Source organism: Somniosus microcephalus, chromosome 1 (assembly GCF_052327205.1).
Source record: "Somniosus microcephalus isolate GS21.2 chromosome 1, FLI_Smic_1.0, whole genome shotgun sequence".
In the NCBI taxonomy this organism is placed as follows: Eukaryota; Metazoa; Chordata; class Chondrichthyes; order Squaliformes; family Somniosidae; genus Somniosus; species Somniosus microcephalus.
Window position 1 is genome coordinate 461,890,708 of NC_140987.1, and position 72,089 is coordinate 461,962,796.

General features: G+C 48.5%; 2 protein-coding genes across 4 annotated transcripts in view; both read right to left on the reverse strand.

Moving 5' to 3' along the window:
* adgrg4a (adhesion G protein-coupled receptor G4a) overlaps positions 1–21,864 on the reverse strand; it is a 207,733-nt gene extending 185,869 nt beyond the window's left edge. For all 3 annotated transcript variants that reach the window (XM_086002304.1, XM_086002303.1, XM_086002302.1), the window contains exons 1-4: positions 21,692–21,864; positions 19,050–19,150; positions 9,465–10,088; positions 6,353–6,397 (exon numbers count right to left, since the gene is read on the reverse strand). In XM_086002304.1, coding sequence (XP_085858430.1) covers positions 6,353–6,397; positions 9,465–10,088; positions 19,050–19,149 — 769 coding nt within the window. In that variant the 5' untranslated portion in view covers position 19,150; positions 21,692–21,864. The remainder of the gene's footprint in view (positions 1–6,352; positions 6,398–9,464; positions 10,089–19,049; positions 19,151–21,691) is intronic.
* Positions 21,865–29,583: 7,719 nt separating this feature from the next.
* LOC147125387 (uncharacterized) lies at positions 29,584–33,645 on the reverse strand. Its single transcript, XM_086011186.1, has 2 exons — positions 32,575–33,645; positions 29,584–30,251 (listed from the first exon to the last, which is right to left on the reverse strand). Exons 1-2 carry the CDS (start codon positions 33,643–33,645, stop codon positions 30,168–30,170), a joined length of 1,155 nt encoding a protein of 384 aa, XP_085867312.1. The 3' UTR covers positions 29,584–30,167.
* Between the last annotated feature and the right edge of the window lie 38,444 nt (positions 33,646–72,089).

The window sequence follows — 72,089 nt, forward strand, 5'->3', positions numbered from 1 at the left end:
CTACTCAATTTCTGGCGCGGGGGCGCTAATTTTTCCGGGGTGCAAAAAGTAGCGAAGTTAATGCCCCAAATGGGGCACGACTCAATTTTTAGCCCCTAAGATTCTGAAGGGGCTTGACAGGGTAGATGCTAAGAGGATGTTTCCCCTCGTGGGGGAATCTAGAACTAAGGGTCATCATTTCAGAATAAGGGGTTGCCCACTTAAGACGGAGATGAGGAGGAATTTCTTCTCTCAGAGGGTCGTGAATCTTTGGAATTCTCTTCCCCAGAGAGCTGTGGAGGCGGAGTCATTGAATATATTTAAGGTGGAGATAGACAGATTTTTGAACGATAAGGGAGTCGAGGGTTATGGGGAGCGGGCAGGGAAGTGGAGTTGAGGCCAAGATCAGATCAGCCATGATCTTATTGAATGGCGGAGCAGGATCGAGGGGCCGAATGGCCGATACCTCCTATTTCTTATGTTCTTATGGCTCTGCACAGTGCAGAGTTGGATGGGAAGGACCACAGACCCAGACCAGAGCTTGCTCGAAGCTCCATCCATTCATTTAAATCTGCCCCATTGTATATCGGTTAAAACATATTGGCTATTACATTCTTCTATAATAACATTCTCCTATATAAGTCCCACTCCAGGGACTTGAGCACATAATCTGAGGGAGTGCTGCAATGTCGGAGGTGCCATCTTTTGGATGAGACGTTAAACTGAGGCCCCGTCTGCTCTCTCAGGTGGATGTAAAAGATCCCACGGCCACGATTTCATACGATCATAGTATCATAGAATGATGCAGCACAAAAGGAGGCCATTCAGCCCATCGTGCCTGTAACAGCTCTATAAAAGTTAGTCCCACTCCCCCCTGCTCTTTCCCCAGAGCCCTGCAAATTTTTCCTTTTCAAGTATTTATCCAATTCCCTTTTGAAAGTCACTATTGAATCTGCTTCCACCGCCCTTTCAGGCAACGCGTTCCAGATCACAACAACTCGCTGCGTAAAAAAATGTTTCCTCATGTCGCCTATGAACATAGGAACAGGAGGCCATTCAGCCCCTCGAGCCTGTTCCGCCATTCAATGAGATCATGGCTGACCTGTGACCTAACTCCATACACCCGCCTTTGCCCCATATCCCTTAATACCTTTGGTTAACAAAAAGCTATCAATCTCAGATTTAAAATTAACAATTGATCTAGCATCAATTGCTGTTTGCGGAAGAGAGTTCCAAACTTCTACCACCCTTTGTGTGTAGAAGTGTTTCCTAATTTCACCCCTGAAGGGTCTGGCTCTAATTTTTAGACGATGCCCCCCAGTCCTAGAACCCCCTAGTCCTAGACTCCCCTAGTCCTAGAGCCACCTAGTCCTAGAGCCACCTAGTCCTAGAGCCACCTAGTCCTAGAGCCACCTAGCACTAGAGCCACCTAGTACTAGACTCCCCAACCAACAGAACTAGTTTTTCTCTATCTACCCTATCTGTTCCCCTTAATATCTTGAAAACTTCGATCAGATCACCCCTAAACAACATTACAAACAGTTTCCTACTTCTTCTTCTTCTTAGGCAGTCCCTCGGAACCGAGGATGACTTGCTTCCACATTAAAAATGAGTTTGCAGGTGACTGATGAGTCCAATGCGGGACCTACAGTCTCTGTCACAGGTGGGGCAGACGGTGGTTGAAGGGGCGGGTGGGTGGGGTGCTTGGGTTGACGTGCGCTCCTTGCGCTGCCTGCACTTGGCTTCCGCTTGCTCCTGGCGAAGAGACTCGAGGTGTTCGGCGCCTTCCCGGATGCTTCTCCTCCACTTTGTGCGGTCTTGGGCCAGGGATTCCCAAGTGTCGGTGGGGATGTTACACTTTTTCAGGGAGGCTTTGAGGGTGTCCTTGAAGCGTTTCCTCTGCCCACCTGGGGCTCTCTTGCCGTGTCAGAGCTCCGAGTAGAGCGCTTGTTTTGGGAGTCTCGTATCGGGCATGCGGACAATGTGACCCATCCATCGGAGCTGATCGAGCGTGGTCAAAGCTTCGATGCTGGGGATGTTGGCCTGAGCAAGAACACTGACGTTGGTGCGCCTATCCTGCCAATGGATTTGCAGGATCTTGCGGGGGCAGCGTTGGTGGTACCTCTCCACAAACAGTTTCCTACATTACAACAGTGACTACACTTCAAAAGTACTTCATTGGCTGTAAAGTGCTTTGAGACGTCCGGTGGTCGTGAAAGGCGCTATATAAATGCAAGTCTTTCTTTCTTAACCTTCTAAATTCTAAGGAATACAACATAACTTCTACCCCCTTATATTCTAGTCCTCTAGGTATAAAGGCCAGCATTCCATACTCTTTGTGATTATTTTCTGTACTTGTTCAGGACATTTTAATGATCGATGTACCTGGACCCCCCAAGTCTCTTTGGACCTCACTGTTTTTAGCTTTTCACCATTTAGAAAGTACCCTGTTCGATCCTTTTTAGGTCCAGAGTGGATGACCTCACAATTACCTACATTGAAATCCATTTGCCACAGTTTTGCCCATTCACTTAATCTGTCGATATCCCTTTGTAGTTTTATGCTTTCATCTACACTGCTGACAATGCTGCCTATCTTTGTGTCATCGGCAAATTTGGATATCTGACTTTCTATGCCATCATCTAAGTCGTTACTAAATACGGTGAATATTTGAGGCCCCAACACAGATCCTGCGGGACACCACTAGTCACATCCTGCCAATTAGAGAACCTGCCCATTATCCCTACTCTGTCTCCGGCCACTCAGCCAATTTCCGAACCAGCTCAATAATTTGCCTTCAATTCCATGGGCTTCTACCTTAGTTAACAGTCTCTTATGTGGGACTTTATCAAATGCCTTGTGGAAGTCCATATAAATAACATCCTCAGACATTCCCTGTCCACTACTTTAGTCACCTCTTCAAAATATTCAATCCGGTTTGTCAGGCATGACCTTCTTTTCACAGATCCATGCTGGCTGTACCCGATCAGCTGAAAATTTTCAAGGTTTTCAGTCACACTATCCTTAATTATAGAATCCAGTAATTTACCGACTACAGATGTTAGGCTAACTGGCCTATAATTCCCTGGTTTCCCCTGTATTGATTTCTTTGTGGGTTCAATAACGACTCATTTATGAAAGAGAAAGTTGTTTTAATCTAAAGTCTATTCAACTCTTTTTAACAGCCTTTACAGAACACACTATGCTGTGATGCATCTAGAATCAAACTGAAAGTAAAACTCTCTGCCTTGCTTCTCTCGGTCACATGACCTCTGCTGGTCAGGCATAAGTAATCAATACCTGCAATCATGCTATTAAGGCATCATAATCGAACAGGCAAATAACATCACTATTTGCTGATATCATTACATCTCCCTTTCTTAAAACAAAAGTATTTTACTTTTAACTAACAACATGTTTTCTTTGTATTAATCTGCATTTTAACTGTAACACTTAATGAACTTACATTATCATTATCATGATCAAGGTTTTTTAACCTTGCTTTGTGTGTTCACATGAAATATGTCAATACACTAGAACTTGAAGAAAGAATAAGATAACATTACTTCCTTCTATAACAATAGTCCTTAAATTTGCTCAATGAGTCTCTCAGGAGGCTTCATGTGTCTTGAGGATTTTCTGATTGATTGTCCTTGAATCTGAGTTGTTGCCTCAGATGATGTGTTCTCAGCTGTGTGATCAGGTTGTTCAACAGTATCAGTCTCTTGACCTGCTGTGGCTGGTCCCATGAGAAGATCTCGACGATTTCTTCTCAGAACAGCACCCTCATCTGTCTGAATGGTGTATGATCTTGGTTGAACTTCACTCAGGACAGTTCCCTTCTGTGTCCATGTGTTTGTTTTGTCTTTCAACCCTACTTGGTCACCAGTGTGGAGTTCAGGTAGGTTTTGTGTTCCTCTGTCATAGTAATACTTTTGCTTTTCTTTCTGTTGTTCTTTGAACTTCCTCACTTTCTCCCCCTCTTTTGTTTTCAGGAGGTTCTCCGGGATGGGTAGGTTTGACCTTAGCCGACGTCCCATCAGGAGGTGGGCTGGTGACATACCACACTCGAGCGGCGTTGTGCAGTATACAAGCATGCTTTGGTAGAAGTCAGTTCCACTGTCTTTTGCCTTGTACTTCACTCTTTTCACTGTGTTTGCGGGCTCTCCTGGGTCAACAGCTCTGGACAACGTGTCTGCTGTATACATCAGCTTACCCGGTGTGTACGCAACATTCAGTTCATCATAGACTGTCTCTCTTTCACTTTCCACAACGAGGACTCTCTTTACCAAGTTCAGTCTCTCACAGGCTTTTAAACCTAGTATGGCTTGCACATCCTTTGGCACCACGATTAATGCTAGCGTGTGCTCTCTGTCCTTGTGTGTTACTTTGACAATGCATTTTCCTTTCACTGGTATATCAGTACCTGAGTATCCGGTCACTTTCACTTGTATTCCATGTAACTTTGGTCTGGGTCTAATTCTCTTAAAATCGGTCTCTGATATCACATTAACTTGTGCTCCAGTATCCAATTTAAATGGAATGTGTATGTCATTCACTTTTAGTGTCAACATCCAGTCTCTTTCTTCTTTGTTTTCAGACAAAACATCTACATTGAATTCCTCTATCTCGCTTTCATCTACTGTATGGACCTTGCTTTGTTGCACTTGGTTCTTACAGCAACGGGCATAATGGTTGTTTTTGTTGCATCTATTGCATGTTTTACCATATGCTGGACACTTTCTTGGTGGATGCTGTGTACCGCATCGACTACATGACTTCCGATTGTCCCTTTCATTTTCGTTTGCTGGCCACGTCTCTTTTTTCACATTGGCGCTCTCTTTGTTAAACGGTTTGTATCCGTTCTTTCTCACTGCATCCACGTTGCAGCTACTGTCACTGAACAGCTCCTTTGCCTGCAACTTCACAGTCTCTGTAGCCCTACACAGTGCTATGGCTTTTCCCAGGTCTAGATCTTGCTCTCTTAGCAGTCTTTCCCTTAGACCATTATCTGGAATACCACACACCAGTCTGTCTTTTATCAGCGAGTCTGTCAGTCCCCCAAATTCACACGATTTGCTTCGGTTTCTCAGTTCAGTCACATACTGATCAATAGTCTCGCCGATTTTCTGTACACGTGTGAAAAATTTGTGCCTCTCAAAGGTCACGTTGCGTTTAGGTATGCAGTAGGCCTCAAACTGTTCCATTATTTTATCTAGCTTCATTTTGTCTCCATCAGCAGCGAATGTGAAGTTATTATACACCTCCAGCGCTTCATCACCCACGACATGTAAAAACAGTGACGATTTCTTTTTATTACTTTTATCGTCAGCTCCGATTGCTGATAAATACAACCCTACACGTTGTTTGAATCTCTTCCAATTTTCAGCCACATTACCTGTCAATTGAAGCATCGCCGGTGGGTGTAAACCTTCCATTCTTTCACTTCGTTAGCTATTCTCTAATGGTAAGCAACGATGTTCTCTTTTGGCTTGCTAATATGTGGAGAGCTGATTTAACTTCAGTTTTTTTTTCTCTTCCTCTCTTTCAGCTACTTCTGACACCATGTATTGATTTCTTTGTGGGTTCAATAACGACTCATTTATGAAAGAGAAAGTTGTTTCAATCTAAAGTCTATTCAACTCTTTTTAACAGCCTTTACAGAACAAACTATGCTGTGATGCATCTAGAATCAAACTGAAAGTAAAACTCTCTGCCTTGCTTCTCTCGGTCACATGACCTCTGCTGGTCAGGCATAAGTAATCAATACCTGCAATCATGCTATTAAGGCATCATAATCGAACAGGCAAATAACATCACTATTTGCTGATATCATTACATCCCCCCCTCACCATTCTTAAATAGCGAAGTGACATGTGCAATATTCCAATTCCTGAATCGAGAGAACTTTGGAAGATTATAGTTCGGGCACCTGCAGTGTGCTCACCTCCTTCCTTTAAAACCCTGGGATGGAAACCATCTGGTCCTGGGGATTTGTCTCTCTTTAGTCCCATTATTTTCTTCATTACTGTTATTTTGCTTAAGTTAGGAGTTCACTCGTATTGGGCACCAGCAGAGACCGCTAGATTTTAGATAAATAGATTCATTCAAAAGTAAAGATGAAAGTCTATTATTGGATACTATAAATCACAGGAGAACCAACATCCCCACAATGATTCAACTCCTATAGCCTGAAGTGGTTTCCTTCACTTTGCACTGGAGGTGGTCACGATGCGATATATCACAGTAAAGCCAGAACACAGTTATACAAGAGTAAGAGACAACCACTATACAAGCTCTCTATCACCACAAAGGATAAATCAAAGCAATGTTCAGTTCCCGCTAAATAGGGGCAGTGTGAAGCTGTGTTTACCTGTGGGAGTGGCAGGGTTCGCAGTACTTGATGCAACTGATGGAGCTAAAGAGAGATAAAAGAAAACATGAAATGACACACAATGATTGGGACGTAATCAAAGGAACAAATTTTGTTCGAAGGAAAGGTGTGGCATTTATATAGTGCCTTCCATATTCTCAGGATGTCCCAAAGCATTTCACAGACAATAAAGTGCTTTTAAAGTGTAGTCACTGTTGTAATGTAAGAAAAATGGCAGACGATTTCTACACAGCAAGATCCCACAAACAGCGATGACAGGTTAATTTATTTTAGTGATGTTGGTTGAGGAATAAATATTGGCCAGGACACTGGGGAGAACTCCTTCCTTGGGTCAGATGGTCATGGGTTCAAGTCCCACTCCAGAGCATTGAGCGTATTACCCAGACTGACACTCCCAGTGCAGTACTGAGGGAGCGCCGCACTGTCGGAGGGGCAGTACTGAGGGAGCGCTGCACTGTCAGAAGCTCAGTACTAAGGGAGCGCCGCACTGTCGGAGGGGCAGTACTGAGGGAGCGCTGCACTGTCGGAGGGGCAGTACTGAGGGAGCGCCGCACTGTCGGAGGGGCAGTACTGAGGGAGCGCTGCACTGTCAGAAGCTCAGTACTAAGGGAGCGCCGCACTGTCGGAGGGGCAGTACTGAGGGAGCGCTGCACTGTCGGAGGGGCAGTACTGAGGGAGCGCCGCACTGTCGGTGGGGCAATACTGAGGGAGCGCCGCACTGTCGGAGGGGCAGTACTGAGGGAGCGCTGCACTGTCAGAAGCTCAGTACTGAGGGAGCGCTGCACTGTCGGAGGGGCAGTACTGAGGGAGCACTGCACTGTTGGAGGGACGGTACTGAGGGAGCGCTGCACTGTCGGAGGGGCAGTACTGAGGGAGCGCCGCACTGTCGGAGGGGCAGTACTGAGGGAGCGCCGCACTGTCGGAGGGGCAGTACTGAGGGAGCGCCGCACTGTCGGTGGGGCAATACTGAGGGAGCGCTGCACTGTCGGAGGGGCAGTACTGAGGGAGCACTGCACTGTCGGAGGGGCAGTAATGAGGGAGCGCTGCACTGTCGGAGGGGAGGTACTGAGGGAGCGCTGCACTGTCGGAGGGGCAGTACTGAGGGAGCGCTGCACTGTCGGAGGGGCAGTACTGAGGGAGTGCCGCACTGTCGGTGGGGCAATACTGAGGGAGCGCCGTACTGTCGGAGGGGCAGTACTGAGGGAGCGCTGCACTGTCGGAGGGGCAGTACTGAGGGAGCACTGCACTGTCAGAGGGGCGGTACTGAGGGAGCGCTGCACTTTCGAAGGGGCAGTACTGAGGGAGCGCCGCACTGTCGGAGGGGCAGTACTGAGGGAGCACTGCACTGTTGGAGGGGCAGTACTGAGGGAGCACTGCACTGTCAGTGGGGCAGTACTGAGGGAGCACTGCACTGTCGGAGGGTCAGTACTGAGGGAGCGCTGCGCTGTCGTAGGGTCAGTACTGAGGGAGCACTGCACTGTTGGAGGGTTAGTACTGAGGGAGCGCTGCACTGTCAGAGGCTCAGTACTAAGGGAGCGCCGCACTGTCAGAGGCTTAGTACTAAGGGAGCGCCGCACTGTTGGAGGGGCAGTACTGAGGGAGCACTGCACTGTCGGAGGGGCAGTACTAACGGAGCATCGCACTGTCAGAGGGGCAGTACTGAGGGAGCACTGCACTGTCGAAGGGGCTGTATTGAGGGAGCGCTGCACTGTCGAAGGGGCAATACTGAGGGAGCGCTGCACTGTCGGAGGGGCAGTACTGAGGGAGCGCTGCACTGTCGGAGGGGCAGTACTGAGGGAGCGCTGCACTGTCGGAGGGGCAGTACTGAGGGAGCGTTGCACTGTCAAAGGGGCCGTACTGAGGGAGTGCTGCACTGTCAGAGGTGCCGTCTTTCGGATGAGACGTTAAACCGAGGCTCCATCTGCTCTCTCAGGTGGACGTAAACTATCCCATGGCACTATGTCGAAGAAGAGCAGGGGACTTCTCCGCCGGTGTCCTAGCCAATATTTATCCCTCAATCAGCATCATTAAAACAGATTATCTGGTTATTTATCACATTGCTGTTTGTGGGAGCTTACTCAGCACAAATTGGTTGCTGCGTTTCCTACATTACTACAGTGACTACACTTCAAAAAGTACTTCATTGGCTGTAAAGCGCTTTGAAACGTCATGAGGTCATGAAAGACACTGTAGAAATGCAAGTCCTTCATTATAACTTGAAAATACAACTCCCCCACCCACCCCCCCTCCCCCCTCCTCCTCGCCCGCCCAGTCCACACTCATCCTACAGGCCTCCAGGAGATTAGTGAGTAACTCGAATAGCAAGTCAGGGAGCTGGTTTTCTCATTCGCTGTCGGGACATAAACTGCCCTGAACTGTAACATAAAACTGCTTAAAGTTTGCATCCTTGATCCAAAGTGAAACATGCTTTGTTCAGGGAATCTAAGAATAACTCAATTATGTTACACAATCAATTCAGTTTAAGTTGGTTCTTGCCCAACAATTGTGAATTATTTACAATGAGCACTCGAATGATATCTGCTTTGTGAGAGTTAATCATTAATCGAGCATGTCATGGTTTAAGCGCTGCTTGTGTGTGATCGTAAGCCCAGTGCTGACGGATAGTGATTGCTGCACTGTGCCCATGTCTGGGGAGGTCCCTCTCTCTTGCACAGTTATCTGATAGATCCCACTCTCACATCTAGTCTGATTCTCTCCATCGTAGGCTTTCTCATCTCTCTCTTTTATTAATTCTATTGCGGCCAGTCTTCTCCAAACTTCCACCCTTCCTTCCGACAAGGTCCTTCCAACCGGCTCTCCATCCTCCCTGCAATTTCATGGTGTTGAAATCAAGAGTGCAGCACCATTTCCAACTGGAACTCATTCTTTCCCAGGCCGTCTTGGCTCTTCCCCTTCCCCAGTCTCCTCTTCCTCCTGTACCATAGACCAGGATTTGCCTCGGGGCTGCTCCTGTCTATCCGCCTCAGCCCTATTCTCTAGAATTCCCTCCCTGAATCAGCCCACCTCTCTGCTTCTCAGCAGACAGATCTGCCTGAAAGACCCTGCCGTGTTATTTCGCTGTATAACCTACCGCAACGAAGCGTGGAATCGTTTTCCAGTGTTTTTCTTGTGAAATTCAAATACTTTTTTGACCAGCTGATAATATTCCCATCCGAACAATCCAACTTAGAAAGCTCCTGAGAACTTTTCACGTGGTCCCACACCCTGAAGTAGTACAACTCTCCTAAAAAATTCCAGGTTATGTCAAACTCAGTCTTAGAAGTGTTTGCTTTCGATAGCTGGTATTTTCCCAGGAATAAGGATCCACCAGGCTTAACTGTGCTGGCTGGTATATTGTAAGTCTTTTTCTTCGACCCATTGAGATACACAGCGAGTGCGTTGGAAGAGTTGCTCCAGGTGAAACATACCGTGCACCAGACATTTAATGGCACAATGACTTGGGTCTCACAGGTTGTACCAGAGAACCACACCGTCAGATTAAAATTCTCCATGCCAATTCCCAGCTCTTGTTTACTTCCAGATGCTGCAGTTTGATAGGTGAATGCTGCCCACTTACGGAGAGTAGTGTGGGTGTGATGAATGTCAATACACACCGTCAGCTGGGTCAGTGGGGGCATGTGGACACCTTCACATAGGGTCCCGAGCTTAGTGCTCACATTAAAAGTCGCCTTCTGTCCTTTCATAGGAATACTCGCTGCAAAAAAAGGAAATCACAAAAATTTACAAGCATGAAACGACGTGTAACTTTGCAGAGGCATGGAAGTGTTTAAATAGTTACACTAACAATGGCCACTTGCATTTATATAGCGCCTTTAATGTAGTAAAACAGCCCAGGGCTTCACAGGAGCGTCAGACAATCGGCACTGAGCCAAAGGAGGAGATATTAGGGCAGGTGACTTGAAAGCCTGGTCAAAGAGGTGGGTTCATTGAGGAGAGAGAGGCGGAGAGGTTTAGGGAGGGAATTCCAGAGCTTAGGGCCCAGGCAGCTGAAGGCACGGCCGTCAATGGTGGAGTGAAGTCTTCAGACTTCTTAGCACTGCATCACACTAACCGGCTTCAAACACTCTAACTCATTGACATGGCAGCGATTGGAATGAATGGTCTCCCAGTTCGGAGCTGGACTTTGCATCATAATCAATATTCAATCTCGAATAAAAAACCTTTCCGCTGCATCTGTTCCTGGGGCACCCCAATTGCAGAAAAAGTGTAACATCCCCATCGACACCGGGGATTCCCTGGCTCAAGACCGCACAAAGTGGAGGAGAAGCATCCGGGAAGGCGCCGAACACCTCGAGTCTCTTCGCCGGGAGCAAGCGGAAGCCAAGCGCAGGCAGCGCAAGGAGCGCACGTCAACCCCAGCACCCCACCCACCCGCCCCTTCAACCACCGTCTGCCCCACCTGTGACAGAGACTGTAGGTCCCGCATTGGACTCATCAGTCACCTGCGAACTCATTTTTAATGTGGAAGCAAGTCATCCTCGGTTCCGAGGGACTGCCTAAGAAGAAGAATTGCAGAAGCACCCGCCTCCCCTCCAAAAAAAGGCTGGCACTGGGTCGCAGTACTGGGATTTTCCTCAGTCCAGATGGGGGCAGCCCGAGTGTGTCTTTAGCAACTCTTCCTTACTCCACAGCACACTCTTCGCGCCTCTCAGGTCTGCATCTGCACTTGTTCAGGGCCCCCCTCCTGCCCAATGCATGACCCTGCCAGGGTACAAACCCCGCACCAGAGGAGGAAGATCCCAGGATATGGCGTTGGCCCAGGGCAGCTTATCTGGGTGGCTATAGCCCAGACTAGCTCTAGCTCCAGCTGGAGTATTGTGGCCAATTCTGGGCACCACACTTTAGGAAGAATGTCAAGTCCTTGGAGAGGGTGCAGAGGAGATTGACTGGACGAGTAGCAGGGTTGAGTTACGTGGAGAGACTGGAGAAGCTGGGGTTGTTCTCCTTAGAGAGGTTAAGAGGAGATTTAATCGAGGTGTTCAAAATCATGAGAGGTTTTGATCGAGTCAAGAAGCAGAAACTGTTTCCAGTGGCAGGAGGGTCAGTAACCAGAGGACACAGATTGAAGGTGATTGGCAAAAAAGGCAGGGAGGTGAGGAGAAGTTCTTTTACGCAGCGAGTTGTTCTGATCTGGAACGCGCTGCCTGAAAGGGCGATGGAAGCAGATTCAATAGTAACTTTCAAAAGGGAATTGGAGAAATACTTGAAGGGGAAATTTTCAGGGCTCTGGGGAAAGAGCAGGGAGTGGGACTAATTGGAGAGCTCGTTCAAAGAGCCGGCACAGGCACGATGGGCCGAATGGCCTGCTTATGTGCTGTAAGATTCTATGGAAAGGGAGGGGTTAGATCCAGTTGTTGTGGCCCATATCGAACAAATGACATAGGTAGGAACAGGGAGGAGGTCCTACTGAAGGAGTATCAGGAGTTAGGAGCTAAATTAAAAAGCAAGACCTCGAGGGTAATAATCCCCCTGAGCCACGTGCAAATTGGCAAAGAAACAGTCAGATCAGCAGAATTAACACGTGGCTAAAGAGCTGGTGTGGGGAAAGGGGTTCCTTTTCATGGGGCACTGGCACCAGTATTGGGTCAGAAAGGAGCTATACCGATGGGACAGGCTCCACCTGAACCGGGATGGGACCCTTTACCTAGCGGAAACTATTAGCCAGTACGTAGCAAGCCCAACAAGAGAGGGGGCGGTTCTGGACCTAGTTTTAGGGAATGAAGCTGGGCAGGTGGAAAGGGTATCAGTGGGAGAGCATATTGGTGGTAGTGATCATAATTCAGTTAAAAAAGCTTACGGGATTCAGGGCTTGATGAATAGATGTATAGAGTACAAAAGCAAGGAAGTTATGATGAACCTGTATAAAACACTGGTTCGGCCTGAACTGGAGTATTGTGTCCAATTCTGGGCACTGCACTTTAGGAAGGATGTGAAGGCCTTAGAGAGGGTGCAGAGGAGATTTACAAGAATGGTTCCAGGAATGAGGGACTTCAGTTATGTGGATGGACTGGAGAAGCTGGGGTTGTTCTCCTTGGAGCAGAGAAGATTGAGAGGAGATTTGATAGAGGTGTTCAAAATTATGAGGGATCTGGACCGAGCAGAGAGAGAGAAACTGTTCCCATTGGCGGAAGGGTCGAGAACCAGAGGACACAAATTTAAGGTGATTGGCAGAAGAACCAAAGGCGACAGGAGGGAAAACTTTTTTACGCAGCGAGTGGTTAGGATCTGGAATTCACTGCCTGAAAGGGTGGTGGAGGCAGATTCAATCGTGGCTTTCAAAAGGGAGTTGGATAAGTACCTGAAGGAAAGAAATTTGCAGGGCTACGGGGAAAGGACGGGGGAGTGGGACTCGCTGAAGTGCTCTTGTAGAGAGCCGGCATGGGCTCGACTGGCCGAATGGCCTCCTTCCGTGCTGTAACCATTCTATGATTCTATTCTATGATTCTACATTAATAAACTTGCAGAATGGGCATATAATTGGCAAATGAAACTCAACACAGATAAATGTGAGGTATTACATTTTGGTAGTAAGAATGTGGAGCTCACTAATTACTTGGAGGGTGGGAGTCTGGATGGAGTAGAGGAACAAAGGGATCTCGGAGTACAAATACACAAATCACTAAAAGTAGCGACACAGGTTGACAAGGCCATAAAAAATTCAAACCAGGCACTAGGGTTTATTTCCAGAGGGATAGAATTGAAAAGTAGGGAAGTTTTACTAAACCTGTATCGAACCTTGGTTAGACCACACCTGGAGTACTGCGTGCAGTTCTGGTCGCAATATTATAAAAAGGATATAGAGACACTGGAGAGGGTGCAGAGAAGATTTACAAGGCTGATACCAGAAATGCGAGGGTGTACACATCGGGAAAGGATGAACAGGCTGGGTCCCTTTTTGCATAAAAAAAGGCGGCTGAGGGGTGACCTAATAGAGGTATTTAAAATAATGAAAGGATTTTGATAAAGTGGATACAGAGAGAATGTTTCCACTTGTGGGGAAGAGCATAACTAGAGACCATCAATATAAGATAGTCACCAAGAAATCCAATAGGGAATTCAGGAGAAACTTCTTTACCCAGAGAGTGGTGAGAATGTGGAACTCGCTCCCACAGGGAGTGGTTGAGGTGAATAGTATCGATGGATTTAAGGGGAGGCTGGACAAACACATGAGGGAGAAGGGAATAGAGGGTTACGCTGATAGAGTTAGATGAGGAAAGGCAGGAGGAGGCTCGAGTGGAGCATAAACACTGGCATGGACTGGTTGGGCCGAATGGCCTGTTTCTGGGCCGTGTATCCGAAGTAATCAGACAGATAAACTTCACTTGTCGATTGCAGTGAGTGGTGGGAGGAAAATTCGAGGCAATATTGAGTGTCAGCCATGGCTCAGTGTGTGGCACTCTCTCCTCTGAGTCAGAAGGCCGTGGGTTCAAGCCCCACTCCAGGGATTTGAGCGCAAAATCCAGGCCGACACTCCAGTACAGTACTGAGGGAGTGCTGCACTGTCGGTGGGGCAGTACTGAGGGAGTGCTGCACTGTCGGTGGGGCAGTACTGAGGGAGCGCCGCACTGTCGGAGGGGCAGTACTGAGGGAGCGCTGCACTGTCAGGGGGCAGTACTGAGGGAGCGCCGCACTGTCGGAGGGGCAGTACTGAGGGAGTGCTGCACTGTCGGTGGGGCAGTACTGAGGGAGCGCCGCACTGTCGGAGGGGCAGTACTGAGGGAGCGCTGCACTGTCAGGGGGCAGTACTGAGGGAGCGCCGCACTGTCGGAGGGGCAGTACTGAGGGAGCGCCGCACTGTCGGAGGGGCAGTATTGAGGGAATGCCGCATTGTCGGAGGGGCAGTATTGAGGGACTGCCGCACTGTCGGAGGGGCAGTATTGAGGGAGCGCTGCACTGTCGGAGGGGCAGTAGTGAGGGAGCGCCGCACTGTCGGAGGGGCAGTATTGAGGGAGCGCCGCACTGTCGGAGGGGCAGTACTGAGGGAGCGCTGCACTGTCAGGGGGCAGTACTGAGGGAGCGCCGCACTGTCGGAGGGGCAGTACTGAGGGAGCGCCGCACTGTCGGAGGGGCAGTATTGAGGGAGCGCCGCACTGTCGGAGGGGCAGTATTGAGGGAGCGCCGCACTGTCGGAGGGGCAGTATTGAGGGAGTGCTGCACTGTCGGAGGGGCAGTACTGAGGGAATGCCGCACTGTCGGAGGGGCAGTACTGAGGGAGCACTGCACTGTCGGAGGGGCAGTACTGAGGGAGCACTGCACTGTCGGAGAGGCAGTACTGAGGGAGCGCTGCCCTGTCGGAGGGGCAATACTGAGGAAGCGCTGCACTGTCGATGGCGCCATCTTTTGGATGAGACATTTAACCGAAGCCCCGTCTGCCCTCTCAGGTGGACAAGAAATATCCCATGGCACTATTTTGCCGAGCAGGGGAGTTCTCCCCGGTCTCTGTATTGTAAAAAGGATACAGAAGCTTTGGAGAAAGAGTTGGGGGGAAAGGGAGAGGAAGGGGGAGGGAAGAGAAACCTCGGTCACCCCTTAAACACCCTGGCCCAACTGGTGCAGTTTTGAGGCGGGCTTGTGAATGGGCGCCCAGAACACCTGGGCCTAGAAATTCAGTTAAGGCCCGCCAGCAGGCTAACACCCAAAAGTTAGCGCTGCGCGCGGAGCCACTTGCGCCCGCCGGAAATTCAGTTTCAGCGCCCCAACTCGAAGGCGGCCACTATTCAAGGGTTTCTGCGCCCCCGCTTGGGGCGCTGAAACTGAATATCAGCGCGCTAGGTGCCGCAGCGCCACCCGCTGCGGAGCGGCAGGCTGCGGTACTGCAGGCCTCCTCCTCTTAAGGGGGAGGTGCCTGCAACAGCGAGATCGCCGCTGGATTGTGCCGGCAAATGAGCCCGGCACCAAGCAGAAGTGCCGGGCTCGCGGAAAGCAGCCGGCAATGCCGCGGGGGGGGGGGTGGAGGAGGCTGGGGAAGGAGGTGCGGGCAGGCAGCCGCCGAAAAAGCGGCCGGCCGCACCTCCACCTTAAAGCGCCCCAGTAGCGCAGCAGTACGGCCCCGTTTTTCAATCGCTGTTTGCGGCCGCTGCAGAAGAGGCGGCCGCAACTAAATATGGGGTTTGGGCCGGAAGCGGGGCGGAACCGGGGCACTGCGCACACCGATGACGTCATCGGTGCCGGCGCAGCGCTACCGGCTACCGCCGCCATTACCGCCGATCTCAATATCAGCGCAACCTCTTATACTGGCGCAGAAACCCTCTTTAGGCGGCAACTGGGCGCAAAGCTTGCAGCGCCTTACTGAATTTCTAGGCCTTGAGATGTTAAACTGAGGCCCCGTCTGCCCTCTCAGGTGGATGTCAAAGATCCCATGGCTACTATTGGAAGAAGGGCAAGGGGGAGTTCTCCCCGGTGTCCTGGGCCAATATTTATCCCTCAATCAACATCACTAAAAACAGATTATCTGATCATTATCACATTGCTGTTTGAGGGATCTTGCTGTGTGCAAATTGGCTGCCGCGTTTCCCACATTACAGCAGTGACTACACTCCAAAAAGTGCTTCATTGGCTGTAAAGCGCTTTTTTACGGCCAGAGGATGTGAAAGGTGCTATAGAAATGTAAGTCTTTCCATCTTGTAAACAAGAACTTGGAGGTGCTGGTGTTCCCATGCGCCTGCTGCCCTTGTCCTTCTAGGTGGAAGGGGTCGCGGGTTTGGGAGGTGCTGCCGAAGAAGCCTTGGCGAGTTGCTGCAGTGCATCTTGTAGATGGTACACACTGCAGCCACGGTCTTCTTCTTCATAAGCAGTCCCTCGGAACCGAGGATGACTTGCTTCCACACTCAAAATGGGTCCTCAGGTGACTGATGAGTCCAACGCGGGACCTACAGTCTCTGTCACAGGTGGGGCAGACGGTGGTTGAAGGGGCGGGTGGGTGGGGCGCTTGGGTTGACGTGCGCTCCTTGCGCTGCCTGCGCTTGGCTTCCGCTTGCTCCCGGCAAAGAGACTCGAGGTGTTCGGCGCCTTCCCGGATGCTTCTCCTTCACTTTGTGCGGTCTTGGGCCAGGGATTCCCAGGTGTCGGTGGGGTACGCCAGTGGTGGAGGGAGGGTGGTGGATGGGGTGCCAATCAAGCGGGCTGCTTTGTCCTGGACGATGTCGAGCTTCTCAAGTGTAGTTGGAGCTGCACTCATCCAGGCAAATGGAGAGTATTCCATCACACTCCTTACTTGTGCCTTGTAGATGGTGGAAAGGCTTTGGGGAGTCAGGAGACGAGACACTCGCCACAGAATACCTAGCCTCTGACCTGCTCTTGTTGCCACATGTGGCTGGTGCAGTTAAGTTTCTGGTCAATGGTGACCCCCAGGATATTGATGGTGGGGGATTCAGCGATAGTAATGTGGTTGAATGTCAAGGGGAGGTGGTTAGACTCTCACTTGTTGGAGATAGTCATTTCCTGGCACTTCTGTGAGGCAAATGTTACCTGCCACTTATCAGCCCAAGCCTGAACGTCATCCAGGTCTTGTTGCATGCGGGCACGGACTGCTTCATTATCTGAGGAGTTGTGAATGGCACTGAACACTGTGCAGTCATCAGCGAACATCCCCATTTCTGACCTTATGTTGGAGGGAAGGTCATTGATGAAGCAGCTGAAGATGGCTGGGTCTAGGTCACTGCCCTGAGGAACTCCTGCAGCGATGTCCTGGGGCTGTGATCATTGACCTCCAACCACCACAACCATCTTCCTTTGTGCTAGGTATGACTCCAGCCAGTGGAGCGTTTTCCCCCCGATTCCCATTGACTTCAGTTTTACTAGAGCTCCTTGATGCCAGACTCGGTCAAATGCTGCCTTGATGTCTAGGGCTGTCACTCTCACCTCACTCTGGAATTCAGCTCCTTTGTCCATGTTTGGACCAAGGCTGTAATGAGGTCGGGAGCCGAGTGGTCCTGGTGGAACCCAAACTGGGCATCAGTGAGCAGGTTATTGGTGAGTAAGTGCCGTTTGATAGCACTGTCGATGACACCTTCCATCACTTTGCTGATGATTGAGAATAGACTGATGGGGCGGTAATTGGCCGGATTTGATTTGTCCTGCTTTTTGTGGACAGGACATACCTGGGCAGTTTTCCACATTGTAGGATAGATGCCAGTGTTGTAGCTGTACTGGAACAGCTTGGCTAGAGGCGCAGCTAGTTCTGGAGCACAAGTCTTCAGCACGATTGCCGGGATGTTGTCGGGGCCCATAGCCTTTACTGTATCTAGTGCGCTCAGCTGTTTCTTGATATCACGTGGAGTGAATCGAATTGGCTGAAGACTGGCTTCTGTGATGGTGGGGACCTCGGGAGTAGGCCGATATGGATCGTCCACTCGGCACTTCTGGCTGAAGATGGTTGCAAACGCTTCAGCCTTGTCTTTTGCACTCACGTGCTGGGCTCCACCATCATTGAGGTTGGGGATATTCATGGGGCCGCCTCCTCCCGTTAGTTGTTTAATGGTCCACCACCATTCACGACTGGATGTGGCAGGACTGCAGAGCTTTGATCTGATCCGTTGATTGTGGGATCGCTTAGCCCTGTCTATAGCATGCTGCTTTCGCTGTTTAGCATGCATGTAGTCCTGTGTTGCAGCTTCCCCAGGTTGGCACCTCATTTCTAGGTACGTCTGGTGCTGCTCCTGGCATGCTCTTCTAAACTCCTCATTGAACCAGGCTTGGTTCCCTGGCTTGATGGTAATGGTAGAGTGAGGGATATGCTGGGCCATGAGGCTACAGTCTGTGGTGGAATACAATTCTGTTGCTGCTGATGGCCCACAGCGCCTCATGGATGCCCAGTTTTGAGCTGCTAGATCTGTTCTGAATCTTTCCCATTTAGCACGGTGGTAGTGCCACACAACACGATGGAGGGTGTTCTCAGTGTGAAGACAGGACTTTGTCTCCACAATGATTGTGTGGTGGTCACTGCTACCAATACTGTCATGGACAGATAGATTGGTGAGGATGAGGTCAAGTAGGTTTTTCCCTTGTGTTGGTTCAATCACCACCTGTCGCAGGCCCAGTCTGGCAGTTATGTCCTTCAGGACTCGGCCAGCTCAGTCAGTAGTGGTGCTACCGAGCCACTCTTGGTGATGGACATTGAAGTCCCCCACCCAGAGTACATTCTGTGCCCTTGCTACTCTCAGTGCTTCTTCCAAGTGGTGTTCAACATGGAGGAGTACTGATTCATCAGCTGAGGGAGGGCGGTAGGTGGTAATCAGCAGGAGGTTTCCTTGCCCGTGTTTGACCTGAAGCCATGAGACTTCATGGGGTCCTGAGTCAATGTTGAGGACTCCCAGGGCCATTCACTCCCGACTGTATACCACTGTGCCACCACCCCTGGTGGGTCTGTCCTGCCGGTGGGACAGGACCTACCCAGGGATGGTGATGGAGGAGTTTGGGACATTGGCTGAAAGGTATGATTCCGTGAGTATGACTATGTCAGGCTGTTGCTTGACTAGTCTGTGGGACAGCTCTCCCAATATATCCTACCGACCTCCACGAGATCAGTGACTGGCTCGAATAGCAAGTCATCACATAAACTGCCCCAAACTGTAACTTAAAACGGCTTGAAGTTTGTATCCTTATAACAAAGAAATTCTTTCTTTCTTTCCATTTGAAATGAATTAACAATTGTTACCTGCTTGATAAGAGAAGATTAAGGTGAGAATCCCAAGGATTAAACACCAACGGAATGCCCGACGGAGATTAAAAATTCCCAATGGTTCACCGAAAATCATCCTGAAAAGAAAGTGGCAGATTGTAAACGACAGAGAATGTTGCTCGACTTCTTCAGAGTAACTTTATGAATTCACAGCACAGGGTGCGGAGCTTCGCCAGTCCGGGACCTGGACAATCTCTCCCAGTGATTGGATACGTGGGGGGATACCCGATGTGGCCTCTTGCTGAGCAAAGCTCGTAAATTACCTGTTCACCCATTGATAGGAACAGGAGGAGGCCATTCAGCCCCTCAAGCCTGTCCCGCCTTTCAATTATATCATGACTGATCCGAACCCCATTTAGCCGCCTTCGCTCCATATCACTCGATACCCTTACCCAACAAAACTATCGATCTCAGCCTTAAAGCTCCAATTGACCCCCACCATCCACAGCGTTTGGCGGGGAGTGTCCCAGATTTCCACCGCCCTTTGTGTGAAGATGTGCTTCCTGACATCACCCCTGAATGGCCTGGCTCTAATTTGAAGGTTCTGCCCCCTTGTTCTGGACTCCCCCCACCAGAGGAAATAGTTTCTCTCGATCTACCCAATCATATCCTTTTATTATTTTAATCACCTCGTGAGTAAAATCCCTTGTTTCACTCGCGCTTTAGGATGAAATGTTGATCTCAGTGAGCAACTTGTCGGTCACTGGGAGTGAATTTTATAAAAGGACAGCAGACTGTCTCAAAGCAAAACTCTTCCCTGAACCCTGCCAACATTCCCACGCACCAACACTGCAGCCAGGGTTTCGCAACACAGCTTTTATCTAGCATAATGAAGTCTGCTTTTTACTGATTTTAATTTGCACCTCATTTCTGTGCTGTTACTTTAAGAGGTGGTGCGGCTGTATTCAATAGGTTTCAGGCGGGATTAACCAGGGACCGCATGCTCTGAAAATCCTGCTGTAGAATGTCCCAGAAAGTTCGCACTGCTGTGTAGTGTAACTCTGCTTTACAGCCAATGAAGTACTTTTTGAAGTGTAGTCACTGTTGTAATGTAGGAAACTTCCACTCCCAACAGTGCGGCGCTCTCTCAGTACTGACCCTCCGACAGTGCAGCACTCCCTCAGGACTGCCCTCCGACATTGCAGCGCTCCCTCAGTACTGCCCCACTGACAGTGCAGCAATCCCTCAGTACTGCCCCTCCGACAGTGCAGCGCTCCCTCAGTACTGACCCTCCGACAGTGCGGCGCTCCCTCAGTACTGCCCATCCGACAGTGCAGCACTCCCTCTGTACTGCCCAGCTGACAGTGCAGCGCTCCCTCAGTACTGCCCCTCCGACAGTGCGGCGCTCCATCAGTACTGCCCCTCCGACAGTGCGGTGCTCCCTCAGTACTGCCCCTCCGACAGTGCGGCGCCCCCTCAGTACAGCCCCTCTGACAGTGCAGCACTCCCTCAGTACTGCCCCTCCTACAGTGCTGCGTTCCCTCAGGACTGCCCTCCGACAGTGCAGCGCTCCCTCAGTACTGCCCCGCTGACAGTGCAGCAATCCCTCAGTACTGCCACTTTGACAGTGCAGCGGTGCCTCAGTTCTGCCCTCCCGACAGTGCAGTGCTCCCTCAGTACTGCCCCTCCGACAATGCGGCGCTCCCTCAGTACTGACCCTCCGACAGTGCAGCACTCCCTCAGTACTGCCCCTCCGACAATGCGGCGCTCCCTCAGTACTGCCTCGCTGACAGTGCAGCAATCCCTCAGTACTGCCCCTTTGACAGTGCAGCAGTCCCTCAGTTCTGCCCTCCCGACAGTGCAGTGCTCCCTCAGTACTGCCCCTCCGACAGTGTGGCACTCCCTCAGTACTGACCCTCCGACAGTGCAGCACTCCCTCAGTACTGCCCCTCCGACAATGCGGCGCTCCCTCAGTACTGACCCTCTGACAGTGCAATGCTCCCACAATATTGATCCTCCGACAGTGCAGCGCTCCCTCAGTACTGCCCTCCCGACAGTGCAGCGCCCCCTCAGTACTGACCCTCCAACAGTGCGGCGCTCCCGCAGTACTGCCATCCCGACAGTGCAGCACTCCCTCAGTACTGACCCTCCGACAGTGCGACGCTCCCTCAGTATTGCCCTTCCGACAGTGCAGCGCCCCCTCAGTACTGACCCTCCGACAGTGCAGCACTCCCTCAGTACTGCCCCTCCGACAGTGCGACACTCCCTCAGTACTGCCCCTCCGACAGTGCGGCGCTCCCTCAGTACTGCCCCTCCGACAGTGCAGTGCTCCCTCAGTACTGCACTGGGAGTGTCAGCCTGGATTTTGTGCTCAAGTCTCTGGAGTGGGAGTTGACCCCACAACATTCAGACTCAGAGGCGAGAGAGCTGCCCGCTGAACCACAGCTGAAAATAAATAAATGAATAAATAAATAACCTATTTAAAACAAATGAGTTCCCTCCATTAAATTTAGACAATAAATAGAGATGCTGGAGAGGTTGACGCCTCCATTAAACCATTGGACAGCGGAATACTACGTGAACGAGTCGCCATTCTTGTACTGCATTAGGGTTAGAGTACTAATATCGCTCACTGCCATTTCTAGTCTGTCAGCTTCACTATTCTCTGAATCACTCACCTGTCACTGGCAGTTGGAAAGTATTGGTTGCACTCAAGGAATAAAGGTAGGATCCCAAGGGGTTGAATCTTAGCCCCGCTGTGTTATCCTGAACATTTCAGTCATTCCTGAAAGCCCATGTTGTATTTCCCAGGTTTGCGGTTGAGAAGCTCAGGGCAGTTCCAATCTCTCTACAGATTAACTTGTTCTGCTGTGGCACCCTGCACAGCGAACCTGCAGCATCGTAAAAGTTCACAAAGTTTACAGCACTTCCTTTAGCCGACATGATCTTTGTGATCCAATTGCTCACTGTCTCGTGCTATCACTCGCCCACTCATTCTACTGTTGACAGAGCTGCGAGCCAGGACACACCCTTAAACTGCCTGCCCTAGTCTTCATATAACTCTGTATACCCGCATATACCTGTCCTAATGTACCCATATATACCTGTCCTAATGTACCCGTATATACCTGTCCTAATGTACCCATATATACCTGTCCTAATGTACCCGTATATACCTGTCCTAATGTACCCGTATATACCTGTCCTAATGTACCCGTATATACCTGTCCTAATGTACCCGTATATACCTCTCCTAATGTACCCGTATATACCTGTCCTAATGTACCCGTATATACCTGTCCTAATGTACCCGTATATACCTGTCCTAATGTACCCGTATATACCTGTCCTAATGTACCCGTATATACCTGCCCTAATGTACCCATATATACCTGTCCTAATGTACCCGTATATACCTGCCCTAATGTACCCGTATATACCTGTCCTAATGTACCCGTATATACCTACCCTAATGTACCTGTATATACCTGTCCTAATGTACCCGTATATACCTGTCCTAATGTACCCGTATATACCTGTCCTAATGTACCCGTATATACCTGTCTTAATGTACCCATATATACCTGTCCTAATGTACCCGTATATACCTGTCTTAATGTACCCATATATACCTGTCTTAATGTACCCGTATATACCTGTCCTAATGTACCCGTATATACCTGTCCTAATGTACCCGTGTATACCTGCCCTAATGTACCCATATATACCTGTCCTAATGTACCCGTACATACCTGTCCTAATGTACCCGTAAATACCTGTCCTAATGTACCCATACATACCTGTCCTAATGTACCCGTACATACCTGCCCTAATGTACCCGTACATACCTGTCCTAATGTACCCATATATACCATTCCTAATGTACTCGTACATACCTGTCCTAATGTACTCGTACATGCCTGTCCTAATGTACCCGTATATACCTGTCCTAATGTACCCGTATATACCATTCCTAATGTACTCGTACATACCTGTCCTAATGTACCCGTATATACCTGTCCTAATGTACCCGTATATACCATTCCTAATGTACTCGTACATACCTGTCCTAATGTACCCGTATATACCTGTCCTAATGTACCCGTATATACCTGTCCTAATGTACCCGTATATACCATTCCTAATGTACTCGTACATACCTGTCCTAATGTACCCGTATATACCTGTCCTAATGTACCCGTATATACCATTCCTAATGTACTCGTACATACCTGTCCTAATGTACCCGTATATACCTGTCCTAATGTACCCGTATATACCTGCCCTAATGCACCCGTACATACCTGTCCCAATGTACCCGTACATACCTGTCCTAATGTACTCATATATACCTGTCCTAATGTACCCGCATATACCTGTCCTAATGTATCCGTATATACCTGTCCTAATGTACCCGTATATACCTGTCCTAATGTACCCGTATATACCTGCCCTAATGTACCTGTATATACCTGTCCTAATGTACCCGTATATACCTGCCCTAATGTACCCGTATATACCTGTCCTAATGTACCCGTATATACCTGCCCTAATGTACCTGTATATACCTGTCCTAATGTACCCGTATATACCTGTCCTAATGTACCCATATATACCTGTCCTAGTGTACCCGTATATACCTGTCTTAATGTACCCATATATACCTGTCCTAATGTACCCGTATATACCTGCCCTAATGTACCTGTATATACCTGTCCTAATGTACCCGTATATACCTGTCCTAATGTACCCGTACATACCTGCCCTAATGTACCTGTATATACCTGTCCTAATGTACCCGTACATACCTGTCCTAATGTACCCGTACATACCTGTCCTAATGTACCCGTATATACCTGTCCTAATGTACCCGTACATACCTGTCCTGATGTACCCGTAAATACCTGTCCTAATGTACCCGTACATACCTGTCCTAATGTACCCATACATACCTGTCCTAATGTACCCGTACATACCTGTCCTAATGTACCCGTATATACCATTCCTAATGTACTCGTACATACCTGTCCTAATGTACCCGTACATACCTGTCCTAATGTACCCGTATATACCATTCCTAATGTACTCGTACATACCTGTCCTAATGTACCCGTATATACCTGTCCTAATGTACCCGTATATACCATTCCTAATGTACTTGTATATGCCATTCCTAATGTACTCGTACATACCTGTCCTAATGTACCCGTATATACCTGTCCTAATGTACCCGTATATACCATTCCTAATGTACTCGTACATACCTGTCCTAATGTACCCGTATATACCTGTCCTAATGTACCCATACATACCTGTCCTAATGTACCCGTACATACCTGTCCTAATGTACCCGTACATACCTGTCCTAATGTACCCGTATATACCATTCCTAATGTACTCGTACATACCTGTCCTAATGTACCCGTACATACCTGTCCTAATGTACCCGTATATACCATTCCTAATGTACTCGTACATACCTGTCCTAATGTACCCGTATATACCTGTCCTAATGTACCCGTATATACCATTCCTAATGTACTCGTACATACCTGTCCTAATGTACCCGTATATACCTGTCCTAATGTACCCGTATATACCATTCCTAATGTACTCGTATATACCTGTCCTAATGTACCCGTATATACCTGTCCTAATGTACCCGTATATACCTGTCCTAATGTACCCGTATATACCATTCCTAATGTACTCGTACATACCTGTCCTAATGTACCCGTATATACCTGTCCTAATGTACCCGTATATACCATTCCTAATGTACTCGTACATACCTGTCCTAATGTACCCGTATATACCTGTCCTAATGTACCCGTATATACCTGCCCTAATGCACCCGTACATACCTGTCCCAATGTACCCGTATATACCTGTCCTAATGTACTCGTACATACCTGTCCTAATGTACCCGCATATACCTGTCCTAATGTACCCGTATATACTTGTCCTAATGTACCCGTATATACCTGTCCTAATGTACCCGTATATACCTGCCCTAATGTACCCGTATATACCTGTCCTAATGTACCCGTATATACCTGCCCTAATGTACCCGTATATACCTGTCCTAATGTACCCGTATATACCTGCCCTAATGTACCTGTATATACCTGTCCTAATGTACCCGTATATACCTGTCCTAATGTACCCGTATATACCTGTCCTAATGTACCCGTATATACCTGTCCTAATGTACCCATATATACCTGTCCTAATGTACCCGTATATACCTCTCTTAATGTACCCATATATACCTGTCTTAATGAACCCATATATACCTGTCCTAATGTACCCGTATATACCTGTCCTAATGTACCCATATATACCTGCCCTAATGTACCCGTATATACCTGTCCTAATGTACCCGTATATACCTGCCCTAATGTACCCGTATATACCTGTCCTAATGTACCCGTATATACCTGCCCTAATGTACCTGTATATACCTGTCCTAATGTACCCGTATATACCTGTCCTAATGTACCCGTATATACCTGTCCTAATGTACCCGTATATACCTGCCCTAATGTACCCGTATATACCTGTCCTAATGTACCCGTATATACCTGTCCTAATGTACCCGTATATACCATTCCTAATGTACTCGTACATACCTGTCCTAATGTACCCGTATATACCTGTCCTAATGTACCCATATATACCATTCCTAATGTACTCGTACATACCTGTCCTAATGTACCCGTATATACCTGTCCTAATGTACCCATATATACCTGTCCTAATGTACCCGTATATACCTCTCTTAATGTACCCATATATACCTGTCTTAATGAACCCATATATACCTGTCCTAATGTACCCGTATATACCTGTCCTAATGTACCCATATATACCTGCCCTAATGTACCCATATATACCTGTCCTAATGTACCCGTATATACCTGTCCTAATGTACCCGCATATACCTGCCCTAATGTACCCATATATACCTGTCCTAATGTACCCGTATATACCTGCCCTAATGTACCTGTATATACCTGTCCTAATGTACCCGTATATACCTGTCCTAATATACCCGTACATACCTGCCCTAATGTACCTGTATATACCTGTCCTAATGTACCCGTACATACCTGTCCTAATGTACCCATACATACCTGTCCTAATGTACCCGTATATACCTGTCCTAATGTACCCGTACATACCTGTCCTAATGTACCCGTAAATACCTGTCCTAATGTACCCATACATACCTGTCCTAATGTACCCGTACATACCTGTCCTAATGTACCCGTATATACCATTCCTAATGTACTCGTACATACCTGTCCTAATGTACCCGTACATACCTGTCCTAATGTACCCGTATATACCATTCCTAATGTACTCGTACATACCTGTCCTAATGTACCCGTATATACCTGTCCTAATGTACCCGTATATACCATTCCTAATGTACTCGTACATACCTGTCCTAATGTACCCGTATATACCTGTCCTAATGTACCCGTATATACCATTCCTAATGTACTCGTACATACCTGTCCTAATGTACCCGTATATACCTGTCCTAATGTACCCGTATATACCTGTCCTAATGTACCCATATATACCTGTCCTAATGTACCCGTATATACCTGTCCTAATGTACCCGTATATACCTGTCCTAATGTACCCATATATACCTGTCCTAATGTACCCGTATATACCTGTCCTAATGTACCCGTATATACCTGTCCTAATGTACCCGTATATACCTGCCCTAATGTACCTGTATATACCTGTCCTAATGTACCCGTATATACCTGTCCTAATGTACCCGTATATACCTGTCCTAATGTACCCGTATATACCTGTCCTAATGTACCCATATATACCTGTCCTAATGTACCCGTATATACCTCTCTTAATGTACCCATATATACCTGTCTTAATGAACCCGTATATACCTGTCCTAATGTACCCGTATATACCTGTCCTAATGTACCTGTATATACCTGTCCTAATGTACCCGTATATACCTGTCCTAATGTACCCGTATATACCTGCCCTAATGTACCCATATATACCTGTCCTAATGTACCCGTATATACCTGTCCTAATGTACCCGTATATACCTGCCCTAATGTACCCATATATACCTGTCCTAATGTACCCGTATATACCTGTCCTAATGTACCCGTACATACCTGCCCTAATGTACCTGTATATACCTGTCCTAATGTACCCGTACATACCTGTCCTAATGTACCCGTACATACCTGTCCTAATGTACCCGTATATACCTGTCCTAATGTACCCGTACATACCTGTCCTAATGTACCCGTAAATACCTGTCCTAATGTACCCGTACATACCTGTCCTAATGTACCCGTACATACCTGTCCTAATGTACCCGTATATACCATTCCTAATGTACTCGTACATACCTGTCCTAATGTACCCGTACATACCTGTCCTAATGTACCCGTATATACCATTCCTAATGTACTCGTACATACCTGTCCTAATGTACCCGTATATACCTGTCCTAATGTACCCGTATATACCATTCCTAATGTACTCGTACATACCTGTCCTAATGTACCCGTATATACCTGTCCTAATGTACCCGTATATACCATTCCTAATGTACTCGTACATACCTGTCCTAATGTACCCGTATATACCTGTCCTAATGTACCCGTATATACCTGTCCTAATGTACCCGTATATACCTGTCCTAATGTACCCGTACATACCTGTCCTAATGTACCCATATATACCTGTCCTAATGTACTCGTACATACCTGTCCTAATGTACCCGTATATACCTGTCCTAATGTACTCGTACATACCTGTCCTAATGTACCCGTATATACCTGTCCTAATGCACCCGTACATACCTGTCCTAATGTACCCGTATATACCTGTCCTAATGTACCCGTATATACCTGTCCTAATGTACCCGTATATACCTGTCCTAATGTACCCGTATATACCTGTCCTAATGTACCCGTATATACCTGTCCTAATGTACACCTATTTCAATGGAGAGGACGAAGGCGGTTCAGACATCCAACTGAAAAGGAAGAATGGCACCACAGAACCCAAGGACTCAAGGTTAATAGACCCGAGTGGACCGGCGGATGAGCGAGAGGAGTGGCCAGAGATAAGGGTAGACCTGAGAGTGCCGAGCCCGGAGGAAGTGTGAGCATCAGTGAGCGAGGTAAAAAAACCTGACGTGATATTAGCACAAGGGAAGGAGCTGATTGTTTTTTGTTAAGTCTTGAGTTTATTTCGATTAAGTTAGTTAATAGTCTGTTAAATAGAGGCATGGCAGGGCGGCTCAGTCCCGTGGAGTGCACATCCTGTGCCATGTGGGAAATCCAGGACGCTTCACGTATCCTGGACAACCACGTGTGCAGGTAGTGTCGTCGGCTGGAGGAGCTCGAGCTCCGGGTTTTGGAGTTTGAACAGCAGCTGGTGTCACTGCGGTGCATCCGTGAGGCTGAGAGCTACGTGGATAGCACGTTTCAGGAGGTGGTCACCCCGCAGCTAAGGAGTGCGCAGACAGAGAGGGAATGAGTGACCACCAGACAGATAAGGAGGACCAGGCAGGTCGTGCAGGAGTCCCCTGAGTGCATCTCACTCTCTGACTAGTATTACTGGTGAGGGTGATGGTTCCTCTGAGGAGTACAGCCAGAGCCAAGTCCTCGGCACCACGGGTGACTAAGCTGTACAGGGGGGAGGAGGAAGATCAGGAAAGCAATAGTGATAGGAGATTTGATAGTAAGGGGAACAGACAGGCTTTTCTGCGGCCGCAAGGGTGATTCCAGGATGGTATGTTGCCTCCCTGGTGCCAGGGTCAAGGATGCCACTGAACGGCTGCAGAACATTCTGAGGTAGGAGGGTGAACAGCCAGAGGTCGTGGTCCATATCGATATCAATGACATAGGTACGAAGACGGCTGAGGTTCTGCTAGGAAAGAGATTAAAAAGCAAGACCTCAGAGGTAATAATCTCTGGATTATTCCCGGTGCCATGCTCTAGTGAGTATAGAAATAGGAGGATAGAACAGATGAATGCGTGGCTGGAGAGTTGGTGCTGGAGGGAGGGCTTTAGATTCCTGGGACATTGGGACTGGTTCTGGGGGAGGTACAGGCCGGACGGGTTGCACCTCAACAGAGCCGGTACCAATATGCTCATGGGGGGGTTTGCTAGTGCTGTTGGGGAGGGTTTAAACTAAATTGGCAGGGGGATGGACACCAAGATGTAGCATTAGAAAGGAGAAATAAAGGTTACAAAGGACTGGGAGAGACAGAGAGCACTAGAGTAAGAAATAGTATGATATTAGGTGGGGTCAGACTAAGAGAGAATACAAGAAGGTCTAAGATGGGTTTACAGTGCATGTGTGTAAATACACGAAGCGTGGTAAATAAGGTTGGTGAGCTGCAGGCGCAAATAGACACATGGGAATATGATGTTGTGGCGATAACGGAGACCTGGCTCAAAAAAGGGCAGGAGTGGGTGATGTGCCATCAATAACTCCAGAAGACTAAGAGTTAAACTTATAACAAGTAGGCTTTTATTAACAAAAGAATGCGAGCATGCCTCTGCTGGTAGACCGATCCTTAAAGCCAGGGGGACTGGAGGTCAATCACCTTTATACCTGGGCTTAGGGGTGGAGCCAGGGGCGGAGCCAGCTGAGGCATGCCCAGACATGTTCTGTACAGGCAGATTAGTGGTTTACCACATTCACCCCTTGTTTAAAATGAGTCCGGCGGGGTGAAGTGTCTCAGAAGTTCGTATAGGCAAGTCTCTCCGGGGGTCTTGTCTGCCGTAGTGATCGTCGTGGTGCCGGCTGCGGCGGTTCTTTTCCTGCGGCCGTTTCCCGCGTGGGCCGGAGCACGGCGTGTCGTCTTCGTGGGTGCGGGGTCGGTGGGTGTACAAGGGTGGGTCACAGGGCCCTGGCGTGCCGTCTACTTGGGTTAGATGTGGATTCCCTTCTAGGGGTGTGTCGTGGGTAATGGTAGAGGGTAATGGTAATGGGTAGTGGGTAATGGTGTTTTCGGTGGCACCTGAGAGTGCGAGGTCTCGTATGGAGACCGTGTCCTCCCGCCCGTCAGGATACGCCACGTATGCACATTGTGGGTTGGCGTGGAGGAGGTGGACCCTTTCGACCAGGGGGTTTGTTTTATAGCTCCTCACGTGCTTCCTGAGCAAGGCGGGCCCTGGAGACGTCAGCCACGGCGGTAGCGATGTCCCCGAGGTGGATTTCCTAGGGAAGACGAACATTTTCTCGTGAGGGTACAGAGTAGTGACCGTATGGAGTGAAGCGCATCGGGGAGGACTTCTTGCCAGCGGGAGGTTGGGAGGCCTCTGGACTTTAAGGTTAGCATGGCGGTTTTCCACACTGTCGCGTTCTCCCTTTCTACTTGTCCGTTACCCCGGGGGTTGGAGCTGGTGGTCCTGCTCGTGGCTATCCCTTTATCGAGCAGGTACTGGCGCAGCTCGTCACTCATGAACGACAAGCCCCTGTCACTATGGATGTAGCTGGGAAAACCGAATATGGCAAAGAGGTCATTGAGACATTTGATGACTGTGGCACTGGTCATGTCCGGGCAGGGGATAGCGAACGGGAAACGGGAGTACTCGTCAATGATGTTGAGGAAGTACGTGTTGCGGTCAGAGGAGGGGAGGGGCCCTTTAAAATCTACGCTTAGGCGCTCGAAGGGGCGGGTGGCTTTTATCAGGTGCGCCCTGTCTGGCCTATAAAAGTGCGGTTTGCATTCGGCACAGACTTGGCAGTTCCTGGTCATGGTCCTGACCTCCTTGATGGAGTAAGGCAGGTTGCGGGCCTTAATGAAGTGGAAAAACCTGGTGACCCCCGGGTGGCAGAGATCGTTGTGGAGGGCCCGTAGCCTATCGATCTGTGCATTGGCACATGTTCCACGGGATAGGGCGTCTGGGGGCTCATTAAGTTTCCCGGGCCGGCATAAGATATCATAATTGTAGGTGGATAATTCGATCCTCCACCGCAATATCTTGTCGTTTTTGATTTTGCCCCTCTGCTTGTTATTGAACATAAATGCTACTGATCGTTGGCCAGTGAGCAGGGTGAAGCGTTTACCAGCCAGGTAATGCCTCCAATGCCGTACAGCCTCCACTATAGCCTGGGCCTCCTTTTCGACTGAGGAATGTCTAATTTCGGGGCCCTGGAGGGTTCGTGAAAAGAAGGCCACGGGTCTCCCCGCCTGGTTAAGGGTTGTGGCCAGGGCGAAGTCAGACGCATCGCTCTCCACTTGGAAAGGGATGGACTCGTCCACGGCGTGCATTGTAGCCTTTGCAATGTCCTCTTTTATGCGGGTGAAGGCTGCACGGGCCTCTGCCGCCAGGGGGAAGGAGGTTGACTTGATAAGGGGCCGGGCTTTGTCCGCGTAATTGGGCACCCATTGGGCGTAATAAGAGAAAAACCCCAGACATCTCTTCAGGGCTTTGAGGCAGTGAGGCAGGGGTAGTTCCAGAAGGGGGCGCATTCGGTCGGGGTCGGGGCCGATGACTCCGTTTTCCACTACACAGCCAAGGATAGCGAGGCGGGTGGTGCGAAACATACACTTTTCTTTGTTGTATGTCAAATTTAAGCGCTGGGCTGTTCGGAGGAATTTTTCTAGATTGGCGTCATGGCCCTGCTGGTCATGGCCGCAGATGGTGACATTGTCCAGGTAGGGAAAAGTGGCCTGCAGCGCGTTCTGGTCAACCATCCGGTCCATCTCCCTTTGGAAGACTGAGACCCCATTGGTGACGCCGAAGGGGACTCTGAGGAAGTGGTAGAGGCGGCCGTTTGCCTCGAAGGCAGTATACTGGCGGTCTTCAGGCCTGATAGGGAGTTGGTGGTATGTCGACTTCAGGTCAATGGTAGAGAATACCCGGTACTGTGCAATCTGATTGACCATATCAGATATGCGGGGAAGGGGGTATGCGTCTAATTGGGTATACCTATTGATTGTTTGACTGTAGTCAATGACCAGGCGCTGTTTCTCGCCGGTCTTCACGACCACTACTTGGGCTCGCCATGGGCTGGTGCTGCCCTCGATAATCCCCTCCCGCAGGAGTCTCTCTACTTCTATTTTAATGAAGCTTCTATCCCCGGCACTGTACCGCCTGCTTTTTGTTGCGATGGGCTTGCAGTCATGGGCGAGATTAGCAAACAACGGGGGGGGGCTGACTTTCAGGGTGGATAGGCTGCATATTGTGCGTGGCGGTTGTTTTAAATTTTGCCGGCTGCAGACTGTAAGTGGGGGCAGGGGCCCGCCGTACGCCATCGTGACACTCTCTAGGTGGCACTGGAAATCCAGTCCCAGTAGCACAGCAGCGCAGAGCTGTGGCAGGACAAGGAGTTTAAAGTCTTTGTACTCTGTGCCCATTACTGTCAGGGTCACTACACAGTAGCCGCCGACGTCCGCCGTATGGGACTTGGAGGCCATAGAGACCCGGTGGCGCGTGGGCATGACTGATAGGGAGTAGCGTCGCACCGTGTCGGGGTGGATAAAGCTCTCCGTGCTCCCGCAGTCAAATAGGCAGTTTGTTGCGTGACCGTTTACCTTGATGTCCATCATGGACCTGGCCAGTTGGTGAGGCCTGGATTGGTCCAGGATGATGGAGGCCATCGTTGAGGTCGGTGGGTCGCTGTTGTACTCGCGCGAGGCAGTGGGGGAGTCAGGGGCCTGGTCCCAAAGTGACGTCCAAGATGGCGGCCCGCACCGCTCACACGCGGCTGGTGATGTCCAAGATGGCGGCCCGCACGGCTCACACGCGGCTGGTGGTGTCCAAGATGGCAACCTGCACGGCTCACACGTGGCGCTGCTGGAGTTGGTCGGTTTCGCCCTGCACACTTTGGCATAGTGCCCCTTCTTTCCGCATTTGGAGCAGATCGCGTCCTTCGCCGGGCAGTGTTGTCTGGGGTGCTTGGCCTGGCCACAGAAATAGCACTTTGAGCCTCTGGACATCGCAGCTGTAGTTGGGCTGCAGGTGGGCCGTGGCGGTGGTGGCGTGGTGCAGGCCTGTGGCCTTACCGTGTCCCAAGATGGCAGCCCCCGCGACATCCACGGGGCGGGGAGGGCCGTATGGTCGGGGGGGGGGTAGGCATCCATGTTTCGGAGGGCCACGCCCAGCGAGTTAGCAAGGGCCACAGCCTTCTGCAGATTGAGCCCACTTTGCTCTAGCAGTCTCTGTCGAGTGTAGCTGGACCTGATGCCGGCGACGTAGGCGTCTCTGATTAGGTCATCAGTATTTTCCGCGGCCGTCACCGATTTGCACTTGCACTCCTGGCCGAGGACTCTCAGTGCCTGTAGGTATTCGTCTCCCGATTCCCCGGGTTGCTGTTTGCGGGTAGCCAGGAGGTGTCTAGCGTAGACCTCGTTGACTGGCTTAGTATATTGTTCTTTTAGTATCGTGATAGCGGCCGTGTAGGATACAGCGTCTCGGATAATCGAATATACTTGGTGGCTCACCCGTGAGTTCAGTACTAGCAGTTTGTCGGCTTCGGTCCTGACGGTAGTGCTGGAGGCCTGCAGGAATGCTTCGAAGCAGCTCAGCCAGTGCTCGAAGTTATTTGATGCATCCGCCGTTTGAGGGTCCAGCTCCAGGCGTTCTGTTTTCAGGATTTGCTCCATTTCAAAACCTTTTGTTAATAAAATTGATGCGCCATCAATAACTCCAGAAGACTAAGAGTTAAACTTATAACAAGTAGGCTTTTATTAACAAAAGAATATGAGCATGCCTCTGCTGGTAGACCGATCCTTAAAGCCAGGGGGACTGGAGGTCAATCACCTTTATACCTGGGCTTAGGGGTGGAGCCAGGGGCGGAGCCAGCTGAGGCATGCCCAGACATGTTCTGTACAGGCAGATTAGTGGTTTACCACAGTGGGTACTAAATATTCCTGGATATAAGGTGTTCAGGAAAGATAGGGAAGGAACAATAGGAGGTGGGGTGGCAATATTGATTAAGGAGGATGTTACAGTGCTGGAGAGAGAGGATGTCCTGGAGGGGTCAAGGACAGAATCTATTTGGTTAGAGTGAAGAAATAATAGAGGTGCCATTACACTACTAGGTGTATTCTATAGACCACCAACTAGTGGGAAGGATATAGAGGAGCAAATTTTCAGAGAAATTAGAGAGGTGCAAGGCCGAAAGAGTAGTGATAATGGGGGACTTCAACTACCCTGATATAGACTGGGATAGTAATAGTGTAAAGGGCAGAGAGGGGGAAGAATTTCTGAAGTGTTCAGGAGAACTTTCTTGATCAGTATGTTTCCGGCCCGACGAGGGAGGAGGCATTGCTGGATCTGGTTCTGGGGAATGAGGTGGGTCAAGTGGAGCAAGTGTCAGTAGGGGAACATTTAGGGAACAGTGATCATAGTATCATAAGGTTTAGATTAGCTATGGAAAAGGACAGGGAGCAATATGGAGTAAAAATGTTTAACTGGGGGAAGGCCACTTTCAGTGGGATGAGAACGGATCTGGCCCGGGTAAATTGGAATCAAAGATTGGCAGATAAAACTGTAGTGGAACAATGGGCTGCCTTTAAAGAGGAGATGGTTCAGGTATAGTCCAGGTACATTCCCACGAGGGGGAAAGGTAGGGCAACTAAAGTCAGAGCTCCCTGGATGACAAGAGATAGCGAGTAAGATGAAGCAGAAAAAGGGGGTGTAGGACAGATGTCCGATTGAGAGTACAAGAACCAGGCTGAATATAGAAAGTTCAGAGGGGAAGTGAAATAGGAAATAAGAGGGGCAAAGAGAGTATGAGAATAGATTGGCAGCTATCGTAAAAGGGAATCCACAAGTCTTCTATAGGCATATAAATAATAAATGGGAAGAAAGACTTGCATTTATATAGCGCCTTTCCCGACCACCGAATGTCTCAAAGTGCTTTAGTCAATAAAGTACCATTGAAGTGGAATCACTGTTGTAATGTGGGAAACGGGCTGCCAATGTGCGCACAGCAAGGTCCCACAAACAGCAATGAGATAATGACCAGATAATCTGTTTTTTGTTATGTTGGTTGAGGGATAAATATTGGCCAGGACACCGGGGATAACTCCCCTACTTTTCTTCGAAATAGTGCCATGGGATGTTTTACATCCACCTGAGAGAGCAGGAGCCTTGGTTTAACGTTTCATCCAAAAGACGGCACCTCCGACAGTGCAGCACTCCCACAGCACTGCACTGGAGTGTCAGCCGAGCTTTATGTGCGCAAGTCCCTGGAGTGAGACTTGAACCCACAACCTTCTGTCTGAGGTGAGTGTGCTGCCCACTGAGCCACAGCTGACATTTGGAGGAGGGGTGGGGCTGATTAGGGACCAAAAGGGAGACCCACGCATGGAGGCAGAGGGCATGGCTGAGGTACTAAATGAGTACTTTGCGTCTGTCTTTACCAAGGAAGCTGATGCCAGAGTCAGTGAAAGAGGTGGTAGTTGAGATACTGGATGGGATAAAAATTGATAAAGAGGAGCTACTAGAAAGGCTGGCTGTACTTAAAGTAGATAAGTCACCAGAACAGGATAGGATGCTGAGGGAAGTAAAGGTGGAAATTGCGGAGGTACTGGCCATAATCTTCCAATCCGCCTTGGATATGGGGGTGATGTCAGAGCACTGGAGAATTGCAAATGTTACACGCTTGTTCAACAAAGGGTGTAAGGATAAACCCAGCAACTACAGGCTAGACAGTTTAACCTCAGTAATGGGGAAGTTTTTAGAAACAATAATCCAGGACAAAGTTAACAGTCGCTTGGACAAGTGTGAATTAATTAAGGAAAGCCAGCACGGACTTGTTAAAGGCAAATCATTTTTAACTAACTTGATTGAGTTTTTTGATGAGGTAACAGAGAGGGTTGATGAGGGCAATGCTGTTGACGTGGTGTACATGGATTTCCAAAAGGCGTTTGACAAAGTGCCACATAATAGGCTTGCCAGTAAAGTTGAAGCCCATGGAATAAAAGGGACAGTGGCAGCATGGATACAAAATTGGCTAAGTGACAGGAAACAGAGAGTAGTGGTGAACGGTTGTTTTTCGGACTGGAGGAAGGTACACAGTGGTGTTCCCCAGGGGTCGGTTCTAGGACCACTGCTTTTCTTGATATATATTAATGACTTGGACTTGGGTGTACAGGGCACAATTTCAAAATTTGCAGATAACACGAAACTTGGAAGTATAGTGAACAGTGAGGAGGAGAGTGATAGACCACAGGCTGGTGGAATGGGCGGACACGTGACAGATAAAATTTAACGCAGAAAAGTGCGAAGTGATACATTTCTGTAGGAAGAACGAGGAGAGGCAATATAGACTAAAGGGTACAATGCTAAAGGGGGAGCATGAACAGAGAGACCTGGGGGTATATGTGACAAACCGTTGAAGGTGGCAGGGCAGGTTGAGAAAGCTGTTAAAAAAGCTTACTGGGTTACTGGGCTTCATAAATAGAGGCATGGAGTACAAAAGCAAGGAAGTTATGATGAACCTTTATAAAACATTGGTTCGGCCTCAACTGGAGTATTGTGTCCAATTCTGGGCACCGCACTTTAGGAAGGATGTGAAGGCCTTAGAGAGGGTGCAGAAAAGATTTACTGGAATGGTTCCAGGAATGAGGGGCTTCAGTTATGTGGATAGACTGGAGAAGCTGGGGTTGTTCTCCTTGGAGCAGAGAAGATTGAGAGGAGATTTGATAGAGGTGTTCAACATCATGAGGGGTCTGGACAGAGTAGATAGAGAGAAACTGTTCCCATTGGTGGAAGGGTCGAGAACCAGAGGACACAGATTTAAGGCGATTGGCAAAAGAACCAAAGGCGACATAAGAAAAAACTTTATTACGCAGCGAGTGGTTAGGATCTGGAATGTACTGCCTGAAAGGGTGGTGGAGGCAGATTCAATCCTGGCTTTCAAAAGGGAATTAGATAAGTACCTGAAGAAAAAAAATTTGCAGGGCTACAGGGAAAGGGCGGGAGAGTGGGACTAGCTGAAGTGCTCTTGCAGAGAGCCAGCACGGGCTCGACGGGCCGAATGGCCTCCTTCTGTGCTGTAACCATTCAACCAGTCTAATGTACCTGTATATACCTGTCCTAATGTACCCATTAAATCTCTCCTAGCTTCTCTCCTCACTCTCTGTGACCATTTTAAATTGATGATCCCTTGTCACTGACTGCCCAGCCACACTATCAAGACACTTTATCATTTTAAATACTTTTCTATTAATATATTGGTGAGGGTTCAGAGAGTAATAACAGGACAGCTCTTGGATTCAGGGCTCTCGGTTATAAAGAAACTTACAGAGCAAAGTTTCATCCTAAGTCCAGTGAATCTTTTGCATCTGTGGAGAAAGGTGATGTAGGCATAGAAATCAGGCAGGGGTACTAGCGGTTTTAGCGGGCTTAAAAGTGGATAAATCCCAGGCCCTGACGGGATGTATCCCAGGCTGCTGTGTGAGGCAAGGGAGGAGATTGCAGGGGCTCTGACACAAATTTTCAGAACCACTCTGGCCACAGGAGAGGTGCCAGAGGACTGGAGAACAGCTAACGTAGTACCATTATTCAAGAAGGGTAGTAGGGATAAACCAGGGAATTACAGGCCAGTGAGCCTAACATCAGTGGTAGGGAAATTATTGGAAAAAATTCTGAGGGACAGAATTAGTCTCCACTTGGAGAGGCAGGGATTAATCAGGGATAGTCAGCATGGCTTTGTCAGGGGGAGATCATGTCTGACCAATTTGATTGAACTTTGAGAGGGGGTGACTAGGTGTGTGGATGAGGGTAGTGCAGTTGATGTAGTCTACATGGACTTCAGTAAGGCTTTTGACAAAGTCCCACATGGTCAAGAAGGTAAGAGCCCATGGGATCCAGGGCAATTTGGCACATTCAAAATTGGCTTAGTGGCAGGAGGCAGAGGGTGATGGTCGAAGGTTGTTTTTGTGACTGGAAGCCTGTGTCCAGTGGTGTACCGCAGGGATCGGTGCTGGGTCCTTTGCTGTTTGTAGTGCACATTCATTATTTAGATATGAATATAGGAGGTATGATCAATAAGTTCGCAGATGACACGAAAATTGGTGGAGTGGTAAATAACGAGGAGGGAAGCCTCAGGCTACAGGACGATATAGACAGGTTGGTCAGATGGGCAGAACAGTGGCAAATGGAATTTAACCCTGAAAAATGTGAGGTGATGCATTTTGGGAGGACTAACAAGGCAAGGGAATACACAATGAATGGTAGGACCCTAGGAAGGACAGAGGATCAGAGGGACCTTGGTGTGCATGTATATAGATCCCTGAAGGCAGCAGGACAGGTAGATAAGGTGGTTATAAAGGCATATGGGATACTTGCCTTCATTAGCCGAGGTATAGAATATAAGAGCTGGGAGGTTATGATGGAGCTGTACAAAACGTTAGTTGGGCCACAGCTGGAATACTGTGTGCAGTTCTGGTCGCCACACTATAGGAAGGATGTGATTGCATTGGAGAGGGTGCAGAGGAGATTTACCAGGATGTTACCTGGGCTGGAGCGCTTCAGCTATGAAGAAAGGCTGGGGTTGTTTTCCTTAGAGCAGAGAAGGCTGAGGGGGGACCTGATTGAGGTGTACAAAATTATGAGGGGCATAGATAGGGTAGATAGAAAGGAACTTTCCCCTTAAAGTAGAGGGGTCAATAACCAGGGGGCATAGTTTCAAGGTAAGGGGCAGGAGGTTTAGAGGGGATTTGAGGAAATGCTTTTTCACCCAGAGGGTGGTTGGAATCTGGAACTCACTGCCTGAAAGGGTGGTAGAGGCAGGAACCCTCACAACATTCAAGAAGCATTTAGATGAGCACTTGAAACGCCATAGCATACAAGGCTACGGACCAAGTGCTGGAAAATGGGATTAGAATAGACAGGGCTTGATGGCCGTCGCGGACACGATGGGCCGAAGGGCCTCTTTCTGTGCTGTATAACTCTATGACACTATTATCTGAGGAGTTGCTAATGGAACTCAAGACTGTGCAGTCGTCAATGAACATCCACACTTCTGACCTTATGATGAAGGGGAGGTCATTGATGAAGCAGCTGAAGATGGTTGGGCCCAGGACACTGCCCTGAGGAACTCCTGCAGCAATGTCCTGGGGCTGAGATGATTGGCCTCCAACCACCACAACCATCTTCTTTTGTGTTGGGTATGACTCCAGCCAGTGGAGAGTTTTCTCCCCGATTCCCATTAACTTTAATTTTACTAGGGCTCTTTGAAGCCAGACTCGGTCAAATGGTGCCTTGTTGTCAAGGGCAGTCACTCTCACCTCACCTCTGGAATTCAGCTCTTTTGTCCATGTTTGGACCAAGGCTGTAATGATGTCTGGAGCCGAGTGGCCCTGGCAGAACTCAAACTGAGCATCAGTGAGCAGGTTACTGGTGAGCCAGGGCAGGGGGTGAGGCCAGAGCAGGGGACTGAGCCAGGGCAGGGGACTCGTTTAGGTGGGAGTGTAGGAGTACTGGCCTCTGCGAGGGACCATGTGGGCCCCAACAGTGGTACCTAGGACAGGGAAACAGCCAGGACTCCCCTTGCTGAGGGGGCTGATGGCACCACGACTTGGGTCATGGTACAGGTCCCCCGGGTGGATGGGTGCTGGAGGTTCTGGCGCCTGTGAAAGAGGTTCCCTCTGACTGAACCCCAACTCTAGCAGGGTCAGTGCTGGAGGACTTGGGTGGGATCAATCCCAGCTTAGCGCCTGGGATTGTGACGTGAGGAATTCTGCGGCCAATCCTTTCACCACCTCAGGATGATCCAAAGCGCTTTAATGACCATGACGTACTTTTGGGGTGCAGTCGCTGTTGTAATGTGGGAAACTTGGCAGCCAATTTTCACACAGCAAGTTCCCACAAACAGCAGTGAGATAAATGACCAGATATTGGCCCAGAAATTCGGGTCTCCATGGGTGAGTACGCACAGGGTACTCACCCGTAGGCCTGATGGAAGTGCCGGTTTCTTGCATGCACTGCACATGCGCGGGAAACCGGCACTTCCGTTCTTCTGAACGAAGAGGTTCAGAGGTCGAACGCGTGCGCACAGGAGTCTGCGCCTGCGCTTTGAACTTACATTTTTTTTACAGGTTTTTCCGTGAGGGTAAGTCTTTAGATTTTAGAAATGTAAAAACCAGGCGTAAGGCCTGCATTTTAAAAGGTAAGTGGTCAATTAATTAAAATTAAAACATTTTTTCCACAGGTTTATTATTTTTAAATACTTTCAAGCAAGGTAAGTTTATTTTTAGCCCCGTTAGAATATAAAATTATTTTTTTCAAAAATTTAAATTATTGTTTAAAATAGTTATTTAATGTAATTTATAGTTTATTTAAAAAGTGTGATGATTTTTAAAATTTATTTGAAGGTTTACTACTATTTTGGGGCCGTAGTATTTATACGTTTTGACAGGTCTTCCTGTCAAGACTTATGAATGGGCTTTTCCCTGCGCCGATTGGCTGTGCGTGGCCCACGTGATCCCAGGGGATGCATCGCACTAACTACGCCCCTGGGACACGCAAGCACAGCGCGCTGGCAGCTGGGCCAGGCCCCAGAGCGAAATTCCACGGGACCCTACACTTCAACTGCCGGCGCGCAAGGTAAGTGCAGGTCGGGGGCTTACACCCGCGGGAAGCCCCCGACGCAAATTTCTGGGCCAATGTGTTTTAGTGATGTTGGTTGAGGGATAAATATTGGCCAGGACACCGGGGAGAACTCCCCTGCTCTTCTTCTAATAGTGACCGTGGGATCTTTTACGTCCACCTGAGAGAGCAGACGGAGCCTCAGTTTAATGTCTCATCCGAAAGACGGTCCCTCCCACAGTGCGGCACTCCCTCAGCACAGCCCCACCGACAGTGCGGCGCTCCCTCAGTACTGCCCCTCCGACAGTGCGTCGCTCTCTCAGCACAGCCCCTCCGACAGTGCGGCGCTCCCTCGGTACTGCCCCTCCGACAGTGCAGCACTCCCTCAGTACTGTCCCTCCGACAGTGCGGCGCTCCCTCAGTACTGACCCTCCGACAGTGCGGCGCTCCCTCAGTACTGCCCCTCCGACAGTGCAGCGCTCCCTCAGTACTGCCCCCTCCGACAGTGCGGCCCTCCCTCAGTACTGTCCCTCCAACAGTGCGGCGCTCCCTCAGTACTGACCCTCTGACAATGCGGCGCTCCCTCAGTACTGCTCCTCCGACAGTGCAGCGCTCCCTCAGTACTGCCCCTCCGACAGTGCAGCACTCCCTCAGTACTGCCCCTCCGACAGTGCGGCACTCCCTCAGCACTGCCCCTCCGACAGTGCGGCCTCCCTCAGTACTGCACCTCCGACAGTGCGGCGCTCCCTCAGTACTGCCCCTCCGACAGTGCGGCCCTCCCTCAGTACTATCCCTCCGACAGTGCGGCGCTCCCTCAGTGCTGCGCTGGGTTATGAGTTCAGGTTCAGAGTGTGGTTTGAACCTTGAACCTTGAACCCTCTGACAGTGCTCCCATTGTTGAATCTGTTGCTTTTCAAACAGTGACAGAAATAATTTATTGTGAGGCAATAAATACCAACTAAATCCTTCAGATTCTTTTCTCACTCTGAACTTTGGAAGTATGGCTGCTTTCATGAAAACAATTCGTCCCTTTTAGTACGGGATTGCTTTAATATAACACTTTACCAGGTCCTCAATGAGTCCAAAATACTTCACATCTAACGAATCACTTTACACAACGTGTATTTATACGGCACCTTTAACATAATTAAACATCCCAAGGTGCGTCACCGGAGCGATTATCAAACACAATGTAACACCGAGCCACATAAGGAGATATTAGGACAGGTGATCAAAAGCTCGGTCAAAGAGGTCGGTTTTAAGGAGCCTCTTAAAGGAGGAGAGAGAGACGGAGAGGTTTAGGGAGGGAATTCCAGAGCTCGGGGCCCAGGCAGCTGAAGGCACGGCCGCCAATGGTGGAGCGATGGAAATCGGGGATGGGCAAGGGGCCAGAATTAGAGGAGCGCAGAGATCTCGGAGGGTTGGAGGAGGTAAGAGAGATAGGGAGGGGGGGGCGAGGTCATTGAGGGATTTGAAAACAAGGATGAGAATTTTAAATTTGAAGCATTGCTTAACCGGGAGCCAATGTAGGTCAGTGAGGACAGGGGGCGATGGGTGAATGGGACTTGGTGCGAGTTAGGACACGGGCAGCCGAGTTTTGGATGACCTCTAGTTTACGGAGGGTGGAATGTGGGAGGCCGGCCAGGAGTGCGTTGGAATAGTCAAGTCTAGAGGTAACAAAGGCATGGATGAGGGTTTCAGCAGCAGATGAGCTGAGGCGGGGGCGGAGACGGGCGATGTTACAGGTGGAAATAGGCGGTCTTAGTGATGGCGCGGATATGTGGTCAGAAGCTCATCTCGGGATCAAATAGGACACCAAGGTTGCGAATGGTCTGGTTTAGCTTCAGACAGTTACTAGGGAGAGGGATGGAGTCTGAAATAACAACAGAAATGCTGGAAATACTCAGCAGGCCAGGCAGCATCTGTGGAGAGAGATTCAGGTCTGGGATCCGTCATCAGAACTGGAAAAGGTTCGAGATGTAACAGATATTAAACAGCTGCAGAGACAGGGAAAGGAGGGGGAGGAAGGAATTGAAGGAACATTCTGTGCTAGGGTAAGAGGCAGGAGAGTTTTCCGCTATTGTAGAGGGATGGAGTCGGTGGGGACCAAAGTCACTGACTTCAGTCTTCTCAATGTTTAATTGGAGGAAGTTTCTGCTCATCCAATACTGGATGTCAGCCACGCAGTCTGACAACTTAGAGACGGTGGAGGGGTCCAGAGAGGCGGTGGTGAGGTAGAGCTGGGTGTCGTCAGCGTACATGTGGAAACTGATGTTGTGTTTTCAGATGATATCGCTAAGGGGCAACATGTAGATGAGAAATAGGAGGGGTGTGTGTGTTATATAAGCAAACACAGCAACCAGTTACACATGTCAAGAACCCACAACAGCAAATTAACGAGCAGTTACATTGTTCATTTTTCTGGTGGTGTTGATTGATGGTGGAGTGTTGGCCAGGACACCAGGGGAACTCCTTGCTCTTATATTCCAATAAGGCCAGTCGATCTTTGCCCACTTGGACCACCAGAATGGACAGATTTTTTTTTTTAATGTTTTTATTCATTGATGGGATGTGGGCGTCACTGGCTAGGCCTGCATTTAGTGCCCATCCCTAATTGCCCTTGAGAAGATGGTGGTGAGCCGCCTTCTTGAACCGCCGCAGTCCATATGGTGTAGGTACACCCACAATGCTGTTAGGAAGGGAGTTCCAGGATTTTGGCCCAGCGACAGTGAAGGAACGGTGATACAGGTCCAAGTCAGGATGGTGTGTGGCTTGGAGGGGAACTTGTAGGTGGTGATGTTCCCATGCGTCTGCTGCCCTTGTCCTTCTAAGTGGTAGAGGTCATGGGTTTGGAAGGTGCTGTTGAAGGAGCTTTGGCGAGTTGCTGCAGTGCATCTTGTAGATGGTACACACTGCAGCCACAGTGCGCCGGTGGTGGAGGGAGTGAATGTTGAAGGTGGTGGATGGGGTGCCAATCAAGCGGGCTGCTTTATCCTGAATGGTGTCGAGTTTCTTGAGTGTTGTTGGAGCTGCACTCATCCAGGCAAGTGGAGAGTATTCCATCACACTCCTGACTTGTGCCTTGTAGATGGTGGAAAGGCTTTGGGGAGTCAGGAGGTGAGACACTCGCCGCAGAATTCCCAGCCTCTGGCCTGCTCTTGTAGCCGTAGTATTTATATGGCTGGTCCAGTTCAGTTTCTGATCAATGGTAACCCCCAGGATGTTGATAGTGGGGGATTCAGCGATGGTAATGCCATTGAATGTCAAGGGGAGATGGTTAGAGTCTCGCTTGTTGGAGATGGTCATTGCCTGGCACTTGTGTGGTGCGAATGTTACTTGCCACTTGTCAGCCCAAGTCTGAATGTTGTCCAGGTCTTGCTGCATATGGACACGGACTGCATCAGTATCTGATGAGTCTCGAATGGTGCTGAACAGTGTGCAATCATCAGCGAACATCCCCACTTCTGACCTTATGATGGAGGGAAGGTCATTGATGAAACAGCTGAAGATGGTTGGGCCTAGGACACTGCCCTGAGGAACTCTTGCAGTGATGTCATGTGATTGAGATGAATGACCTCCAACAACCACAGCCAACTTCCTTTGTGCTAGATATGATTCCAACCAATGGAGAGTTTTCCCCTTGATTCCCATTGACTTCAGTTTTGCTAGGGCTCCTTGATGCCACACTCGATCAAATGCTGCCTTGATGTCAAGGGCAGTAACTCTCACCTCACCTCTTGAGTTCAGCTTTTTTGTCCATGTTTGGACCAAGACTGTAATGAAGTCAGGAGCTGAGTGGCCCTGGCGGAACCTAAACTGGGCGTCAGTTAGCAGGTTATTGCTGAGTAAGTGCTGCTTGATAGCACTGTCGACGACACCTTCCATCACTTTGCTGATGATTGAGAATAGACTGATGGGACGGTAATTGGCCGGGTCGGATTGGTCCTGCTTTTTGTAGACAGGACATACTTGGGCAATTTTCCACATTGCTGGGTAGATGCCAGTGTTGTAGCTGTACTGGAACAGCTTGGCTAGGGGCGCAGCTAGTTCTGGAGCACAAGTCTTCAGTACTATTGCCGGAATGTTGTCAGGGCCCATAGCCTTTGCAGTATCCAGTGTCTTCAGCCGTTTCTTGACATCACGTGCAGTGAATTGAATGGGCTGAAGACTGGCTTCTGTGATGCTGGGGACCTCAGGAGGAGGCCGAGATGGATCATCCACTCGGCACTTCTGGCTGAAGATAGTTGCAAATGCTTCAGCCTTGTCTTTTGCACTCACGTGCTGGGCTCCACCATCATTGAGGATGGGGATATTTTTGGAGCCTCCTCCTCCTGTTAACTGTTTAATTGTCCACCACCATTCACGACTGGATGTGGCAGGACTGCAGAGCTTTGATTTGATCCGATGGTTGTGAGATCGCTTAGCTCTGTCTATCGCATGTTGCTTCCGTTGTTTGGCATGCAAGTAGTCCTGTGTTGTAGCCTCACCAGGTTGACACCTCATTTTTCGGTATGCCTCTGAAAGAAGGACTTTCTTCCCTTGTTTGCAAAACCTAATTATTATTAAAAATAGAATCATAGAATCGTATAGCACAGCAGGAGGCCATTCGGCCTATCGTGCCTGTGCCGGCTCTTTGAACGAGCTCTCCAATTAGCCCCACTCCCCCTGCTCTTTCCCCACAGCCCTGCAAATTTTTCCCTTTCAAGTATTTCTCCAATTCCCTTTTGAAAGTTACCATTGAATCTGCTTCCACCGCCCTTTCAGGCAGCGCGTTCCAGATCACAACAACTCGCTGTGTTAAAAACAAATTCTCCTCATCTCCCCCTCTGGCTCTTTTGCCAATTACTTTAAATCTGTGTCCTCTGGTTACCGACCCTCCTGTAGAATTATACACATTTATAGAAACATGAGTCATTGTTAATTGTTTTACGTGTGTCATTCACTCCATTGAAAACTGCTATTTAAATATTTCCTCTGCCGTTCCAATGTAGCAGTGCCCACACTTAACTGTTCCCTTTGTCACTGTAAGATCAGTAGCGGGCGCACTAACAGGATTGCCAATGTTAATCTGATCACTGACCTGCCACAACTCCCTGTAACACCCTTAATGAGACTGTGCTATCCTTCCTCACAAATCACTCAAACATTTCCTGAAAAAAATTGACTGGCATTTTTTATTTCAGTAATTGAAATTTCTAATGTCCAAAATAAGATTTTAAACAAAACATAAAATACAAAAAGTTATATCCTTCATAACAATGTAATTAAATTTATCCAGTAAATTATCTTCTGTCTTCATCAAAATCTTTAACTGCAAGCCTTGACTCCTCTCAAACCCCTAACTGTGATTTGTTTGCTAAACACAGACTGTGGAGTCTGAGCATGTGCAGTTAACCTAATTTCACGGGATGAGTCAGTCGTCAGCCAAAGTGCTGGAATATTTTTCTTCAGCTTCTAGCAGTTTCTGTTCAGTGTTTTTCAAATTATTTGAAGAAAAGCCAGTTCAAAAGCTTTATTTAGGTAAAGTTTACTGATTTTATTTTTTTTTAAAGGATGTGTGAGAGAGAGAGAACAGATTGTACTGATTACACACCTGCTTTAGCTATTATTCTGTAAACTTCAGAAAACCGATCAAGCTGAGAGTCTGTCCTCCTCTTGATTCGAGTAAATTTTCAAAAGAAATACAAGTTGAATTTTGGAGTAAACAGATAGCCTCTAATTATTTAGCCTGTCTTTTGTTAATATTCCAATTGCTGATATCTGTGACAGTCCGAAAGAGGGAGAGAGAAAAATACAGAGATAGAAATATTGGCCTCTATTACAAGAGGATTTAAGCATAAGAGTAAAGACATCTTACTGCAATTATACAGGGCCCTGGTGAGACCACGCCTGGAGTATTGTGTACAGTTTTGGTCTCCTTACTTAAGGAAGGATGTACTTGCCATAGAGGGAGTGCAACGAAGGTTCACCAGACTGGTTCGTGGGATGGGGGGATTGTCCTATGAGGAGAGATTTTTTTTAAAATTTGTTTATGGGATCTGGGCGTTGCTGGCAAGGCCAGCATTTATTGCCCATCCCTAATTGCCCTTGAGAAGGTGGTGGTGAGCCGCCTTCTTGAACCGCTGCAGTCCGTGTGGTGAAGGTGCTCCCACAGTGCTGTTAGGGAGGGAGTTCCAGGATTTTGACCCAGCGACGATGAAAGATTGGCGATATACTTTTAAGTCAGGATGGTGTGTGACTTGGAGGTGGTGGTGTTCCCATGAGCCTGCTGCCCTTGTCCTTCTAGGTGGAAGAGATCGCGGGTTTGGGAGGTGCTGCCGAAGAAGCCTTGGCGAGTTGCTGCAGTGCACCTTGTAGATGGTACACACTGCAGCCACGGTACGCCGGTGGTGGGGGGAGTGAATGTTTAAGGTGGTGGATGGGGTGCCAATCAAGCGGGCTGCTTTGTCCTGGATGGTGTCGAGCTTCTCGAGTGTTGTTGGAGCTGCACTCATCCAGGCAAGTGGAGAGTGTTCCATCACACTCCTTACTTGTGCCTTGTAGATAGTGGAAAGATTGAGTAGACTAGGCCTATATTCCCTAGAGTTTAGAAGAATGAGAGGCGATCTCATTGAAACTTACAAAATTCACAGGGTAGATGCTGGGAGGATGTTTTCCCTGGCTGGGGAGTCTAGAACCAGTGGTCACAGCCTCAGAATAAGGGGTCAGCCATTTAGGACTGAGATGAGGAGAAATGTCTTCACTCAGAGGGTGGTGAATCTTTGGAATTTTCTACCCCAGAGCGCTGTGGAGGCTTAGTCGTTGAGTATATTCAAGACAGAGATCGATAGATTTTTGGATATTAAGGGAATCAAGGGATATGGGAATAGTGCAGGAAAGTGGAGATGAAGTAGAAGATCAGCCATGATCTCATTGAATGGCGGAGCAGGCTTGAGGGGCCAAGTGGCTGACTCCTGCTCCTAATTCTTATGTTCTTATGAAAGGCAAACAGACAGAGTATCTTCCTTCATCCTAAGTTTGTTCCTTTTTTAAAAACCAAGTAAGTTGAATTTTTGAAGCACCCAAAGCCTCTGAGGGAAATATAGGAAGGAAGGGTAGAAGGGGGAAAGGAGGAGAGAAATAGGTTGAGGGTGAGGGTGAAGGGTCTCTGGCCTCTCTCCACCTGCCCTGGCGGGGGGTGGGGGGGCCGCAAATGGGAGTGAAGGGTAATGGATGGAGGGTTAACAGTGTGCTTATTGATGGTGGAGCGAGGGGGGGGTTGGATACAGGAGTTGAGTCGGGAGATCGAAGGGAAATGGTCGGGGATGATGGTGGAATGAGTAAAAGAACTTCTTGCATTTTTGAAGGCCAACCCTCTGACCCCTCTGACCCCTCCTCCTCCTTCCCCTGGACCATGACCCCACCCCTGAACATCAAGCCATCGTTTCCAAGACTGTCACTGACCTCATCTCCTCTGGAGATCTTCCCTCCATGGCTGTCAACCTCATAGTTCCCCAACCCCACACAGCCCGCTTCTACCTCCTTCCCAAGAGCCACAAACAGGACTGCCCTGGTAGACCCATCGCTTCAGCCTGTTCTTGCCCCACGGAACTTACCTTCCTATCTCGACTCTTTTTGTTTCCCCTTGTCCAGTCCCACCTACATCCGCGACTCTTCAGATGCCCTCCGCAACTTTAACAGTTTCCAGTTTCCTGGCCCCAACCGCCTCCTTTTCACTATGGGCATCCAAACCCTCTACACCTCCATCCCCTACCAGGATGGCCTGAGGGCGTTCTGCTTCTTCCTTGAACAGAGGCCCAACCAGTCCCCATCCACCACCACCCTCCTCCGCCTGGCTGAACTTGTTCTCACATTGAACAACTTCTCCTTTGACTCCACTCACTTCCTCCAAATTAAAGGTGTTGCTATGGGAACTATAGTAATCTGGGATGTAATGTTTAAGTTATCCACCAGATGGAGACAAATACTAAGGGATCACATTCACCAGTTTTTAAGGTAATGTGGCATTGCATTATGGGTATGACTCAGAGGTGAATCCTCCATCTTGCATTGTGCAGTTAGAAATGTGTGTGTTTTGCTTGCAGCCTGTAAGAGATGTCTCTCTGCTACACCGTGTAATAAACAGTTGGGTTTTCTGCCTAAGAACTCGCTTATCTCAGTTTCGGACCTTACCACTCGGATATCACATATTGGCGATGAGGGTCAACTGATCACATCTTGAAGAAGAAAAAATAGAAGAGCGCTGAATTACCGATCATGGCTGCTATGGTAGGAAAGATCTCTGCTTTTGATGTTCAGACTCAGACCTGGGATGAATACTGTGAGGTGCTGATGCATTTCTTTGAAGCAAATGATATAGATGATGTTGGAAAAAGGAGAGCTATTTTGCTCACTTCCGTGGGAAGTCAGACGTATAGTTTAATGAGAAACTTATGCAGTCCTGCAAAGCCTGGAGACATTACATTTGCTAACTTAGTGGCCTTGCTGAAGGATCATTTCAATCCCAGACTGAGTGAGATTGTACAGCGTTTCAAATTTAATTCACGGAACAGGAAGCCGGGAGAGACTGTATTGAATTATGTAGCGGTGTTGAGAAAATTGGCACAAGATTGCAATTATGGGAACAACCTGAAAGACATGTTGAGAGATAGGCTGGTTTGCGGGATAATAGATAATCGAATGCAGAGGAGATTATTGTCCGAGACTGGGCTTACGTATGAAAAAGCATTGGAACTTGCTCAAGCCATAGAGACAGCGAACTGAGATGTAAAAGAAATACAAGGTTCAGACTGGGCTACTACAAAGCAAGTTGGAAGTCAGGTTAATGTGCACAAGTTAAATATGCATCAGAAACCACAACGTGAGCATGTAAAGGCATGTTATAGAAGGAATGGCGATCACCTGGCGAGGGAATGCAGGTTTCTGGAGGAAAAGTGCCACAAGTGTGGGAAAACAGGACATATAAAATGTGCATGCAGGGCAAAAGCAACCGTGGAGGAATACAAACCAAAAGGAGGAGGAAAGCAAAACCTAGGAACAGAAGTGAAAAAACAGGGAGCACATCACATCAGCAGAGAAGCTGAGAAAGAAGACGACATGTTCATAATACATGGTATGGTAGAGAACATTCCAAAAGTGGATCCTATCACTTTGCAACTGACAGTAAATGACTCTAAGGTCAACTTTGAAGTGGATACAGGATGCGGCGTAACCATAATGAACAGGGAGGAGTACTCAAAATTGTGGAACCGTGCAAAAGTTCCAGAGTTAAAGTCTTGCTCTTTGCAGCTTAAAACATATACCGGTGAACGAGTGGCGACATTGGGTGTAGCTACTGTAACTGTGCAACACAGGGACACTGTGAAACAGCTAACAGTAGTTGTAGTATCGGGTTCTGGACCAAACTTGTTAGGTCGGGGCTGGATACAAGAACTTAAATTAGATTGGGGAGCAATAAATCAACTAGAGGGAGGCAAACAATTGTCTTTGCAAGAAGTGTTGATTGAACATGAGAACGTGTTCAAGGAAGAACTTGGCACATTTAATGGCCCCCCAGCTAAGATTTATGTAGACAAGGAGGCACTGCCAAGGTTTTTTAAACAACGACCTGTGCCGTATGCCATGAAACTGAAGGTAGAGGCTGAGCTTGACCGTCTTTTGAGAGAGAACATTTTGGAACCCGTGAAATGTTCAGAATGGGCAGCTCCCATTGTACCTGTTTTAAAACCGGACAATTCGGTAAGAATCTGTGGAGATGATAAATTGACAGTAAATAGGGTGTCTAAACTAGAACAGTATCCTATTCCTAAAACAGAGGATCTCTTTGCGAACCTGGCTGGAGGGAAGAAATTCACGAAGCTGGATATGAGTCATGCATACTTGCAGATTACGCTAGATGAGGAATCCAAGAAGTATGTAACCATAAATACACACAAGGGTTTGTTTACCTATAACCGCTTGCCATTCGGTGTCTCATCTAGTCCAGCTATTTTCCACAGGGCTATCGAGGGTGCACTGCAAGGGATCCCACATGTTTCAATCTATCTGGTTGACATTCTGGTGACGGGAAGAACCGACCAGGAGCATCTGAGCACTCTGCGGGAGGCACTACAAAGATTGGATAAGGCTGGGTTACGGCTCAAGAGGAGTAAGTGCACTTTCCTGGGGAACGAGGCCGTGTTCCTGGGACACAGAGTGGATGCCACCGGGCTCCATCCAATCAAGGAGAAGGTACAAGCACTGCAGGAGGCCCCAGCTCCTACCAATGTGACTGAGTTAAAAGCTTACCTGGGACTGCTAAACTATTATAACAGATTTTTACCAAACTTGGCAACAGTGTTAGCACCTCTTCACAAACTTCTGCACAAGGAGACACAGTGGCAGTGGGAAGAGGAACAGAGGGTTTCATTTGAACAGTCCAAGAAACTGATGCTGTCCTCGGATGTGCTGGTTCACTACAATGCAGAGAAAGACATCATTCTCTCTTGTGATGCTTCACCTTATGGGGTGGGGGCGGTTCTTTCACACAGCTTGGAAGATGGAACAGAAAGACCGATAGAGTTTATGTCTCGAAATCTGACACCGGCAGAAAAAAACAATTCCCAGTTAGATAAAGAGGGATTAGCAGTAATGTTTGGGTTACAGAGGTTTCACAAGTACATATATGGCAGGAAATTCACCATAAACCTCTTCTATCTCTTTTTAATGAAATGAAAGCAGTACCACAGATGGTGTCACCCCGGATCCAGAGGTGGGCAGTGACGTTAAGGGCATATGAGTATGTCATCGTTTACAAGGCGGGCAAGTACCATGGGAACGCAGATGCCTTGAGCCATCTTCCACTGCCAGGCACACCTATCCGTGCAGCTCCAGAGGACAGAGTTTTGATGTTGGAGGACACGGACACGGCAATTGTGACCGCAGAACAAGTAAGGACATGGACCGGTAAAGATCCAGTACTGTCCAGAGTCCGAGAATATGTGATGAGGGGTTGGCCACAGCATCCGGAAGGGACTGATTTCACACCTTACAGTGTCAGGAAGACAGAGCTGAGTGTGCAGGATGGTTGTGTGTTGTGGGGAGCACGAGTGATTATTCCACAGCCAGCACGACAGTCTATCCTAGGGCAACTACATCAGTGTCATCCTGGGGTCTCGCGTATGAAAGCCTTGGCAAGGAGTTACTTGTGGTGGCCAAAGCTGGATGAGGAGATAGAAAATCTAGTCAAGACATGCAGCACTTGTCAAGTACACAGGAAGGCACCAGCAGCGGCTCCTCTCCACCCCTGGGAGTGGCCGGATAAGCCATGGAGAAGATTACATGTAGATTATGCGGGTCCATTCATGGGAAAGATGTTCCTCATAATCATTGATGCACATTCCAAATGGATGGATGTGCATCCTGTAAATTCTGCTTCATCTACTGTTACTATAGACTGCCTGCGTAGGAGTTTTAGTAATCAAGGGCTACCGGAGATCGTAGTAAGTTTAAATGCCACGTGTTTTGTGAGTACAGAAACAAAAGAGTTCATGAGAAACAATGGCATAGTGCACGTGACCTCAGCTCCATATCATCCGTCTTCAAATGGACTTGCGGAGAGAGCCGTACAAACATTTAAGGAGATGATGAAAAAAAAGTGCGGAAGGGAGTTTGGCAACCAAGGTGTCACGAGTTCTGTTCAGCTACTGAATAACACCTCAATCTACCACAGGACTCTCTCCTGCTGAGCTGTTGTTAGGACGTCAACTACGCTCCACTCTTGACCTGGTTCACCCAGACCTAAAAAGGAAGGTGGAAAACCGACAAATCAAACAAAAGGAGAACCATGACAGAAGGACAAAGAGCCGCAGTTTTGGAGAAGGAGATGTGGTCCTTACCAGGAATTTCAGTTATGGTCCAAAATGGATTCCTGGCGTCATAGACTCAATGACCGGTCCAGTATCATATACGGTCATGGTGGGAACTGGTCAGGTAGTACGCAGACATGTAGATCAGATACTGACCAGACAAAGGGAAATCGAACTGGAGGTTCCAGAGGAGATGTCGGAGGACAAGTTGGGCCCCAGTTATCCAAATGCATCGGTGGTACCAACACCATGAACAGAGCCATTTCCACCTGGACCCCTTCGTCAAGAGGAAACCATCGTAGCAGAGTCAGATACTCTGAGTACTGCTCAGGAGCAGCAGGTGGCTATACCACAACCAAGAAGGGACTTGACTCTAAGACGTTCACCAAGGTCTCCCAAGCCACCAGAGAGATTGATAATGACCTGCTAGATTCGTTCAGTATGGACTATTGTTAAAGGAGTTTCCTTATGGGACTTTTTAAGAATGCTGTTAAGAAATTAATGTAAACTTAAGAGGGGGGGGATATAGTAATCTGGGATGTAATGTTTAAGTTATCCACCAGATGGAGCCAAATACTAAGGGATCACATTCACCAGTTTTTAAGGTAATGTGGCATTGCATTATGGGTATGACTCAGAGGTGAATCCTCCATCTTGCATCGTGCAGTTAGAAATGTGTGTGTTTTGCTTGCAGCCTGTAAGAGATGTCTCTCTGCTACACCGTGTAATAAACAGTTGGATTTTCTGCCTAAGAACTCGCTTATCTCAGTTTCGGACCTTACCACTCGGATATCACAGGAACCCGCATGGGCCCTAGCTATGCCTGCCTTTTTGTGGGATATGTGGAACATTCTATGTTCCAGTCCTACTCAGGTCCCCTCCCTCGCCTCTTTTCCCGGTACATTGATGACTGTAATGGTGCCGTTTCCTGCTCTCACCCTGAACTAGAAAATTTCATTCACTTTGCTTCCAATCTCCACCCTTCCCTCACCTTCACATGGTCCATCTCTGACTCTTCCCTGCCCTTCCTCGACTTCGTCTCCATCTCTGGGGTTAGGTTATTGACAAACATCCACTACAAGCCCACTGACTCCCACAGCTACCTGGACTACACTTCCTTCCACCCCGCTTCCTGTAAGGACTCTAATCCATTCTCCCAGTTTCTCCGCCTTCGCTCGGATGATGCCACCTTACACACCAGTGCTTCCGATATGTCTTCCTTTTTCCTCAACCGAGGATTTCCCTCTACTGTGGTTGACACGGCCCTTGACCGTGTCCGTTCCATTTCCCACACTTCTGCTCTCACCCCTTCCCCTCCCTCCCGGAACCATGATAGGATTCCCCTTGTCCTCACCTTTCACCCCACCAGCCTCCACATTCAACGTATCATCCTCCGCCATTTCTGCCACCTCCAGCGTGATCCCACCACCAAACACATCCTCCCCTTCCGCCCCCCCCCCCCGCCACCTTTCAGCATTCTGAAGGGATCATTCCCTCTGAAACACACTGGTCCACTTCTCAATCACCCTCCACTCCCACGGCACCTTCCCATGCAAGTGCAGGAGATGCAGCACCTGCCCTTTTACCTCCTCCTTTTCCACTGTCCAGGGCCCCAAACACTTCTTCCAGGTGAAACAGCGATTTACTTGTACTTCTTGCAATCCAGTATACTGTATTCACTGCTCACGATGCGGTCTCCTCTACATTGGGGAGACCAAACGCAGATTGGGTGACCGCTTTGCGGAACACCTCCGTTCAGTCCGTAAGTGTGACCCCGAGCTTCCGGCTGCCCGTCACTAATTCTCCGCTCCACTCCCACTCGGACCTCTCTGTCCTCGACCTATCACATTGTTCCAGTGAAGCTCAGCGGAAGCTCGAGGAACAGCACCTCACCTTTCGATTAGGCACTTTACAGCCTTCCAGACTCAACATCGAGTTCAACTATTTCAGATCATAATCTCTGCTCCCATTCTTTTCGGCCAGCAGCTGTTGATGATTCTGTTGTTGCCATTTACACCTCCTCTAGACCCATCTTTTGTTTCTTTACCTGTCCCGTTACCATCTCCTTTTGCCTCGCACCATCCCTTTTGTCATTTAATCTCTCCTGCCCTCCACCCTATCACAGACCTCCCCTTTTGTTCTTTCCTCCCCTCCCCCCTTTCCCTGCCCCAACACTTGCTTAAAACCTGTTACATCTCCAACTTTTCCCAGTTCTGACGAAAGGTCTGTTGACTCGGTTTCTCTCTCCACAGATGCTGCCTGACCCGCTGAGTATTCCCAGCATTTTCGGTTTTTATTTCAGATTTCCATCACCCGCAGTATTTTGCGTTGGTACATGCATTTCTATAGCGTCTTTCAGGACGTCCCAAAGCACTTTACAGCCAATGAAGTATTTCTGAATTGTGGTCACTGTTGTAATGTAGGAAAAGAGGTAGCCAAATTTGCGCACAGCAAGCTGCCACAAACAGCTGTGTGATAATGATCAGAAAATCTGTTGTGGCTGTTGGTTGAGGGATAAATATTGGTCAGGACACCGGAATGTTCTTACTGTTCCTCAAATATTGCCGGGGGATCTTTTACATCCACCTGAGAGGGCAGACGGGGCCTCAGTTTAACGTCTCATCCATAAAATGGCACCTCCGACAGTGCGGCGCTCCCTCAGTACTGCCCCTCCGACAGTGCGGCATTCTTAAGTACTGCCCCCCCGACAATGCAGCACTCCCTCAGTACTGCCCCTCCGACAGTGCAGCACTCCCTCAGTACTGCCCCTCCGACAGTGCAGCAGTCCCTCAGTACTGCCCCTCCGACAGTGCAGCACTCCCTCAGTACTGCCCCTCCGACAGTGCAGCACTCCCTCAGTACTGCCCCTCCGACAGTGCAGCACACCCTCAGTACTGCCCCTCCGACAGTGCAGCACTCCCTCAGTACTGCCCCTCCGACAGTGCAGCACTCCCTCAGTACTGCCCCTCCGACATTGAGCGCTCCCTCTCTACTGCCCCTCCGACAGTGCAGCACTCCCTCAGTACTGCCCCTCTGACAGTGCAGCACTCCCTCAGTACTGCCCCTCCAACAGTGCAGCGCTCCCTCAGTGTTGTGTCTGTGTGTTGATAGAGATACTGAAGACAGGAGTTGGTTTCATAGGTGTTTACTAAACAAAGCCTGGAGGGGAACTAACTGATACAACACAATATACAGGCTTATATAGCCCGAGTGGCCATTACCGGCATTACAGTACACATGGGGCTCTTAAAGGCACATACACTACAATTCCTCCCCTTTTAGCCAACCAGTACATAATATTTTAAGTAATTATTAATTACATGTTACAAGAAAAATAATCTACACATTGCTGCAGTTAATTAATTGTAAGTCAGTCTCTCTGGAGGCTTCCTGACTCGGTCCGGATAACGCCTCGGTGGTGTAGTAGTTTCTGGTGGTGTAGTAGGTTCTTTTGGCAAGGCTGATTCGGCTTGAATGCCAGTGTCGGGTTCATCGGGTTCCAGTATCACCGGATCGGAGGTAGATATGGGTATCTCTACTTCATCGTTAGGCATATAGAGTTGTGGTGTAGGTTGTCCCTTTTCGGGTGACTCTATGATTTGGTCAGCATGGCGCCTTATTATGCTTTCTCCGATGTCCACGGTATACATCAGCAGTCCTAGTCGTGTGCAGATAGTTCCAGGCTGCCATTTCTCGGTACGGTAGTCCCAGGCCAAAACTTGTTGACCTATCTGGAAGGTTCTGGTTGGCCTTTCATTCATGCCTTGAAATTGCCGGTTCTCCACGTCCCTTCTGATGTTGGGCTTGATCAAATCCAGCCGGCATCTTAGGCTTCTATTGAAGAACATCATGGCGGGAGTTTGGTTTGTAACCATATGTGTTGCATTCCTGTATGCGAACAAGAAGTTATCCACCTTGTGCTGAAGTTTTATGTCTTCATTACCCATGGCCTTTATGGCCTTCTTGAAGGTCTGGACAAACCTTTCAGCCAATCCATTGGTGGCGGGATGGTATGGGGCGGACGTGTAGTGCTTAACCCCATTGTTTTTTAAGAACTTCCTGAATTCTTCGGACACAAATTGCGGTCCATTATCAGAACAGATCTGTTCCGGCAGCCCATTCCTGGCAAATATGGTCCTTAATACTGTGATGGTTTTTTCCGTGGTGATGGAGGACATCTTTATTACCTCCGGCCACTTGGAGTGTGCATCAACCGCGATTAAGAACATTGAGTCCATAAATGGACCAGCAAAGTCGATGTGTACCCTTTGCCAGGGAGATGAGGGCCACTCCCATGGATGTAGAGGGGCTTGGGGTGGAGCGTTTTGGACCTTCTGGCATCCTAGGCAGCTCTTGGTCATTTCTTCGATGTCTCCATCGATACCTGGCCACCATACAAACGCCCTGGCTACGTTCTTCATTTTCACTCCACCCAGATGCCCCTGATGAAGCTCCTTTAGAACTTTATCCTGGAGTTTGGGTGGAATCACCACTCTGGATCCACACATCAAGGTTCCTCGGCACACTGACAGCTGTTTTCTTCTTTGCGAGAATGCTGGCAACAGTGGTACGCCATGTGCTGGCCATCCCTTCACTGTTAAATCGTAGACTCGTGAGAGAGTCGGGTCATTTCTAGTTTCCCTTTCAATGGCAGAGTTTGTTACTGGTAGACATTCGACTATGGTAGAGTGGAAAATCTCCACTGAGTCTACGGTAGGTGCTTCTTCTACCATTGGCAACGGTAGGCGCGATAACCCGTCAGCATTCCCATGCTGTTTTGATCCTTTGTATTCTATGTTGTATTGGTGTGCCCCTAGAAAAAGGGACCACCTCTGTAGCCTTTGCGCTGTCATAATGGGAACACCCTTTTTAGGGTTGAATATGGAGATGAGGGGTTGATGGTCAGCCAACAAGGTAAATTTTTGTCCGTGTAGGTAATGGTTGAATTTCTTCACTCCCCATACCAGGCTGAGTGCTTCCCTGTCGATTTGGGCATAGTTACGCTCAGCTGAGTTCAATGAGCTTGACGCAAAAGCTATCGGCCGTTCCGAGCCATCAGGGAATTTATGCGATAATACTGCTCCTACGCCGTAAGGGGATGCATCGCACGCCAGTCTGATTGGCAGTGATGGGTTGTAATGAGCCAAAACTTCTTTGGACGTGATTAAGTCTTTGCATTTATGGAAGGCATGTTTACAGTCTTCGCTCCATTTCCAAATTACTCTTGTTTGTAGCAGTTCATTAAGAGGGTGTAGAAGAGTTGATAAGTTCGGTAAAAATTTATGATAGTAATTTATTAATCCCAGGAACGACCTTAATTGTGAAACATTTTCAGGTGCTGGGGCTTTTATGACCGCTTCAATTTTTTCAGGTGACTTATGCAACCCTTCCTTATTAATTATGTGGCCACAATATGATATTTGATTTTGGAAAAATTCACACTTGGGGCGATTTGCTCGTAGGCCCCGTTCTCTCAGCCTAGTGAGCACCTGCTCCAAATTGGCAAGGTGCTCGTTATCGTTTTCTCCTGTTAGAAGGATGTCGTCTAGGTAGCATTGAGTCCCCGGAATCCCTTGGAGGACTTGCTCCATAGCTCTTTGCCAGATAGCTGGAGCGGATGCTACTCCGAAAACCAGTCGACTGTACTGGTACAGACCTTTGTGTGTATTTATCGTGAGATATTTTTTAGAGGCCTCTTCAACCTCCATCTGTAGATATGCCTGTGCCAAGTCAATTTTGGTGAAACGTTTCCCTCCGGATAGTGAGGCGAAAATATCTTCTATCCTCGGAAGAGGATACTGTACCGTGTGAAGGACCGGGTTTACAGTCACCTTGAAGTCTCCACAGATGCGAATTTTTCTCTGTTCTTCAGATTTATCATTATTCAATGCTTTCTTCATGACTGGAACGATGGGCGTTGCCAACTCGCTCCAATCTATTTTGGATAATACGCCTGCCTTTTCCAAATTCTCCAGCTCTGCCTCGACTGCTGGATGAATTGCGTATGGCACCAGTCTTGCTTTAAAAAACTTGGGAATTGCTGCATCTTCCACTTTTATTGAGGCGGTGATGCCTTTCAAGGTTCCTAGTTTCTCTTGAAACACTTCTTTGGTGTTGGCCAAGATGTCTTTTAATCGTTCAGGTATGACGTCATCATCGTTTTTTTTCTTACTGGTCACCGTCAGTGCCTGAATGGAGTGCCAGTCTAAACGTATTTTCCTGATCCATTCACGTCCCAACAGCGGTGGACCACCATCTTGTAGAATGTATAAATACAACTTTTGTATTTCCTTGCTGTTGTATACAACAGGCACCCTTATTTTTCCTTTGGGGTATACTTTCTGCCCCGTATATGTTTTCAAGATAATGGATGTGTCTTTTAAAGGTATATGCGGAAATAGCCGCTCGTAATCCCGTCGATTTATGACGGTCAGAGCTGATCCTGCATCTAGCTCCATTTTAACTGGGGACCCTGCTATCGTGAGGGTAACCCAAATGGTCTGGTAATCTTCTTTGGCAATTACATTATGTAATTTGAGACAGCTTAGTCTCTTGTTTTCGGAGTCACTATCGCTCTTCTGGTCTTCGGAGCTACTCTCCGTCATCATTTGTACCTTTCTGTACTTTTCTTTATTGATTTTTTTTTCCCTGTCTGTGGATTTTTTTGTCCAGATCAGCATACCCGTGCAATGTGTCCAATCTTTCCGCATTGCCTGCATGCTTTGTCCTTGAACCAGCAGTCCCTCTGGTCATGGGTGGATCTGCCGTAGCGATAACATCTCTCGAAACCCTGTGTCATTTGATGGGTGCCGAAGTCCTGTGCCTTTTGTTGTATCTCTGCAGCTCCTCTTGCGGCTGCTTTGTATGATACAGCCATACTGAAAGCCTTGTCCAGTGTTAAATATTTTTCAGAAAGCAGCCTTTTCTGTGTTCCTTCACTTAAGAGACCGCAGACGAATTTGTCTTGAAGATAATCTGCTAGTCCTGCCCCAAATTGGCAGTGTTTTGATAGCTTTCTTAATTCGGTGAGGTAATCAGCGTTACTTTCATTCTTGTGTTGATTTCTCTTGAAGAATTTGAATCGTTCCACTATCAGCAGCGGTTTTGGGTTTAAGTGCTCCTGTAGGGTATCAACAATTTCTTTAAAATTCTTGTCCTTTGGTTTGGCTGGAGTGATTACATTTTGTAATAGCCCGTATGTCTTTTCGCCCATTAGATTTAGCAGTACTGAAGCTTTTTTTTCATCTTCTATTCCATTTGCGGTGCAATATACCTCCACTCTTTCCACGTATGTGGTCCAATCCTCCATCTCGTTATCAAAAGCATCAATATTGCCAGACTTAGGCATCCTAGAAATAAAATGGCGCTTCCCGCGCTTTTCTTTCTTTTCTGCAGAAAGATATGGCGCTTCCCGTGCTTCCCCGCCACTGCTGCCGATGACAACGCTGTTTCCCGCGGTTTCCATTCTTTTTATTTATTTATTTACAGCTGGAGACTTGTTCCCGCCGGACTCTCTCTCTAGGTCTGAACGCCGACCTGCTTGCAGCACCGGCCGTCTCCCAAGTGCTCCCTCCCCATCTGTTAACTTGCCTCTGCTTTCGCTGCTTGGCCCAGCTGTAGAGCCAGCCGCTGGAGCCCCAGCCCGACACCCAGGAAGGATTATTGCAGTACCTGCCACCAGCTTGGCTAGCTGGTGAAACCACAGCTTTTTCTTTTTCTTGATTTTTCTTCAACTTTGGACGCCAGAGGAATCGATGTCCTTGAGGTGCTGCCGAATTGCAGGTAAGTCCGTTTCCAATTCGTCGCCACTGTTGTGTCTGTGTGTTGATAGAGACACTGAAGACAGGAGTTGGTTTCATAGGTGTTTACTAAACAAAGTCTGGAGGGGAACTAACTGATACAACACAATATACAGGCTTATATAGCCCGAGTGGCCATTACCGGCATTACAGTACACATGGGGCTCTTAAAGGCACATACACTACACTCAGTACTGCCCCTCTGACAGTACAGCGCTCCCTCAGTACTGCCCCTGGACAGTACAGCATTGCCTCAGTACTGACCCTCTGACAGTGCAGCGCTCTCTCAGTACTGCCCCTCCGACAGTGCAGCACTCCCTCAGTACTGCCCCTCTGACAGTGCAGCACTCCCTCAGTACTGCCCCTCTGACAGTGCAGCACTCCCTCAGTACTGCCCCTCCGACAGTGCAGCGCTCCCTCAATACTGCCCCTCCGACAGTGCAGCACTCCCTCAGTACTGCCCCTCCGACAGTGCAGCACTCCCTCAATACTGCCCCTCCGACAGTGCAGCACTCCCTCAGTACTGCCCCTCCGACAGTGCAGCACTCCCTCAGTACTGCACTGGGAGTGTCAGCTTGGATTCTGTGCTCAAGTTCCTGGAGCGGGACTTGAACTCAGAAGCGAGAGTGCGACCCACTGAACCACGGCTGACACTGAGTATAATTCCTGGTATTTGGGCAGTAGCCTGTCCATTGACCACAAGGAACATTGTGATAAGAAGGCAAAACGTTAAAATGATCGATTTGAGGACGATCGCTTGCTTCTCATCCATCCTGTGCACTCTACCTTCGTGTGGACGGGTCCAGTTAATCTAAGGAGAAAATCCTTCAAATATTTAACTTGCTTCCCTATAGTGCTTAAAGTAAACAGAAGCAAATTGGAGTCTGGAACAAGATCAGGAGTCAATGTCTGTGTTTATGGGCCTCTCATTGCTCCAGTTACTATGGAGAGGAGATTTACCCTGAATTGCTTTTCAGATTGTGACATCAACGATCCCTGCACCCACTGAGGACAAACACTGTCCAGGCTCACAATCTCTCACCCCACGATCGTTGCACTCACTGAGGGCAAACATTGTCCAGGCTCACAATCTCTCACCCCACGATCCCTGCACCCACTGAGGACAAACATTGTCCAGGCTCACAATCTCTCACCCCACGATCCCTGCACCCACTGAGGACAAACACTGTCCAGGCTCACAATCTCTCACCCCACGATCCCTGCACCCACTGAGGACAAACACTGTCCAGGCTCACAATCTCTCACCCCACGATTCCTGCACCCACTGAGGGCAAACACTGTCCAGGCTCAGAGATCTCTCACCCCACAATCCCTGCACCCACTGAGGGCAAACACTGTCCAAGCTCAGAGATCTCTCACCCCACGATCCCTGCACCCACTGAGGACAAACACTGTCCAGGCTCAGAGATCTCTCACCCCACGATCCCTGCATTCACTGAGGACACACATTGTCCAGGCTCACAGGTCTCTCACCCCCTCTTGTGGTGTGGTATATCAATTCAATTTCAATTCAATTTTATTTGCCATATGTAACCAGTACTTGTACAAGTACAATGGAATGCTTACTCCCCGTAGGGACACGTCAGCTATATCTGTGTGGGCTGTGTAATTGCAAAGCACAGCAAATGCCTTCAGCAGGATGAGCGCACTCTGCTTGACCTGGTGCTGACTGCTCCCACGAAAGCCCATGTCTGGTGGTGTGGTTATGTGGCCGGACAAGTAATACAGAGAATGGGAGCTCAAATCCCACCATGCTACTCTGAGGATTGGAATTCATTTCATATTTTTTTTAACTCTGGAAATAAAAAGCTGGTCACAGTAAAAGTGACCACTGGATTGTCACAAAAACCAAAGTAATTCACTAATGTCCCTTAGGGAAGGAAACTTGCCGTCCTTCCCCAGATCTGGGCCAATATGTGACTCCAGTCCCTGTCCCATTGAAGTAGCCTAGCAAGACATTCAGTTGTATCCAACCTCTAGGGGCCGTAAATATAAAATAGTCATCAATACATCTGTTATAAATCTCATCATTCATCAAGAAACTACTTGTGAAATAACGCTGGAAGGCCAGATGGTGGCGCCGTCCAAGGAGTATAAATACTCGGGCGTGGGCCCAGCTTGATCAGGGACATTTTGTAAGACAGGAACTGGTGAAGTACAACTAGACCTCCATGTTCTGAAACAAGTTGATTAAAGCCTGGCTTTATACTCAAACCAAGTGTGTAGTGAGTTTTATTACCTCAATTTAATCAACTTGATATCGACTCCACGCTTTGGGTGATTTCGGGAACAGCCAGCTACGACTCGAACCGTAGAAGGGAACTCAGACAAGTAATCGATACATCATGGAGAAACTACTCAGACCCACCCGTCTCGACCTGGATCCGAATTCACTTACAGCCGCTAAGGTGTGGAAACATTGGTATCGTACCTTTAGCAACTTCCTTGAGGAGTGTGGTGAGAATGTTCCTAACAAGTTACGAATGCTTGCTAATTATTTATCCCCTCATGTATTTGATTATATCGAAGACTGTGTAGACTATGACACTGCTATCCAAATACTACAGCAGCTATATGTCAAGTCCCCAAATGAAATTTTTGCTCGGCATCTACTGGCCACAACTCGACAATAACCCAGGGAATCACTTGATGAATTCCTTCAGAAACTTCGCAGGCTCAGCAAGGATTGTAATCTTAAAGCTGTTGCAGCTGAGCAGTACCAAGAGGAGTTAATTTGTGATTCCTTTATTAATGGGATTGCGTCTCCCTTCATACATCAGCGTCTGTTGGAGAATAAAACCCTCAAGTTACAGGCTGCCTCTGACCAGGCATGTTCTCTGAACTTAGCAAAGAGGAATGCAGATACCTATCTTTCACCACGTGCACGGGCTGCTGCTATCTCTTTTAGTGACTCCTTCGATAGGCCTCGGGCGGAAGCCCTCACGGATGATGACTCCAACCCAGCTGATGACAACCCTACCCTAGAAACCTACACTGATGACAACCCCGCCCTAGCGGCATCTTGGCAATCTGGAAGGAAGCGTTTCTTCTGTGGAGGTGCGTTCCATTATAGGAAATTTTGTCCTGCTCGTAACGCGACCTGCAATCATTGCAGAAAGAAAGGTCACTTTTCTAAGGTATGCCAGTCAAGAGCCTCTGTTAGTAAGAAAGGCCACTTTTCTAAGGTATACCGGTCGATAGCTCCTGTTAGTTTTCCAGCTACTATCTATAAAACTGCTCCTCCCCCAAGAGCCACTACTAAGGTTACAGCTGCAATCTATAAAACTTCTCCTCCCCCAAGAACCACTACTAAGGTTACAGCTGTCAAGGGTAAAACTGCCCCTCCTCCCATCACAGCTGTTTTTCCCCAAAGTCTGTCCCATGCAGCCACGAAGGTTTCGGTAAATGGACATATTTTGAGTGCACTAATCAACTCATGCAGCTCTGACAGCTTCATTAGTGAGCGGGCTGTCAGTAAGTTAAAACTGCGTATTTACCCCTCGGACAGGGAAATTGCAATGGCTCTGATGACACTGACCACCAATTCTTCCGGCTTTTGTCTTGTCGACCGTATTCTCAATGGCCGCACTTATTTCTCCAGCCGGCTCGGGGTGCTCAAGAACCTATGCAGTGATGTGCTCCTGGGACAGGATTTCCAGAAACAACACAAAAGACTCACTTTCGAGTTTGGGGGGTCAAAATCGGAGCTTACTATTTCCAAAGTACCGTTTTATGCGCTTTTGGCGGCTTCGCTCGACGAGCCCTCCTTGTTTGCCAATATTTCCCCCCGATGTAAGCCCATAGTCACTAAATCACAACGTTTCAGCCAAGATGATCGATCCTTTATCGAGATAGAAATCTCTCGCCTTCTAGCTGACGGTATCATTGAGCCATGTTCATCTTCCTGGCGGGCTCAAGTCGTTGTCAAAAATCCTCTGAAGCAACACAAGAAACGTCTTTGTATCGATTACTCGCAAACTATTAACCAGTATACCGACCTGGATGCCTACCCACTACCACGCATCGATGACATGGTCAATAACTTTGCCAACTACAAGGTATTTTCAACTTTTGATTTAAAGAGCACATATCATCAAGTGCTGTTAAAGGACTCTGACAAAAAGTATACAGCCTTTGAGGCCAATGGTCAGCTTTACCAGTTTTGTCGCCTTCCATTTGGGGTCACCAATGGGGTGGCCGTCTTTCAACGGGCAATGGATAGCCTAGTCAAACAGGAGAACTTAACGGACACTTTTCCATATCTGGATAATATCACCATTGCTGGTCATGACCAGAAGGAGCATGATGCCAACCTCCAGAAATTTTTTGACGTTCTCCGTCGTCGCAACTTAACCTTAAATGAGTCCAAATCTGTGAAATCAGTACCATCAGTCAACATCCTTGGCTACTGGGCGGGCAACGGTGTTGTCAAACCGGATCCGGAGCGACTTCGTCCGCTTCAGGAGCTCCCTCCCCCTACGAATCTCGTCTCTCTTCGTCGGGCACTTGGCATGTTTGCCTATTATGCGAAATGGATACCCCACTTCTCCAACAAGATCCAGCCCCTGCTTTACGCAAAGTCATTTCCATTGGAGACAACGGCTATTTCAGCTTTCAACCTCCTCAAGCGACAACTGGAAAAAGCCACGCTTCGTTCCATCGATGAAAATCTTCCTTTCGTGATCGAATGCGATGCATCGGATGTGGCGATCTCTGCTACCTTGAATCAAGGTGGTCGACCCATTGCATTTCTGTCCAGAACTTTGCAGGGTAGCGAGCTCCATTATCCTCCTGTCGAGAAGGAGGCTACGGCCATCATCGAAGCGGTACGTCAATGGAGTCATTTTCTCGCTCATCGCCATTTCACGCTCATAACTGATCAGCGCTCTGTGGCCTTTATGCTGGATAACCGGAAAGGCACTAAGATCAAGAATAACCAAATACAACTCTGGAGGATGGAATTGGCCACCTTTGGATACACCATACATTATCGACCCGGCAAAGAGAATGTGGCCCCGGATACCCTCACACGGGCATTCTGCTCTTCTATGTCAACTTCGACTCTGGCAGATCTTCATACTGACTTATGCCATCCTGGCGTTACCCGTATGTTGCACTTTGTGCGATCTAAAAATCTCCCATTTTCTACGGAAGATGTGAAAAGAACGTGCTCCTCCTGTAGAATTTGTGCGGAATTAAAACCGCAATTCTTCCGTCCATCGGATGGCTCACTCATATACGCTGTGCAGCCTATGCAGCGACTCAGCATTAAATTTAAAGGGCCATTGCCTTCCTCAACATGAAACACCTACTTACTGACTATGGTGGATGAATATTCAAGCTTTCCCTTTGCTTTCCCCTGTCCCAATATGCTTACTTCCACAGTGATCAAATGCCTTGATCAAGTCTTTTCCCTTTGCGGTACGGCCAATTTCATCCACTCTGATCGGGGTCCCTCCTTCATGTCAAGCGAACTCAAAAGTTATCTTTCCCAACGGGGAATCGCCACAAGTAAAACGACACCGTACCATCCCATCGGTAACGGACAGGTTGAGAGACACAACGCTATCATTTGGAATGCTGCTCATCTTGCGCTGAGGTCACGCAACCTACCAGACCAGCAGTGGGAAACTATGCTCCCTGACGTGTTGCATTCCATCAGGTCTCTCCTTTCTACATCTACCAATGTCACACCTCACGAGCGATTCTTCAGCTTCCAGCGTCACTCCACCCATGGGACATCTCTACTGTTATGGTTGGCAGCTCCCAGCCCCGTGCTGCTCCGAAGATTCGTCTGATCATTGAAAAACGATCCTCTCGTCGACGAGGTAGAACTCACGGACGTCAACCCCACGTACGCGCACGTGCAGTACCCTGATGGCCGGGAGTCCACTGTTTCGCTCCGGGACCTGGCTCCCTGTCCGGCCAGTTCCACAGACCCAACTGATAGAGGGACCCACGGGGATGATGCTGACACTCTGCGCTCCCCCGAAGATAACGCCCTACCTGGGGCATCAAGAGATCTGCCAGCTGCCCCACCGGATCCACTCGGGGAGCCGAGCGCTCCCCGTGGGATGGCCACCCGAAGCCAGGACGCCGGTCAATCCCCGGCTATCCAACAGGATGAAGCCAGCTCTGCGCCTGTGGGGACCCGCACCCGGAGCCACGCTCTCCCCAGTCTCCCTCAGGTCGGTCAAGGCGACACGGGCCCTGTCGATCTACCGGTACGGATCAAGCAGCCCAGGGACCAAGACACGGTCCGGGGAGACGTGCCTTCTAGCCATAAACAAAGATCTAAAAGACTGCGGCTATTCGTGGTCCGCCTAATCCGTTAAGAGGAAGTTGTCGGACTTCCAAATCTTTTAGGCAGGAAGAATGTTATAAATCTCATCATCATCAAGAAACTACTCGTGAAATAACGCTGGACAGCCAGCTGGTGGCGCCGTCCAAGGAGTATAAATACTCGGACGTCGGCCCCAGCTTACCAGGGACATTTTGTAAGACAAGGAACTAGTGAAGTACAACTAGACCTCCATGTTCTGAAACAAGTTGATTAAAGCCTTGCTTTATACTCAAACCAAGTGTGTAGTGAGTTTTATTACATCAACAGCCAAATGGGAATTCAGGAGAAAATCCTTTACACAGAGGGTGGTGAGAATGTGGAACTCGTTACCAAGGTGTGTGGTTGAGGTGAATAGTATAGATGCATTTAAGGGTAAGCTCGATAAACACACGAGGGAGAAAGGAATAAAAGGATATGTTGATTTGGTGAGATGAATACGGGTGGGAGGAGGTTTGTGTGGATAAATTACCTTGGGTCCTGACTCCAGATGTTTGAAAGGGCATGTATATATTATATAGAATATGGGAGCAGATTGAGTGGGTGAGTATATTATATAGAATATGGGAGCGGTTTGAGCGGGTGAGTATATTATATAGAATATGGGAGCGGTTTGAGCGGGTGCGTATATTATATAGAATATGGGAGCGGTTTGAGCGGGTGCATATATTATATAGAATATGGGAGCAGATTGAGTGGGTGAGTATATTACATAGAATATGGGAGCGGTTTGAGCGGGTGCGTATGTTATATAGAATATGGGAGCGGTTTGAGCGGGTGCATATATTATATAGAATATGGGAGCAGATTGAGTGGGTGAGTATATTATATAGAATATGGGAGCGGTTTGAGTGGGTGAGCATATTATATAGAATATGGGAGCGGTTTGAGCGGGTGAGTATATTATATAGAATATGGGAACGGTTTGAGCGGGTGCATATATTATATAGAATATGGGAGCAGATTGAGTGGGTGAGTATATTATATAGAATATGGGAACGGTTTGAGCGGGTGCGTATATTATATAGAATATGGGAGCGGTTTGAGCGGGTGCATATATTATATAGAATATGGGAGCAGATTGAGTGGGTGAGTATATTATATAGAATATGGGAGCGGTTTGAGCGGGTGAGTATATTATATAGAATATGGGAGCGGTTTGAGCGGGTGCGTATATTATATAGAATATGGGAGCGGTTTGAGCGGGTGCGTATATTATATAGAATATGGGAGCGGTTTGAGCGGGTGGAGGAGACTGCACAAAGTGGAGGAGAATCATCCGGGAAGGCGCCGAACACCTCGAGTCTCTTCGCCGGGAGCAAGCGGAAGCCAAGCGCAGGCAGCGCAAGGAGCGCACGTCAACCCCAACACCCCACCCACCCGCCCCTTCAACCACCATCTGCCCCCACCTGTGACAGAGACTGTAGGTCCCACATTGGACTCATCAGTCACCTGCGAACTCATTTTTAATGTGGAAGCAAATCCTCGGTTCCGAGGGACTGCCTAAGAAGAAGACCTGATTGGAATAATTTCAGCCCACTTTGACTGCGCTTGCAAGATTCTTGCCTCAACTGAAATCTATAGCAATGGTATGGGAGCTATTTATATCCTCTGATCCTGATCGTCAGATTCGGGGGAAGAGCAGACACGGCAGCACCACAGTAGCACCAGCATCAGCACCAGGAGCGCCAACCTCCTCCTCACCCACCTGATGATGCACGGGGCGGAGGGCCTCAGTGCAGGGCTGCACCTCGCCGCAGGAGATACCCCCAACACAGGAGTTACAGGCCGAGGATGAGCTTCCTCAGCATGACTGAGCAGCAGTGCCAAAGGAGGCTGAGACTTTCAAGAGATGTAGTTGCTGACATCTGCGCAATGCTGCACCAACACCTGGAGCCCAGAGGAGCGGGTGGACACTCCTTACCAGTGGCTGTCAAAGTCACCACCGCACTCAACTTCTTTGCTTCGGGCTCCTTCCAGGGATCAGCTGCAGAAATCAGCGGCATCTCCCAGTCGGCCACACACACCTGCATCACGCAGGTCACCGATGCCCTCTTTGCAAAGGTGCACAATTACATCCACTTCTCCACGGATGGCCGAAGTGTGACGGCACGTGCGGTTGGCTTTGCCAATACGGCAGGCTTGCCAATGGTGCAGGGCATCCTAGACTGCACACATGTAGCCATTAGGGCCCCTATCACAACCCAGCTGTATTTGTCAACTGCAAAGGATTCCACTCCCTGAACATCCAGCTGGTGTGTAACCACAGGAAGATCATTATGCATGTTTGCGCAAAGTACCCTGGCAGTTGCCATGACTCCTTCATCCTGCGCCAGTCTAGTGTGCCGCAGCTCTTCCATCTGCCAACCCAACTTTTCGGATGGCTACTTGGTGACAAGGGCTATCCCCTGAAAAAGTGGCTTTAACACCGATGAGGAGGCCAGCAAACGAGGCTGAGGAGCGTTACAATCTGAGTCACTTATCCACCAGAAGCATCATCGAGCAAACCATCGGCTTGCTCAAAATGCGCTTCCGATGCCTGGACAGATCTGGTGGAGCCCTGCACCAGCCAGGGTGTCCAGAATCGTCGTGGTCTGCTGTGCCCTGCCCAACATCTTCACTCTAGCCAAATTGTGATATCCGAGTAGTAAGGTCAGAAACTGAGAGAAGCGAGATCTTAGGAACAAAACCCAACTGCTTATTACATGGTGTAGCAGAGAGACATAGCTCTTACAGGCTGGAAGCAAAGCACCATTTCTTACTGCACAATGGCAAGATGGAGGAGTCACCTCTGAGTCATACCCATAATGCAATGCCACATTACCTTCATAACTGGTGTACCAGGACATTGACTACATGACCCATTACCTTAAACACTGGTGAATATGAAACCTTAATCTTTGGCTCCATCTGGTGGATAACTTAAACATTACATCCCAGATTACTGTATCCCTCCCCTCTTAAGAAGAACATTAATTTCTTAACAACATTCTTAAAAAGTCCCATAAGGAAACTCCTTTAACAATAGTCCATACTGAACGAATCTAGCAGGTCGTTATCAATCTCTCTGGTGGGTTGTGAGACCTTGGTGAACGTCTTACAGTCAAGTCCCTGCTTGGTTGTGGTAAAGCCACCTGCTGCTCCTGAGCAGTACTCAGAGTAGCTGACTCTGCTACGATGGTTTCCTCTTGACGAAGGGGTCCAGGTGGAACTGACTCTGTTCGCGGTGATGGTACCACCGATGCATTTGGATCACTGGGGGCCAACTTGTCCTCCGACATCTCCTCTGGAACCTCCAGTTCGATTTCCCCTTGTCTGGTCAGTATCTGATCTACATGTCTGCATACTACCTGACCAGTTCCCACCATGACCGTATATGATACTGGACCGGTCATTGAGTCTATGATGCCAGAAATCCATTTTGGACCATAACTGAAATTCCTGGTAAGGACTGCATCTCCTTCTCCAAAACTATAGCTCTTTGTCCTTCTGTCATGGTTCTCCTTTTGTTTGATTTGTTGGTTTTCCACCTTCCTTTTTAGGTCTGGGTGAACCAGGTCAAGAGTGGAGCGTAGTCGATGTCCTAACAACAGCTCAGCAGGAGAGAGTCCTGTGGTAGATTGAGGTGTTATTCTGTAGCTGAACAGAACTCGTGACACCTTGGCTGCCAAACTCCCTTCCGCACTTTTTTTCATCTTCTCCTTAAATGTTTGTACGGCTCTCTCCGCAAGTCCATTTGAAGACGGATGATATGGAGCTGAGGTCACATGCACTATGCCATTGTTTCTCATGAACTCTTTTGTTTCTGTACTCACAAAACACGTGGCATTGTCACTTACTACGATCTCCGGTAGCCCTTGATTACTAAAACTCCTACGCAGGCAGTCTATAGTAACAGTAGATGAAGCAGAATTTACAGGATACACATCCATCCATTTGGAATGTGCATCAATGATTATGAGGAACATCTTTCCCATGAATGGACCCGCATAATCTACATGTAATCTTCTCCATGGTTTATCCGGCCACTCCCAGGGGTGGAGAGGAGCCGCTGCTGGTGCCTTCCTGTGTACTTGACAAGTGCTGCATGTCTTGACTAGGTTTTCTATCTCCTCATCTAGCTTTGGCCACCACAAGTAACTCCTTGCCAAGGCTTTCATATGCGAAACTCCAGGATGACACTGATGTCGTTGCCCTAGGATAGACTGTCATGCTGGCTGTGGAATAATCACTCGTGCTCCCCACAACACGCAACCATCCTGCACACTCAGCTCTGTCTTCCTGACACTGTAAGGTGTGAAATCAGTGCTTCCGGATGCTGTAGCCAATCCCTCATCACATATTCTCGGACTCTAGACGGTACTGGATCTTTACCGGTCCAAGTCCTTACTTGTTCTGCGGTCACAATTGCCATGTCCGTGTCCTCCAACATCAAAACTCTGTCCTCTGGAGCTGCACGGAAATGTGTACTTGGCAGTGGAAGACGGCTCAAGGCATCCGCGTTCCCATGGTACTTGCCCGCCTTGTAAACGATGACATATTCATATGCTCTCAACGTCACTGCCCACCTCTGGATCCGGGGTGACACCATCTCTGGTACTGCTTTCATTTCATTAAAAAGAGATAGAAGAGGTTTATGATCGGTGCATGGTGAATTTCCTGCGATATATGTACTTGTGAAACCTCTGTAAACCAAACATTACTGCTAATCCCTCTTTATCTAACTGGAAATTGTTTTTTTCCACCGGTGTCAGAGTTCGAGACATAAACTCTATCGGTCTTTCTGTTCCATCTTCCAAGCTGTGTGAAAGAACCGCCCCCACCCCGTAAGGTGAAGCATCACAAGAGAGAATGATGTCTTTCTCTGCATTGTAGTGAACCAGCACATCCGAGGACAGCATCAGTTTCTTCGACTGTTCAAAGGAAACCCTCTGTTCCTCTTCCCACTGCCACTGTGTCTCCTTGCGCAGAAGTTTGTGAAGAGGTGCTAACACTGTTGCCAAGTTTGGTAAAAATCTGTTATAATAGTTTAGCAGTCCCAGGTAAGCTTTTAACTCAGTCACATTTGTAGGAGCTGGGGCCTCCTGCAGTGCTTGTACCTTCTCCTTGATTGGATGGAGCCCGGTGGCATCCACTCTGTGTCCCAGGAACACGGCCTCATTCCCCAGGAAAGTGCACTTACTCCTCTTGAGCCATAACCCAGCCTTATCCAATCTTTGTAGTACCTCTCTCAGAGTGCTCAGATGCTCCTGGTCGGTTCTTCCCGTCACCAGAATGTCGTCCAAATAGATTGAAACATGTGGGATCCCTTGCAGTACACCCTCGATAGTCCTCTGGAAAATAGCTGGACTAGATGAGACACCGAATGGTAAGCGGTTATAAGTAAACAAACCCTTGTGTGTATTTATGGTTACATACTTCTTGGATTCCTCATCTAGTGTAATCTGCAACTATGCATGACTCATATCCAGCTTCGTGAATTTCTTCCCTCCAGCCAGGTT

Coding starts and splice junctions, on each gene's coding strand:
- LOC147125387 (XM_086011186.1), bottom strand. CDS start 33,645: ATGGAGCAAATCCTGAAAACAGAACGCCTGGAGCTGGACCCTCAAACG. Junction 30,252..32,574: donor GGTCCATGATGGACATCAAG/GTAAACGGTCAC, acceptor CGTCTTCCCTAG/GAAATCCACCTCGGGGACAT.